This window comes from Copadichromis virginalis, linkage group LG9, assembly GCF_057382275.1.
Source record: "Copadichromis virginalis isolate Kocher_CV1m ecotype Utaka linkage group LG9, C_Virginalis_male_GT1.1, whole genome shotgun sequence".
Lineage (NCBI taxonomy): Eukaryota > Metazoa > Chordata > Actinopteri > Cichliformes > Cichlidae > Copadichromis > Copadichromis virginalis.
The window spans coordinates 33,964,246-34,035,830 of record NC_140626.1 but is presented as its reverse complement, the minus strand read 5'-3'; the positions used below and the strand labels follow the sequence as shown (position 1 = coordinate 34,035,830).

The window sequence follows — 71,585 nt, the reverse complement described above, 5'->3', positions numbered from 1 at the left end:
AATAAATAGAAACTTTATTGATCCCACTAAGGCAAACTTTTGTGTTATGGCAGCATTATAAAGAGTAAAAGTAGTACTGTGTACAACAAATAACAATCAACAACACAGTCTCTCTATGTTTGTCCTTTCACTGCCTCTGTTTGTATCTCTCTCTCTGCAGGACCAACAGGCACCGAGAAGTCCGCGCCCTCAGGAGGCTGATGAAGCTCACAGAAAAGAGGACGACAAAATATACAGATGCGATGAGTGCGGGAAGCCTTTTACTGCAAAGATTTTCCTAAAAAGACATCAAATCATCCACACCGGGGAGAGTCCGTTCAGGTGTGAGTTTTGTGGGAAGTATTTTTCCAAGGCTGGAAATTTGACAAGACACCGACTCATCCACAGCGGAGTGAAAGCGTTCAGATGCAACTTGTGTGGAAAGTCTTTTACTCAGAAGAGTGACCTAAAAAATCATCAACTCATCCACAGCGGACTTAAAGCATACAGCTGTGATCAGTGCGGGAAGTGTTTTACAAAGAAACAGAGCTTGGAAAATCATAAGCTCCTCCACAGCGGAGTGAAACCGTACAGCTGCGATCAGTGTGGGAGAACCTTTGCTCGCAGGTATACGTTAAAGAGTCATCAACTCACCCACTCTGCGGTTAAGGCGTACAGCTGTGACATGTGTGGAAAAACCTTCAGGCAGATGGGGACCCTAAATAAACACCAACGCATTCACACTGGACATAATGTGTACTGCTGTGACCAGTGTGGGAAACGCTTTGTCACATACTACAACTTACACATTCACAAATTTACCCACACTGAGGAGAGACCTTATAAATGTGACCTGTGTGAAAAGGCTTATAAAGATCCAGATTACCTGAAAGTGCACCAACAGATCCACACCAGAAAGTGCACTTACTGTGAGGTATGTATTTATATTTTCACATTTCTATGCTCGTTAAATTTTGTTAGCATGTTTGCAAATGTTTGGTGGCCGTGGTCGGTGACATAATGTCATGTGGTTGGAATTGGGCCTCGACTGCTGGGTGTTTTTGATTGTCCGTCTCTCCCAGCATGCAGCTGAAACCATGAATGATCCTTCCACAGGTTCTTGAAACATTTCACAACCTTGACTTAAGTTGGGTCTTAAATGTTTTTTGCCCTAGTTCACACTCTACATCTTTAACCAAAAGAAAAAAAGTGTTCAAGTTGAATTTTAGTCAAATAAATAATTTCTGTTTGTTTGGGATGAGGAGGCGACTGCATGGCTGAGAGCAGCCGGCCTGGGTTCAACTCTTCACTTTACCCTAAAGAATAAGGCCAGAAAAATCCCATTCATTTAAACTGGTCTTACCTCTGATTTTGCTCCAGTGTCCTGCGTTATGAAACACTGCGCTGTTTTTAGATCTTGACTTGAGCTGAACTAAACAAATTTTTCGATATAGCAGGAAAGGACATGGGTTGATTTCATTTATAGCTGAAAAACATCAAATCGCTTTAGCAAAAATAAATGTTTAAAAAGTAATTTTGTGCTCTCAATTTTATTTTACAATAGCTGGAAACTGAACTGAGATCTGCTGAAAATCTGTTCCAACAGTTTAATATTGCACTAACCAACAGTATAATGATGTGACCGATAATCAGTCATTGCCTCCTACCTGACCCCCTCAGCGTGAGCTGATTTGTTTTTGTTCTTTTCGAACACTGACTTTAGAATACTTCAAATTTTCCTTCATAATATGGACATTTTCAGAGTCACAGGTCTCTGAATTGCATACAATCCATGAGCACAAACTTTTGTTCCAAAGTTTTTCCTGATGGAGCAGATCAATCATCCAATGCTGGTTTCTGTTCTTTTGCGTCATAGAAATTAAGTTGGTGCAATTCCGCTGTAACTGTATCTTGTATCCCTTCGTACTGATGCACAAATTTGGCTATAAAAAAATCATGCTGAAGAAGAACTGATTTTAGTCAATCTTTTCTTTCAGACCTGAAAATGTCACTTGGATATCTCCGTATTTATCTGCAGGGTTTTGACACCTTCACTGACACTGCTGCTCTCAAAGTCATTCGCTGTAAAGCCAGTTTGCCATTTTGTAATGTTGACTGAATCTATGCTGCATTACATTCAAGAAAAAAATGATGAATGAGCTTATTTAAACTATGTATTTATAGAGAAATGCATATTGCCATTTAACCAACAGCTGTCACTGTGTCTTTTGCAGAGTGAACCCAGTGGATCCGGTCCTGAACCCTGCCATCACTGCGGAGCTGGGAAAGCGTTTCGATGTGACGTTTGTGGAAATACTTTCAAGAAGAAATCGGGCCTGAAACTGCATCAGCGCAGGCACACTGGACTCAAACTGAGCTACTGCAGAGAGTGTGGGAAAAGCTTCCCCATGCCAAGTGCATTAAAGCGCCATGAACTGATCCACAGTGGGGTTAGGAAGCACCTCTGTGACCAGTGCGGGTCATCCTTCATCACTGCAAGTGACCTGAAGAAGCATGAACGAATCCACACAGGAGAGAAACCATACAAGTGCAGACATTGTGAGAAAAGCTTCACGCACTCGATTAATCGTTACCGTCACGAATGTAAACACGTTGAAGTGAACGACAGCAGCAGTCACAGGTCATTATAAAGTGTGGACATGTATCTCGGGGTCTTGTTCACGAGTGATGGGAGAAGGGAGCGGGAGATCGACAGACGGATCGGTGCGGACGCTGCAGTAATGCGGACGCTGCACCGGTCCGTCGTGGTGAAGAGGGAGCTGAGTGTAAAAGCGAAGCTCTCAATTTACCGGTCGATCTACGTCCCTGCTCTCACCTATGGCCACGAGCTGTGGGTAGTGACCGAAAGAACGAGATCGCGGATACAAGCGGCGGAAATGAGCTTCCTCCGAAGGGTGGCTGGCCTCTCCCTTAGAGATAGGGTGAGAAGTTCGGCCATTTGGGAGGGGCTCAGAGTAGAGCAGCTGCTCCTCCACATCGAAAGGAGCCAGCTGAGGTGGTTCGGGCATCTGACAAGGATGCCCCCTGGGCGCCTCCTGGGTGAGGTGTTCCAGGCATGTCCCACTGGGAGGAGGCCCCGAGGCAGACCCAGGACACGCTGGAGAGATTATATCTCTCGGCTGGCCTGGGAACGCCTTGGTGTTCCCCTGGATAAGCTGGAGGAGGTGGCTGGGGAGAGGGAGGTCTGGGCCTCTCTGCTTAGGCTGCTGCCCCCGCGACCCGGCCCCGGATAAGCAGAAGATGGATGGATGTTGTTAGTCAGCCATGGCTCAGTACTTGGTGACTTTGTTAAATAATAATGAATCTTTTCTGCAGTTAAACCAGTGCTATAAAAGTCATTTTAGTTGGTGGGACACAAGCAGCCCAGAAAGAAGCACTGAATCGTTTGTGTAAAAACTTGTAAATTGTTCCCTCAAACTTTCCCCCCTTTTTTAGTGTATAAAGGTTTGTGTGCATTTCTTAAACTATCCATATCAGCATCTGACAACATGGCTTCACGGTTCAAAAAACACTGTAAAAGACGCTGCTTGGAATATTGTTTGTGTCTGCAAATGAGATTGGAAGGAGCTTTGTGGAGGTGCCGGCCTGTTACTCATCATTCTGCAGAGATGCCAAAAATGTCCTCTGTTATCAACTGGTGGGGTCGAGGCTCTGTATACGCCGCTGTTTTTAAAAACTGGATTCTCCAGCTGAAGACAAAATCTGAAAGGTTAACCGGTGCTCTTCTTCTTAAAACTGATGGTGATGAAGATGTAGTTGTTGTAACTGTTTGATTTTCAAGACCATGAAAAAAGATTTTTAGATCTTCAGCTGTGTCGTGTCGATTTTTCCTTTCCTGTTTTTATTCTGTTTCTGTTTACTGAATCTATTTCACAACTTTATAAGTTATTTGGCACGAGTTACTTTTTATTTCTGTACAGCACTTTGGTCAACGTTGCTGTTATGATTAAATGTGCTATATAAATACAAATGCTCAACGATAATTTTGTGAAAATCCTGCAAATGCTAAACCGTGTATGAAGTTTATCTTATGAAAACAGTTTGGTGTGAAAATAAAAGCTTTGAGCCACGATGTCGCTTCTTGTATTTCAGACTCTTGACCTAAAATTTCAGAATCAGAATACTTTATTCATCCCTTTTGCTGCAACACAGTAAGAACAATAACAGACTAAAATGGATTAAATAATACAATATAGTACAAAGTCGCAAAATATGACAAACAGCTATAATATAACAATTAGCTCAATTATAAATATCCCTGCTGTGGGGTAAACCATTAGATGAGAGCTGAGGGTGCGAGCGGGCTGAAGCTTTAGTAAGAAAGTAAAGTTTATTTCGGCGATCGTGGCTCAAGAGTTGGGCGTTCGCCTTATAATCGGAAGGTTGCCGGTTCGAGCCCCGGCTTGGACAGTCTCGGTCGTTGTGTCCTTGGGCAAGACACTTCACCCGTTGCCTACTGGTGGTGGTCAGAGGGCCCGGTGGCGCCAGTGTCCGGCAGCCTCGCCTCTGTCAGTGCGCCCCAGGGTGGCTGTGGCTACAATGTAGCTGCCATCACCAGTGTGTGAATGTGTGTGGATGACTGGATATGTAAAGCGCTTTGGGGTCCTTAGGGACTAGTAAAGCGCTATATAAATACAGGCCATTTATTTATTAAGCACTTTTCATAAACAGGCAGTCACAAAGCACTGTACACAATGGTTAAAATAAACAAATATATCAGGAGGTTCATGTTTAACATCTAGCTTCATACAAGCTTTCATCAGGGTGTCACTCATGGCTGGACCATCATAATAAAAGTTTTTAGTTCATTAAAATGCTTTTAAAGCTCCAGTTTTGCTCCTGTAAACTTAAGTTTGTTTTCTTTAACCTTGTAGTTCACTTTTATTGAATGATTGACGCTCTGTTGTCTGTTACTGTCTGTTTGTCCTGATCTTTCACTCAGTATTTTCAGTTTTGTTCTGGACTTGTTTGTTATTTCTATGAAAGTACAGATATGTATGTCCTGTTATTTTCCCGTGTCACTGCGATTCTTGTAATTCTTGTTTTCTGGTTTGTTTGTTTCTTTTGTCCTTCTCCTCCGATCTGTCTCTGTGTGATGTGATTAGTGTCCTCATGTTTGTGTCCCTGTATCTGTCTTGTGTCCAAATCTTTTTTAAGTGATGTTACATCAGTGTGCTCACAGACATTCACCTTTCTCCAGTGGTTCCCAAACGTTTTTTGCTCCTTTGTTTTACAAGAAAAATGTTCTGACTATCTTCAGGTTTTACAGGCTTACATACACTCAGTTACTGTCCCTCCATTTACAAAGGCAGAGGCATCACGGTGTAATTATTTTACGTGCTGTTTTTTTTCCTGTGTAATAATGTTCAACATTGCTGTCAATACATTTTTCAAAAAATGCCTCTCTGTGCAAAATGGGTTCAAAAACATAAACAGCTGTGGGATCCTGTTTGTCTGTGATTTAAACAGCCCAGCGCTGCTCCCGACACAGGGAAACTAATTCTGCAGGGAGACCTACCTCGGCACTTGTGCAGGTGAAGCCAAAGGGAAGATTTGCTTCACCATATTTTCTAGTCTTTGGCTTAGAATGAAGTTGGTTTGGAAACATATTCAGCGATGCTTCATCTCCTGCTTTGCGTTTCTGTGGGAGCCCCGTCAAAAACCTGTCAATTATGCTAGCAGTGTCCAAGAGTTCTTTCTTTTTTCTTTTCATGCCGCGCCCTCCCTGCAATGGCTCTGCGCCCCCCCTAGGGGGCAGGCCCCACACTTTGGGAACCTCTGCTGTGCAGTATGAACATTTGTCTTGTAAAACAAAGGGGGGCCTTGCAAAAAAACATTTGGGAACCACTGGTGTACAGGAACATCTGTGCCGAGTAGTCTGGAAGTCCCGAGGTCAAAATGGGAGATGCCCCCAAGGGTGGTGGAGAATGACCGAGCTAAGATCCTGTGGGACTTCCAGATACAGACGGACAAAATGGTGGTAGACAAACAGAAGAAGACGGCCGTAGTGACCGATGTAGCGGTTCCGAATGACAGCAATATCAGGAAGAAGGAACACGAGAAGCTGGAGAAATACCAAGGGCTCAGAGAAGAGCTCGAGAGGATGTGGAGGGTGAAGGTGACGGTGGTCCCCGTGGTAATCGGAGCACTAGGTGCGGTGACTCCCAAGCTAGGCGAGTGGCTCCAGCAGATCCCGGGAACAACATCGGAGATCTCTGTCCAGAAGAGCGCAGTCCTGGGAACAGCTAAGATACTGCAGGACCCTCAAGCTCCCAGGCCTCTGGTAGAGGACCCGAGCTTGAAGGATTGAGCACCCACAGGGGCGAGTGGGAGATTTATTTTTAATATACGATCTTGATCTTTTAACCCTTACCTAACTTAACATTTGTGTATGGACAAGAAATAACGCCCTGAAATGGGGTTTTATTAACATGAGATGTAAGTTTGACGTAAGGTGCTGCTAAGAGTTATAAAACACTAACAAAAGCCATCCCAGTCCCTTTGAAATCAATGATTAAAGAAGACATTGTGCACTCTAAAAATCCTCCTGGACTGAGACAGCTCTGGACAGCTGGTGTTGACTTTGGTGGCAGCAGGTTTAGCGAGATCAGATTTTTGATAACATTTCCATAAACTGGTTAAAGGAAATTATATTCTAAAAGAATTTGAGGCTATGGAAGTTAAACTGATACGAAGAAAGTGTATTTTACTTCCCCTTCCCAGTAAAGAAAAACAGGTTAATTTTAAAGTCATAAATGAGATTAACCCAACAGATTAACTGAAATTTAACCCACATGCAAACACCTGTGGATTCTCTGAAAATGACATTGAAAGTTTGGATCACTTGTTTTTCTATTGTGAATCAGTGCACTCCTTTTGGACTGACATGTGGAGCTGGCTACAGTCCAGGGGGATTCAGTTACCACATTTGACTGTAGTTAAATTTGGGATGGTTGCTGAGAACCCAAAGTTAGACTTGGTGATTGGGACTGTCTTGTTACTGGGAAAGTTTTATTCACAAATGCAGACATTTCAAGCTAAACCATGTGTAAACAGATGGCTGGATGATTTTAAACTCTCGAGTAAGTCGCTGAAACACATAAATGAAAAGAAAGCCCCTAAACTTATATTTCTATTCAATAAGTTCTATTTATGTTAAAAGGAGGCCTCCTCTCTACCTGAGATGTGGATCATGATTTCCCTTTCTGTTCACACTGTTTGTGTCTATGTTCTCACATTCTGCATCTTTTTCTTTCTTTCTTTTGTTATTTCTCTTGTTGTAATGCTCAACCGTTTATATTTAGATGCATGGATAAATAATGGTGCCTTACATGTTTATATTGTTGTTGACAAAAAAAGTTCATTTTAAAAAAACAGGCTCGGCCTCTTTTTCGAGTCACGTGTCCAAACAGCATCGAATCAAAGCAGATCAGGAAGAAGGGGGCGGAGCAAAGTGTGTGTACGGGACAGGAGTCGAGCAGAGAGAGCTGCTTTGTCATGAAACGGGAGTAAAGTAGTGAACTTAGAGGAGAGAAACAAACTAAAGTATCGATCATAAACCACTACCAACGTCCTGATCGATATCTGCATCGATCTGCCCACCCTTGTCTCCTGGATCGTAGCTGCGATCAGCGTGAACCACGTGGGTCTCTGCTCCCTGATCTGTTTCCTGTGTTTGGAAAGAGTTGCAGCTTCATCGCGGAGTTTCTCTCGGTTTGTGGGCTCATCTAAAGGTAAGCACCGAGCTAACTTTACTGTGAGTTCAGTTCATGTTGAGTTTAGCTCCTGAATGAGGTCTTCTGCTGCTCTCCTCGGTGTCTGTTCACAGTTTATTGTGAACACGTTGAGAGAAGAGTGAGAGAGTGTTTGGAGAAAAACACCAACTAATCATTAGCTCAGCATGCTGGGAGAAGTTGGAGCAGAAAAGTCTTTTCATTGTCCCTGCAGCTGTTTTTCTGCCTGCACCAAACCTCTACAGCAGAGGCATTCAGCTAAATTTTGAGGATGTTCTGTTAGAGAAAATCTTCCCAAGCAGAGGTCCGGGACATCATAATGTCTAACTTGCGTTATGATTGTGATACAGAAGCGGCCTATTTTTTTTAATCAATATCTGAATGTCTGAACAATAGACTATCAAATAAATGAAAATACAAGTTAAAAACATTTTTAAATGATTGTGAACACTGAGACACACAGTAGACCTACATTAGATATAGGCTTTCAGTTTAAAATGAATTCGAGAAAATAAAAAACAAAATGCTTAATTTCAGAAAAAGTAGCAGCAGTTTGAGTTTCCCTTTTTCTTTACCTTTCACATCTTGATTAAGAGTCTCAATAAATTTTTCAACAAATGACATTAAAATTCTTATCAATTGTACAGTTTCTCTTTCTTTCCCCCTTATATTTCACTTCCCCACTTTCTGTTGTTCAGTGAGAGACTTGAGCTTCAGTTTGTCCTACCAGGATTTTAAATGTGGGCTGGAGTGCTGTCAGGGCCATACACATGTGTAGGTGCTCATTGGTGAGCCGTGGACAATATTTAGTGTTTATTATGTTCATTGTGGAGAAAGCTGCATCACAGCTGTATGTGGAGCCAAACATGGTCAACATGTACAGGGCTACTGTCCTCAGATTTGGGAAAGCTGTCTCAGAGACCATTTGGAGGCAGAAAGTGGCAGGTTCAGTTCTTCCAAACTGCTCTCTCAGGGCCACATCTGCTTGGAGATCAACCCGTTGCATCTGGAGAGGCCCAGTATTTGCCTCCTTGAAGTGCTGTGTGACTTCCTTTGAGATGAGAAATGGGTTCTTTATGAACATGGTGAGCTGCTGTCCAAATCTGACCCTCTTACTATCAGCTCACCTTCAGTTTTTCAGATCTTTTCTCCAGTTTGTGTACAAACGTTTCTCACCACTGTTGTTAACTGGAGGCTGACACACTGACTGAAGACATTTAGTCTGAGTAGATTTGAACTTTCCTTCTTCATTGTTTCCATCTTGCTTTGACTGCAGCTGTAACAACACTGATTCCAGCAGGATTTGTAAAAAGCATTTTGACAGACACACAAAGCTGGACAGCTTTTGTTCTGAGTCCAAGATCTTAGAAAGAAAGTGACTGGACGTCTGTAAGCTTTTTTAAACGTTTCACCTCTCATCCAAAAGTGGCTTTTTCAGTTCTAAAATCAAATGGTGGAGAGTCCCAGGCATTTAAACCCTTGTGGGGGTTGTCAACTGAGCCAATGTGTGGAAAAATGTGTGTGTCAGCAGGTCCTGAGTGAAACCTTTGTGAGACCCTGTTTCACTCTATCATGTAACTCGGTGCTGTCCCTGTTAAAGAGCCAAGAGCCTTTCTTTCCACTTCCTCCATGTAAAATAAATTGATGAGATTTTTTGCACTAATAAAGTTGTAGAGTGGTAAAGTATTTTGCCTCATCAGTTATATCGTTGCTGCAAATTTTCAAATATATATAGTGATAAAGATTTTTGGCCATGTTGCCCTGGTTGCTTCTGGGGTTTCACCTTGAAGCTTCATAGGTATTGTTGTCACTGAGTGTAGTAATGTTTATTTGCTCTGCTTCTTCTTGTCAGGGATAAAATACATATCTATACTTTTGTGTCCCAGCTGAGTAACAGGAGGAGAAGAGTCTGGTGGAGCAGCAGAGGAACAGTTTCAGCCATTTGGACTCAGCTCAGCCACTACAGAGGAAACAATGACTTCAACACAGGAGGTGAGAAAAGTATCTCAGCTACACTGTTATTGAAACTGTGCACAGCTGGTTGTTAACAGCAGCTTTATCTTTTCCATCCTGGGCTCCTCCACACATGCAGAAGCTACATTCACAAACAAAAACAAAGATCATATTTTATCAGCGCACATTGAAAAGTTGGACTCAGAATTGATCACACAGTAAACATTTTTTCTCCTGTGATCAATATTTCTTCAATAATGTAATTTTGATTACAACTCTCATTCTGTAACATGATTGTAATGTGAGACTATCACCAGAAGGTGGTGACGTCTATGGTAATAACAAGATCAGACTAAGCAACCTGGTTAAAGTGTCTGGTCAGATTTCAGGGAGGTCTCGGGTCCAGCTTGTGGACGTCTATAACAGGCAGGTGCTGAGGAAGGAAACCTCTGTCATGTTGTGTTCAGATCAGCCTCTAATGACTTTCAGCTGCTCTCATCAGGTCGTTGTTATAAAGAGACATAGATTGTCTTTTGTACCAAGTGCTATTATCATGGTTAATAACACTAAACCATAAGTGTTGTTGCCATTGCACACTGTACTTTTTTTGGTGATAAAATTTAGGTTGTTGTCTTGGGGCTTATTTTTGTGTTTGTTGTGTTTGTTTGTTTTTATATCTCTGCATGGACAAATCAATCTCCCACTGGGGACAATAAAGTTACCATTGTCTGTGATTCCACTCATTGAGGGAGTTTCAGTTTGTTCCACGACTGCATTTCACTCACCAGCGCTCTAGACTAACTGCACTGGTGCGCCTAACTTTGTTTCTTAGGTGCACCCAAATTACTTGTTCATTTAAAACAAAAAACAAAAATTGCTGTCCATACAGACAATATTGATTTGTAAATGATTAACTAACAATCTTTTCAACACAAAGTTCTTTATCTTTGATCTACAACAAAGATAAGTTACTGAAAAAGTAACTTATCTTAGTGCTTAAAGTGCTTTGGCACTCTTTGGTTACAATGTAGACAGTGTTAAACTTAATCATCACGTCGGCCTCACCTGACGACCGGTTTGCTGCTGCCTGCCGCTGAAAGGCAGTGGGGAGAGGGGGCAGTGCATTTATCGCAGCATATAATGTGTTTTCTGGATACACTGTGGGCAGCACGGTGGTTAGCACTGTTGCCGCACAGCAAGAAGGTCCTGAGTTCGATTCCACCATCAGGCCGGGGTCTTTCTGTGTGGAGTTTGCATGTTCTCCCCGTGTTTGCGTGGGTTCCCTCCGGCCTCCTCCTCCAGATACTCCGGCCTCCTGCCCACAGTCCAAAGACATGCAGTTTGTGGGGATAAGTTAACTGATAAATCCAAATTACCCATAGGTGTGAATGTGAGGGCGAACGGTTGTCTGTCCCTGTGTGTTGGCCCTGCGACAGACTGGCGACCTGTCCAGGGTGTACCCCGCCTCTCGCCCTCTGACAGCTGGGATAGGCTGCAGCACGCCTGGCGACCCTGGAAAGCAGAAGCGGATGGATGGATACACTGAGCTTTTTCAGCGTTCAGAGATTGATGGTTCCGTGTCAGAGCTGGCTATGAATTTCAGACGGATCAGGCCTTAACTTAACAGAAAAGTTATCAATAGTTCTTTTCCTATTACAGCTACATCCACGTCTGTCGTGCCTAGGCCACTCACTAGGGCTGGGTATCATCACTGATTTCTATAATCCATTCGATTCCGATTCACAAGGTCCCGATTTGATACAATTTTGCCTCAGACAGTCAGAAATATTATAATTCTGATCATTTATCAGTACTGATACATGTGTGACTTCATCAGAGGTGTGAGCATCACTGCAGATGTCTTTGTGTCAAAGTAACTGAGGATAAAATAGGGTTATCTGCTTTTTATGGCAGATGACCTTAAAAATATCCTGCAGTCGACCAAAAACTGAAGAAAACCATGAATCAACACATGAACATTACCTGATGCTGCTGCAGTGAAGCAGAGCAAAGTTACAGAGGTTTGATTACAGACACAGCTGAGCGTTTGTAATCTGTCATCATTTTAAAAAGTTTGCATTTGTTTGCTATTAAACAGCAGAAATGAGGCTTTTCTGTCAGAGGTCACTTTTGGAAAACAGGAATCGAACGCCTGGTGGCAGCGGTGCGGCCTAGGACTTTTATGTTTTTTGTTGCACCATTGAGAAATTAAGTCGCATCAGATTGCTCACACTCTGTGACCCTGCTCACTGCGCCTGTTTGTATCTCTGTCACTGCAGGACCAACATGGAGAGAGAAGTCAGCGCTCTCAGGAGGACGACAAACCTCACAGAAGAAAGAAAGAGAAAACATACAGCTGTGACGAGTGTGGGAAGGATTTTACTCTATCTGGAAACTTAAAAACACACCAACTCATCCACAGTGGAGTTAAAGCATTCAGCTGTGACTTGTGTGGAAAGTCTTTTACCCAGGCTTCAAACTTTAAAAAACACCAAGTCATCCACAGTGGAATTAAAGCGTACAGCTGTGACATTTGTGGAAAATCTTTTACACAGTCTTCAAGCTTAAAAACACACCAACTCCTCCACAGTGGAGTTAAAGCGTACAGCTGTGACATTTGTGGAAAAACTTTCAGCCAGTTAGGGTACCGAAATATTCACCTACGCATTCACACTGGACATAATGTTTACTGCTGTGATCAGTGTGGCAAACTGTTTACAACAGATGCACAGTTACAAAGCCACATGCTTTCCCACACTGAGGAGAGACCTTATAAATGTGACCTGTGTGATAAAGTTTTTAAACATCCAAATTACCTCAAATCACACCAACAGATCCACGCCAGAAAGAGACTCTACAAGTGCAGTTACTGTGAGGTATGTATTTTTCTTTTTACAGTTGCAGTTATTTTGAAGTATTATGTGAATGAAGTTTAATTTCAAAACTAAATGAGACATGAAAACTTCATGTACAGAATATTCAGTCAAATCTGACACAATTCTCCTGAAACTTTCCCGCTGTTGGAAAAAAGTAAAGTTCTAAAAGCTCCTCCCCTTTCTATGTTTCTAACATTCACACTCCAATGGATGCATCGGAGAGCAGCTTGGGGTTAGGGTCTTGTGGCATGCAGAGTGGAGCATCTAGGGGTTTAACAACCAGTCTTCCCATTAAGTAGATTACCTACAAATGAAGACTTAATGTTGTTCAGTAAGCTGAGCGTTATAATGTAAACAGTAAAATGTTACTGGATGTTGGCAGAGCTGCTCTTTATTTCAGGTGATGTTCAGGATAAAAATGTTAAAGGAGTTCCCCGACTTACACTGTCTTTGTGTCTTTGTTTAGAAGCAGAGCGACACAGATGGATCCAGTTCTCGACCCTGTCGTCACTGTGGTGGTGGGAAAGCGTTTCGCTGTGACTTTTGTGGAAAAACTTTCAGTTACCGAAGGAGCCTAAAAGTGCATCAACGTAGACACACTGGAGACAAAATGAACTACTGCAAAGAATGTGGGAGAGGCTTCCCCACATCAAGTGCATTAAAAAAACATGAACTCTATCACAGTGGGGTTAAAGACCACCTCTGTGACCAGTGTGGGTCATCCTTCACCACTGCAGATCATCTTAAAGACCATAAAAGAGTCCACACTGGAGAGAAACCATACAAGTGCAGACACTGTGACAAAACTTTCTCACGTTCATCTGGTTGTAACAGACATGAACTTACACACATTGAAGGGAACTTCAGCTGTGACCAGTGTGACAAGAGCTTCAAGAATTTCACTTCATACTCCAGACACAAACGATCCCACGCTGCAAATAAACTGTTTCACTGTTACCAATGTGCCAAAACATTCACTTCATTATCTGCTCTGCGCAAACATCAGCGTGATCATGCAGGACTGAAATCGCTGGATCACAATGAATCTGAAGAGACAGAAAGATCCTCTCCTGGTTTCAGGGTCAGACTTAAACACCTTGAGATCAGGCTCCACAGAGTTCAGCTGGAGTCTCCTGTAAAGAGTGCAGCTGATGTCACACTTGGATCTGATGAGGTAGCTCTGATTTCTGGATTTACAGTGAATAATCCTGGATGTTAAATTTAGAAATACTTTAGAAAAGTATTTTCCCCCTTCCTGATTTTATGTTTGCCACACTTAACTTGCTTCAGATCATTAAACAGACTTTTCAAACAGAATGCTTTCATCTATTAAGAGAAAGAAAACAACATATGGCCCTTTCTCCATATTTTCTTCTTTTTTCCCTTCACTGTGTTTCATTCTGTTTCTGTTGTCTGTGTTGATTTGAAGGGCTTTCATTTTAGGATGGATGAGCTGCTTACGTACCTACAGGTACAAGTAAACTCAACTGAACCTGAACGTGTCTGTTGCTTGCTGATGAATGTGACCACACTGACAAGTAGTTCCTACAGTTTGTATTTTTCTGTCATTTCTTAAAGATTGTCTTACCTGAATATAGAATCTCTCTGTCATGGTTTGATCAGTAAACCTCATCCAGCTGGCTGCACTGAGAGAGAACCTGCTATACTGTGCATGTATTCAATTTTCCATTAGATGTTGATGAATTCTTCTTTATTTTGTTGTATCCCTTCATGAACGTATAAAGGAAATAAAGGTTGAGATAATGCATGGTTTACTTCTGAACTATCTAGGGCTGCCTCGATTAGTCACGATAATGTCGACATGTCGTTTGAAGCTTTGTAAGATCCTGAAAGACGCACGGATAAGTAGTAGGATTTAAGAGTGTAATAACGGACTCAATCAGTGTGGTACAATTTCTTACTCTTAAAACCCCCAAATTATTGTCTAACATATACAGAACACTTTCTAAAATACAACAGTTTTTACTGCCCTATGCATAGCCAAGAAAACAGTCCTCATGAACTGGAAAAATATAAATAATCTTAATTCTAACCAATACAGAAACCATCTAATTGATCACATTAGTCTTGATACAGCCTCTGCCACCACTTTAGATCAATCCCTCTGGGTTACTTCCATCCGTCACCTAGTGGCGGTGGAGGGTCGTCCCGTCCCGAGGTCCCGCCTTCGCTACTGTGCTTGATATGGGGGTAGGGATGGGCTTAGGGGGTCTGGAGAGTCCCTAGAGATGTTTTCCCTGAAGCTTAACCTGGGGGTTGTGGTCATGACCTGGTTAGGGGCTCTGGTGGCTCTTGGATGGTGTTTTCCTTGTGGCTGCGTGCAGCAGGGGTGAGGAATGGTCTTGGCGCTATATAATAATAATAATAATAGTAACAATGATAATATATTTTATTTATAAAGTGCTTTTCAAGACACCCAAGGATACTGTACAATAGGATAAAACACATAATAGAGCAATGACACAACTAGGGCTGGGCCATATACTGTTCACGGTAATACCGGTGTAATGTTGGGCAACGATAAGAAAATCAAATATGGCGATAGAATTTGGGTAAAACGTGCATGCCTTTGTTTACATACGCACATGGCGGCGACGCAGAATAAGAAGGGCGAAAGTGGATCGTTGAATGAAACGGATGAATCAAATTCAAATTTTATTTGAATCAGAACTGGTTTGTAAAAATGCTGCAGCTTCACTGGTGTGGAACTGGTTTAGCTTTCGTCCGTCAGACACACAACAAAGCACTATTTTTGGTAGCGCATGCTAGCGGGCCGTCGTTATTACCGTGTTGTTTGGAAAATACGGCGCACTTAAAATCAATCCTTTGATTTTTCTGAAAGTCGACAGAGCCCCTTATAATCCCGTGTGCCTTATGTATGAACTCTGGTTGTGTTTACTGACCTCGAAACTATTTTATGTACACGGCGCCCGAAAATCTGTTAAATGTTTTAGTACGACTTTGCTAAGCTACGAAGCCGCACCGCTTGATGGATTGTCGGAGCTTTACGGCTATCGTAGGCGGAGCCTCGCGGAGTGATACGTACTGTGCTTCAACATAATGTTACCGTATTGTGTGTGTATAACCTCGTTTTAAGTTTTGTGGATATTATACATGGTTATGCTGAGGATGTGTCGGCCAGTTTCCACTGGAAATGCTTTTTGGTTAAACTGTCAGCAAAGAATTTGTATTTGCACTGTTAAATTTTTATAGAACTTTAATGCACATAAAAAAAACAGCTGCTTGTTTAAGTGGAAATACATTGATGGGTTTTATTTATTTTTTTGCACTAATAAAGTTGTGGAGTTGTAAATTATTTTGTCTAGTGTCAATTATATCGTCAGTTATATCGTTATCGCAAATTTTCAAATGTATATCTTGATGAATATTATTGGTCATATCGCTCAGCTCTAGACACAATGAAGAACAATAAAACAAAAGCACAAATAAAATTAACAAACAGTGGGTTCACAATGAATATGCAGATTTGAACAGATGGGTTTTGAGTTGAGATTGAAACTGGGGGAGAGAACCAATGTTTCTTATATCTGGGGGTAGAGAGCTCCACAGCCTGGGAGCAGAGCAGCTAAAAGCTCTGCTTCCCATGGTGCTGAGGCCGAAGGAAGGCACACAAAGCTGGATAGTAGAAGAAGATCAACGTGAGTGGGCAGAAAAGGTAAATGGACTGATTCTTATATAGCGCTTTGCTACTCTCCCGGAGTACTCAAAGCACTGTATACAACATGCCTCATTCACCCATTCATTCAAGCACTTCTAAACTCAAGTGCAAACGAATAAACACTCACACTCCGATCAAGTTGGGGTTAGTATCTTGCCCAAGGATATTTGGCATGCAGACTGGGGAAGCCTAGGATCAAACCACCAACCTTCCAATCAGTAGCTGAGCTGCTCAAACACCTGAGCCACAGCCACCCCAAGGTAGCGCTTAACAGGTCAGAAAGGTAGGGAGGTGTGAGGTTATGAATGGAAGTGAAGGTGAGCAGAAGAAGTTTGTGTATTATCCAGAATTTCACAGGGAGCCAGTGAAGTTCCTGAAGAACAGGTGATGTGCTGGTAGGAGGGGGATCCGGTGATAACGCGAGCAGCAGAGTTCTGAACCAGTTGAAGCTTATGGAGGGATATTTGGAGGAGACCATGCAAGAGAGATTTGCAGTAGTCAATACGGGAGGTAACGAGACTATGAACAAGACGTAGCCTGGGTGGAAAGAGAAGGACGTAATCTGTTAATGTTGCGTAGATGGAAGTAGGCAGAACAGGTGAGATTATTGATGTGACATTTATAGGAAAGTGAACTGTCTAGGATGACACCAAGGCCTTTAACCTGAGGAGAAGGGAAAACTGTGGAGTTATCGATGGTGAGTGAGAAATGGTTTGCCTTCAAAAGGTTGGATTTGGTGCCAATAAGGAGGATTTCAGTTTTATCCTCACTGAGCTTTAGAAAATTAGAGCTAAACCAGGATTTTAACTTGGATAGACATTCTGTAAGGGAAGAAGCTGGGAGGTAGGAATCAGGTTTGCAGGAGAGATATAACTGGGTGTCATCAGCAAAACAGTGAAAGTGAAGATCAAATTTGCGGAAAATAGTACCAAGAGGGAGGATGTATATTATGAAGAGAAGAGGGCCTAAGACTGAACCTTGGGGTACACCAGAAGTGACCGGGAATAGATGAGAGCAGAATGATTTCAGATGAACAAACTGGGCCGGTCGAGTAGATATGATTGAAACCAGGCTAGCGGTGTGTCAGAGATGCCGAGAGAGGAGAGTCTGCTTAGAAGGACAGAGTGAGAGATGGTGTCGAAGGCTGAGCTCAGATCCAAAAGGATGAGAACGGTGAGAAGACCAGAGTCAGCTCTGATTAGAAGATCGTTAGTGACTCTAAGTAAAGCAGTTTCTGTGCTGTGACATGAAAGAAAACCAGATTGAAATCTCCTGTAGATGTTATTGTTAACCAGGTGTGAATGAAGTATTTTAGAGATGAAGGGTGGATTAGAAAGTTGTTAGGATCTAAAGAAGGTTTTGTCAGTATGGGAGTGACTGAAGCAATCTTGAATACGGAGGGAAAGATACCGGTGGTGAGTGAAGAGTGGACGATAGCAGAGATGAGTGGGAGTAAGGAAGAGAGGCAGGATTTCACAAGCACTGTAGGCATAGGGTCAAGATGACACGTGGCAGGCTTTGATCTACATATAAACTCAGAAATATCAGATAAATCAGGGAAATGAAAAGTGGAAAACAGCTCAAAATAGAGAAAAGGTTCTGGAGAGGGGGTAGACACAACATTTGAACTGGGTTGCTGGTGGATGTTATTGATTTTTGTAGTCCAGAACAGCATCAAGGAGCTACAGGTTTCAGAAGTGAAGCGTTGGGGGGGTTGAATTTGTTTGTTGAGAACTGAAAACAACATCCTTGTGTTACCCTCATAAGAACTGATAATACCTGAGTAGAAACTTTGTTTGGCCTTGTTGATGGAGTCTTTATACTGAAGTACATGGTATTTGTAGATTTCTGCATCAACAGTTAAACCAGATTTCTTGTATCTACGCTGTAGCTGCCGAGCTTTGGCCTTCATTGCTTGGAGGTCAAAATTGGAATTGAATCCCCAACTGCCTCCCTCTTCCCGCTCCACCACACCCACCCACACACGCAGGGCCTTGGGGTGCAGGTGTGTCACCAGGGTGCTCACCTCTGGTGCCGGTGCCTGCCTATCAATTTTAAATGCATGTAGACATTGAGGGTTCTCGGGAGGGGGACCTGCTGCTCTCTGGCAGGAAGCACCATGCCCTGCCGTGTTTTAAATGCACTTAAAGTTAATGTGTTAATGCTGACGGCACTATTAATAATCGTAATTGATCATACCTCGGTATGATCAATTACATCTCCAACAGTTGATTCTGTTCATCTGGACGTAGTGTTTTCAGTGGGAGAAATGTTTCATCATCATCCAAGTGACTTCTTCAGTCTCAGCTGACTGCAGGTTTCCCCAGTAAACAGTACATTTACATAATGACTGAAACCAGCCCATTGAAGGAACAAATGGGCTGGGAGGTCAGTTCCTTAATCATGATTATGCAAATTCTCATGACCATTGATCCACTGATCAAAGCCCAATGATCAATGGCCATGAGTACCATTCACAGAGAGTTGATCAATCAACGTTTCTCCCACTAAAAACGCTACGTCCAGATGAACAGAATCAACTTTTCGAGATCTTCATAAGACGCTTCTCTTTCTCGCTGTCTGTCAGTCACGTGATCACAGTAACGAATCACAGCAGAGCAGCAAAGAGTAGTGATGGGCAGATGAAGCCCCATGAAGCACTGAAGCTTTTCATCCAATTGGTTCACCCCAATGCGAAGCTTCATGAAGCTTCATTTGCTCTAGCAGGACATCTACTGGACGTAAAAATAATAGCTGGCATGAATTTGAAGAGTGTGGCATTTTGCACACAGCCTGTAAATGTCAACAACAAAAGGAGTGTGTAAAACATGTATATTGTAGTGATGGCAGTATACTGTGTATATTTATAGTGGCAGTATGGAAAATGATTATTTGGAAATGCTTGAAATGGAAATGATCATTTACTGTGAGGTGAGGTGTGGTTGGGGTGTGGACAGTAGTTGTGCTTTTGTAACGTTGAGGTATGGACAGCTACACACTGAGGCTTTGAGCCTCAGTCCTGCCTGTTCACATTTTATTCTGTAAAAACTACATTTTCACTGCTTTTATAACCTTTTTAGTGGGGAGAACATAGCTAGGATTTAATGATTTAACAAATCTTTTGAATCCTTTGTCCTCCACAATGCTAAATAGCTGTGAGTCCTCAATCACCATGCTAACCAGGTCTTCATCTATTTGAGATTGTTCTCCTGAGGAAAGACAATAAAGATAAAGCACAAATATAAATATCACACACGTAACTTATAACAGTTGTATAATATTGTTATATTATTTAGTAACATTACAGCATGCTATATTATCATTGCATTTGATGGCTCACCTGGTCTTGCTCCACAATCGGTGTCCCCCTTATTCTCATGCAAAGCTCTGTAGTGCCTAAGCATGGATGAGGTGTTGTTGTTATATCCCAGCTCCCTGGCACATAGCAAACACTTCACCTTGTACAAAAGTACAGACAGCTCAACATAAATTGTATTGCACCATCAGTATCATGAAAATACATCTTCTGTAGAAATTTACATACCTTGTTGGGAGGAATAAGATCAAAATGTTCCCACACAGGGGAGGACATCCTCCTCTTCTTAGCTGGCTCCATTCTCTCCTGACTTTCTCTCCTCACTCTCATAAACCTCCAAACTGTCTCCAAACTCTCACTAACCGCAACTCTCCATCAAACACCCACATTTTGAATGAAGTCTGAGGGGTTTATATCGCTGTCATATCTCGCGGCAAAGTTCGAACCACTTCATGAACCAGTCACGTGGTACAGCCGGGCAGCGAGGCTTCGGACGTCATCATTTTCAGCTCCTCCCATAAATGAAGCAAGCCTCGATACGCGCTTCGCGGAAACGCCCCCTCCATTACTCGACACACGCTCCGAAGCCTCGATACAGAACGTCACATCACTAGTAAAGAGTGTGCGTGTGTGCAGGAGAGGAGCCGAGCAGAGAGAGGTGTTTTTACGTGAAACGGGAGTAAAGCGTTGAACTTAGAGGAGAGAAACGAACTAAAGTATCGATCATAAACCACTACCAACGTCCTGATATCTGCATCGATCTGCCCACCCTTGTCTCCTGGATCGTAGCTGCGATCAGCGTGAACCACGTGGGTCTCTGCTCCCTGATCTGTTTCCTGTGTTTGGAAAGAGTTGCAGCTTCATCGCGGAGTTTCTCTCGGTTTGTGGGCTCATCTAAAGGTAAGCACCGAGCTAACTTTACTGTGAGTTCAGTTCATGTTGAGTTTAGCTCCTGAATGAGGTCTTCTGCTGCTCTCCTCGGTGTCTGTTCACAGTTTATTGTGAACACGTTGAGAGAAGAGTGAGAGAGTGTTTGGAGAAAAACACCAACTAATCATTAGCTCAGCATGCTGGGAGAAGTTGGAGCAGAAAAGTCTTTTCATTGTCCCTGCAGCTGTTTTTCTGCCTGCACCAAACCTCTACAGCCTCGTTTCTATTTAAGTGATAACAGGAAGTCAGAGCGATCTGCTGCAGTATCAGGGTCACTATAACTTTATTTTCCAGGTGAACATGTGGCCCTGGACCCGGTTTCTAAAGAGATAAGCAGCAAATCCCTCTGGTGTTCTCTCTCTTTTGTTCCTGTGAGATAGTGTCTCTAACCTTGATGCCAGCTCTCTCTCTCTTATTCTTTGCTGACTTTTCAGAGTTGAAGGGTTTTTTGGCTCATCGGCAGCTTTTCTCAGACAATAAGCCTGTGCTGTTAGGTCAGCCTCAGGAGTAAATCAACAGACTGTTGGAAAAGTCACTTAACAACGTTAGATTTGACATGAAGTGGTTTGTACTCCGGATAGAAATATTTATGTATCTCTAAATCATGTGCGGTGTAGAAACATCTTTTAGACCACCCTACTGGCAGATCTGTGTACTCTCAGAGTGAGACCAAAGCTCACATGAACTTGCTTCCTGTTTAGAAAGCAGCTGTTAATGAGGCTGAACACCTGCATAAACACAGCTAATTTTTCTTCTTCATTCATTTTCATGTATCATCATGTATATCATTCATGTATTTTGTTTTATTGTTTTCTCATACATCTCAAGTTCCTCTTTCCTTCCTTTCCATTGTGCCGCTGCAACAAGTGAATTTTTCCTTTGTGGGATTACAATAAAGTTTAATGTCCAGCTGCTGTGGATGAGCACATGAGAGGAACTGAACTCCTACAAAGTCTCATTGTAGTGAGTGTGGCTGCTGTAAAGTGATGAACAGGAAGATGTTACCAAAATCTAACGAAACAGAGATGAAAGCAAACAATGTTAATTGATGAATGGATGCCTTTGTTTGTTGGTTGCAGTTTCCTGCAACTGAGATGACAAACCTTGCCGACCGTTCATACAATACACAAACTTCATATTGGGGAGACAGGTCAGGCTAGGTAGCAAAAATAATGAAATGTGTAACACAGAAGGGCAGATCAGGAGAAAAAAAGAATTTCTGCCCCTACTTCCCCAAAAGGACTCAGCATGAGGAGAAGACAGAAACTCCAGCACTTAAAAGCACAGATATCATCACACCATAACACTATGAAACACAACACAAGCAGCATGGGGGGTATGCCAATGTACACAGCTGCATCTGGGATGCTGCAATCTTGCGACCGCACGTCCTGATGAGCCGCTGTCCACATCTGATGGGAGGAGGTGTTGGATTCGAGGAAGGGAGGGTGATGGTGAGGGCTTATCAGTATCATTGTAAATGTGTGCGAGCGTGTCGCACACAGTCTTGAGTTCAGCCTGAGAAAGTGTCCTTTCACCTGTTAGGTGACGATCAACAGTCCCCAGCCTACGCGGGTGGCCTTGAGGGATCGGGCAGGAGAGTCAGTTCGTTCCCGTTATCGTATCTCGTGGAAGAATTGTTGTTCTCGTTGGCGTCAACCTTCAAGCATTGTCAGCCTCGGCCTTCAAGCATTCAGCTGGCGCTGTCGGGAGTGGTGGGGTGGCCACATGACAAATGATGGATATGTTGTTTTAGAACAAACAGGTTGCATCAATTTTACAGTTGTTCTTAGCGTCCATCACTGGTCTTCAGGTGTATCTGCCGTTTAAGATTCATCAGCTCCTCCAAGCTCTTTCCCATCTTGGGTTCAGTAAGAACAGACTGATCACTCACAGCTCTTCCCACATTTCCGGTCAAAGCGGCAAGCCTTGTGGGGTTTTGAACAGCAGTCACCGCTTTCTTCCATTTCAGATAAACCAGGGCCAAGCCAGCTCCAATCAGCAAGAGCCCTGTTATCATGGTTCTGAACGGGTAGATGTCTTCAATGTCCTCAATAGACAGTCCTGCTAGGCACACAACGTGCCACTTTTGCCAACCGTCCATCATGTATGCGGCAGGGAACGTCCCTCCAGGACACTCGGGCTCTCCCGAACCCAGGCTTCTCATCGAGAATACATTGTCAATTGCATTAAGGGACCAGTTGATCAAATCCACAGTTCTTCTTCTTTAGGTTTTAGAGAACAAGAGCAAGAATGAGAGGCTCTCAGGGTTAGAGTCAGACGAGACCGGACAAGGATATAGAAGCAGCAGCAGGGAAGATAAGGAGAGGGTGAAAGATGCATCCGCCTCCTTTGAGAGCAGAATATTTAAAAGCATAGAGTATAATAAGACAAATATATTGTGGTGGTTAGTTAATGTGCAGCTCTTGATTTGGGAGAAGAGGAATGTTTTTAATCATGTTGTGGATTGAATGTTGGGTTTGATTTTACTTTGTTTACAGAAGATTTTCAGCTGAATGAAGAAGTTCCGTTCAATTTGATTTTATTTATGTAGCACCAAATCACAACAACAGTTGCCTCAAGGTGTTTTATATTATGAGATAAAGACCCTACACCGGATGACCCCTATGAGCAAGTGCATTGGTGACAGTGGAAAGGAAAAACTCCCTTTTAACAAGAAGAAATCTCCAGCAAACCAAGCTCAGAGAGGGGCAGCCTTCTGCAGAGACCTGTTGGTGTGAGGAACTGAGAAAGACATGACAAAGACATGCTGTGACAGAGAACCAGAGATTATTAATAACTAGGAGAATGATGGCGGTGCTTCATGGCCCAGCAGTACTTCTCTTAGCTCAAGGCTTGAAGTCTTATCTTGGTCTGTCTCTCTTCCATTGTTGATTCCCTGTTCTTGGAATTTTTGTTGCAACACACTACTTTCTGCAGTAAAATACTGTTCAGCTGGTGCTCGTGGGGGTATGGTACCACAGTGTGTTCCAACACTGCTTTTATGCAGACACAGGGGGCTGGAAATGATCCAGAAAAGTTGAAACACTTGTAGGAATTACTGACCAGTAGTGTATATTTTTACTTTTTTTTAATATGCAATTATTTAATACAATTATACTAACACTACTAAAGTCCTGAAACAAATGTGGTGTAATGCACCCCACGCCCCCCTTTAGATTCACCCCTGATGTTCAAAGGCATCACGGTCATATAATGTAGGGCTGCTGTTGTCAGCCTTCAGCAAGCCTCCTGATTTAAACACTATCAAACCAAGTTAACAATTCATCTGCAAACTTTATTTCAAAAGTGGGGACTGCATGGGTTTAATGTAAAATTTTATTATCATGTGCTAGTAGATCTGTTTCACTGCATGTCTGTATTTAGTCACAAATATGAGTAAAACAGTCACGAAACTGTAGAAGAATTTTTTCATTGTATGCTAACATACACCCTTCCTTGTCCTATGCATATGTTATGCCCTTATGTTAACCCCGCGGACCCCTGCATGTAGCAGAAGTGAAGGCATGTAGGAGACTGCCAGTGAATGAAGTATCCTGCTTGTACAGCGCTCCAGCAGTGTGACTTGTTTAATTTAATGCACTAAATTTCCGCAACGAAGCGCTTACATGTCGACAACTGAGAGCCACAGTGTTAAAGTAGTCATGGAAGCAATTTTTTTTTATGAACAAGTTACTTGATGAATCGCTGCAGCTCTAGTGGAATCCTAATAAAGATCTGTTTTGTGTCCCAGCTGATCACCGCTGAGCAGCAGAGGAACATTTTCAGCCACTTGGACTCAGCTCAGTCACGATGGATTCAACACAAAAGGTGAGGAAGAAACTGTGTGGACTTTATCAGCTGCTGCTGTGTGATTAGCATTATAACTGGCACCAGATTTAGCCTTGTTCCTACATGCATTACTGAAATTCAAGCAACAAGACTTGTAAAGATGAAACACATGTTCTGTTAATCAGTTTTATATTAAAGCCACAATTCTTAATATAAGAAATTTTCCAATACACAATTTTCTTCTGTAATGTTATTTTCATTGTGGTTCTCACATCTCACATTCCTGTGCATTACTTTACAAGACATTACACTCAGACTTGCAAGAGTTTAAAACAAAGCAATTACTGGAGAGCCCGTCACTATTCCCTCAACTAGGCTAGAAGCTCATTTATCTGATGAGCCTTTAAAGACGTGCACAGCTGGATGTCATCGGCATAAAATTGAGAAAGGCAAGAAAAAGAAGTGTCAGTACAAGTGGGACACATGGGTCAAAGGAAAGACAGTGTACAGGAAATAGTGGGGCAAAGAAAGGCAACTGGAAGAAATTAAGTAGTCAAATTATCTAGGATTCGATTAGGCAATACAGGGTTAAAATCAGCCATGTAACTTATAGGAAAGCATATGCCGTATAAGTTTTTAAATAAACTGCATGTTGTTGTATTTAGTTCATTATGTGTAAAGTGCGTCTTGCGTTACCCTGGCTTTGACGTTTATGTATAAAGACAGCTTGATCATTATGTATCAGGTTAGTAGTATTTTTTCCATTCGTTTTGTCACAATGGATGTATAGATACAGTAAGCTACATAAAGTACAGAAATTGGCCTTAGGACCCACATTCTTTCTTATCCTTGGCCTTCTTCGGTATGAGAGATATAATTGCTTCTTTCCAGGTAGGTGGGATTTGTGTCTTTTCAAGTGCCCAATTGAATCAGAATCAGAATACTTTATTAATCCCGAAGGAAATTAGGGTTACAGCAGGCAGCACGCTAATGGCGCATGCGCACTTACAAAGGAACCTTCTGACCAACTTCACACAAACATCACATTGGGGAGACACGTCAGAAAGGTAGGCTGATAGGAAAAAAACAACGAAAATACATAACATGAGGTGAGAGGAGGAGAAAAAAAACTCCACTCAGACTGAGCTCCTAGTGGGAGAACAGTTTGATAACAGAAAAAACACCTCAGCACAAAAAGCACATGACTATCAATACACCATAGAAACACAAGACCAGCAACAGGGGCGGGTAAAGGGTGAGAGAGAGCCGGTGTAGACAGCGCATCCGGTCTCCGCATGAAGTAATGGAGCTTTTTACTTTAGTGCGAACAGCTCATATGAATTTCAAAGCAGTTCTACAGTCCAACACTGGTCTCTCAATCTCCCGTTGGAGAGCCGCGAGCTTCGCCATACTTGCGTTCTGTGATGTTGTCATTTCTTGTGCTCAAGGAGCCGATTCTGAGAACCCACGGCAGTGTGCCTCCCCGAGATGTCATCCAATTTGCGCCCAGAGATGTTATTCCGGGCTAGCCCTTCCGAGATGTATCCAGTCTGCAGTCAGAGATCTTATTCAAGTATTCACAGCAGCCGTAGCCTCTCCAAGATCTTATCCGTGCTGCACTCAATCAGCCCATTTTGAGAAACTCACGCCTCTCCCATCGTTCCAATCCCAGCGGGCAGCCTTGTGGGGGTTTGAACAGCCGGTTCCGCTTTCTTAATTCTTCGATAAGTCAGGGCCAAGCCAGCTCCGATCAGCCAGAACCCTGTTACCATGGTTCCAAATAGGTAGATATCTTCAGCACTCAGGCTCACCCAAGCCCAGACTTCTCGTTGAGAAAGGGGTGTCAATTGCATTCAGAGACCAGTTGATCAAATCCATAATTCCTCTTTTAGGTTTAGAAACAGACTGTGAGAGAGTGTTCCAGGAAAAGTAAAAACACAAGACAAGACAAGGACATAAGAAGCAAAGCAGGGAAGATAAGGGCAGGAGAGGAGGAAAGTGCGACCGCCTTCGCTGAGAGCCAAACTTCTTTTGGCTCTCAGCGAAGGCGAAGATTGCATGTTTTTTCTCAGTATAGGAATAAGATCCTCTTTGAATGCTTCATACAGGGAGTGCAGAATTATTAGGCAAATGAGTATTTTGTCCACATCATCCTCTTCATGCATGTTGTCTTACTCCAAGCTGTATAGGCTTGAAAGCCTACTACCAATTAAGCATATTAGGTGATGTGCATCTCTGTAATGAGAAGGGGTGTGGTCTAATGACATCAACACCCTATATCAGGTGTGCATAATTATTAGGCAATGTCCTTTCCTTTGGCAAAATGGGTCAAAAGAAGGACTTGACAGGCTCAGAAAAGTCAAAAATAGTGAGATATCTTGCAGAGGGATGCAGCAGTCTCAAAATTGCAAAGCTTCTGAAGCGTGATCATCGAACAATCAAGCGTTTCATTCAAAATAGTCAACAGGGTCGCAAGAAGCGTGTGGAAAAACCAAGGAGCAAAATAACTGCCCATGAACTGAGAAAAGTCAAGCGTGCAGCTGCCAAGATGCCACTTGCCACCAGTTTGGCCATATTTCAGAGCTGCAACATCACTGGAGTGCCCAAAAGCACAAGGTGTGCAATACTCAGAGACATGGCCAAGGTAAGAAAGGCTGAAAGACGACCACCACTGAACAAGACACACAAGCTGAAACGTCAAGACTGGGCCAAGAAATATCTCAAGACTGGTTTTTCTAAGGTTTTATGGACTGATGAAATGAGAGTGAGTCTTGATGGGCCAGATGGATGGGCCCGTGGCTGGATTGGTAAAGGGCAGAGAGCTCCAGTCCGACTCAGACGCCAGCAAGGTGGAGGTGGAGTACTGGTTTGGGCTGGTATCATCAAAGATGAGCTTGTGGGGCCTTTTCGGGTTGAGGATGGAGTCAAGCTCAACTCCCAGTCCTACTGCCAGTTTCTGGAAGACACCTTCTTCAAGCAGTGGTACAGGAAGAAGTCTGCATCCTTCAAGAAAAACATGATTTTCATGCAGGACAATGCTCCATCACACGTGTCCAAGTACTCCACAGCGTGGCTGCAAGAAAGGGTATAAAAGAAGAAGAACTAATGACATGGCCTCCTTGTTCACCTGATCTGAACCCCATTGAGAACCTGTGGTCCATCATCAAATGTGAGATGTACAAGGAGGGAAAACAGTACACCTCTCTGAACAGTGTCTGGGAGGCTGTGGTTGCTGCTGCACGCAATGTTGATGGTGAACAGATCAAAACACTGACAGAATCCATGGATGGCAGGCTTTTGAGTGTCCTTGCAAAGAAAGGTGGCTATATTGGTCGCTGATTTGTTTTTGTTTTGTTTTTGAATGTCAGAAATGTATATTTGTGAATGTGGAGATGTTGTATTGGTTTCACTGGTAAAAATAAATAATTGAAATGGGTATATATTTGTTTTTTGTTAAGTTGCCTAATAATTATGCACAGTAATAGTCACCTGCACACACAGATATCCCCCTAAAATAGCTAAAACTAAAAACTAACTAAAAACTACTTCCAAAAACATTCAGCTTTGATATTAATGAGTTTTTTGGGTTCATTGAGAACATGGTTGTTGTTCAATAATAACATTATTCCTCAAAAATACAATTTGCCTAATAATTCTGCACTCCCTGTAGAATTCAGATGTGAACTCATGACTTCCTGGCGATTTATTAGCTTTCAGGTTTCTCATGGCATTTTCTAACTCCTTTACCATTATTTCAGAGGCTAGTTGTTTATTCTGGTCTTCATTCATGACAGGTAAATTGAGAGTTTCAAGAACATTTTACACTATCGTTTGTTTAGTGGTGTTGCAAAATAAACTGTTTACGGCAATATTTTTTCATCATTGTTCCCCCTGTCCAAATCACGGACAAACAGGATCCCACAGTTGTTTATGTTTTGAACCCATTTTGCACAGAGAGGCATTTTTGAAAAATGTATTGATAACTATGTTGAAAACAACTACATGTAAGATAATGACACAGTGACGCTTCTGCCTTTCTACACGGAGGGACAGTAACTGCGTGTTTATGTGTGAGTGTGTAAAACCTGAAGATAGTCAGATTAACAGTATTTTGTCTCTATCTGCCATTGTAGAAAGTCATGAATGAAGTTTGAAAACAAAATATGTGTGTGTGGTTGGAGGATGTGGTTTTTTTTTTTGTTTGTTTGTTTGTTTGTTTTTTGTGAAGATTTGTGTTGTCAAACAAAGGGGGGCCTAGCAAAAAAAAAGTTTGGGAACCATTGCTTTAGACGGACAAATCATTAACTCTATTATCTTCATGTAAGAAGACAAAGGTACTGCCATGTGGAATATATATATGTTAGATAAAAGTGAAATCAGATCCATGGACACCCTTTTGATCCTCTACCTAATCGTAAAAGGTCATGGGTCACAACCAGCCAAGGTTTTGGTGAAGGTGTGATTACATAGAGTATCAATACAGCGTCCATGGGAACACTCCCATAGGGCTTAAAATCTGGGACTCTCCACCAGTTACTCTTAGAACTGAAGAAGCTTCTCGGATGAGAGGTGAAACGTCTTCAAGGAAACTTAAAGAAGTCCAGACGCTTTTCTTTGCAAGCTCCTTTGACTACGATGACCTGGATGATTGAGAGCCTTCACAGACATATTGTCCTCTTTCTTTTGATCTAGTCACTGTTTCTGTATTTAAATATTTTAGGGAATCATCTAAAATTCTAGTGGCAGTTGGCATCTTCAAAAGTGTTAATGGAGGGAGGTTCAGTTTGTTTGAGGACTGCATTTCACTCACTGCCTCTGTATCTCCGTCACTGCAGGACCAACATGGAGAGAGAAGTCAGTGCTCTCAAGAGGCCGACAAACTTCACAGAAATAAGGCGGAGGAAACATACAGCTGTGACGAGTGTGGGAAGGAGTTTATTGGGCAGTCTAACCTGAAATGTCATCAACTCATCCACACTGAAGAGAGACAATTTAGCTGTGACTTGTGTGGAAAATCTTTTACTAAGCCTGAACACTTAAAAACACACCAACTCATACACTGCAAAGTTAAAGCGCTCAGCTGCGATCAGTGCGGCAGAGTTTTCACTCAGTGTAGCAGCTCAACGATGTATCAAGTTACCCACCCTGGAATTAAGGTGGAGGACTGTGACATGTGTGGAAAAACTTTCAGCCAGTTAGGATACCAAAATATACAACTACCCACTCACACTCTACATGGTGATTACTACTGTGATCAATGCGGCAAAAAGTGCGCAACAGACACAGAATTGCACCACCACCTGTTTACACACACTATGGAGAGACCTTATAAATGTGACCTGTGTAATAAGGCTTTTACAACTCTACGGTTCCTGAAAAAACACCAACAGATCCACACCAGAAAGAAACTCTACAAGTGCAGTTACTGTGAGGTATTTATTTTCCTCGTTTATTTATTTTGACCTTAATTGACAGGACAGAAAGAAAACAAGGAAATGACGAACAGGAAACTGTTTTGAAAAATTCTAGAAAATAAACTGTTTGCCTGTTAGGGATTATACTGCATATAACGGCAGTGCTGGGCAGTTCATCAATTCTAATGTGCTATTTATTAATTCTTGCAAAAATGTTGAAGGAATTCCCCGACTTACACTGTGTTTGTGTCTTTGTTTAGAAGCAGAGCGACACAGATGGATCCAGTTCTCAACCCTGTCATCGCTGTGGTGGTGGGAAAGCGTTTCGTTGTGACCTTTGTGGAAAAACTTTCAATCAGCAGCGGTGCCTAAAATTACATCAGCGTAGACACACTGGAGATAAAATGAACTACTGCAAAGAATGTGGGAAAGGCTTCCCCACACCGAGTGAATTAAAAATACATGAACTCTGTCACAGTGGGGTTAAAAAGCACCTCTGTGACCAGTGTGGGTCATCCTTCACCACTGCATGTGACCTTAGAAAGCATAAACGAGTCCACACAGGAGAGAAACCATACAAGTGCAGACACTGTGACAGAAGCTTCTCACAATCAAGTAATCGTAACCTTCATGAACGTACACACGTTAAAGGGAACTTCAGCTGTGACCAGTGTGACAAAAGCTTCATGAATCTCAATTCATACTCCAAACACAAACGATCCCACGCTGTAAATAAACTGTTTCACTGTTACCAATGTGCAAAAACATTCACTTCATTATCTGCTCTGTGCAAACATCAGCGTGATCATGCAGGACTGTGATCACTGGATCACAATGGATCTGAAGAGACAGAAAGATCCTCTTCTGGTTTCAGGGTCAGACTTAAAAACCTTGAGATCAGGCTCCACAGAGTTCAGCTGGAATCTCCTGTAGAGAGTGCAGCTGATGTCACACTTGGATCTGATGAGGTAGCTCTGATTTCTGGACCTGCAGTGAATAATCCTGGATGTTATTTAGGAAGTTGCAAGTATAGATGTGCACATCAAGTTTTTTTTCCCTTTGAGGGATTTTAATATTCTAAAATGTTATCCCTGTTACATTTTAATCTTTGTTCTCTTAGGATATAAAAGTTATAGGAATACATTTTATTTTATATTACCAAACTGACATGTTTCTAAACTGCAGATGTGCATAGAAACATTTTTTTTACATTTCATTTTAACTTCTTGCTTTTTTCCCCAAATCTAACTTTTTTTCTGAGGCAACAACAACCGCTGTGACTTTGTGTCCAGAAAAAAGAAACTCAAGATAAACTGGTGCTGGGCTGTACTTCCATGTAATACCAGTTTGTACCAGAAGGTGGAGCAGTGAGTCAGTGTAACCATTATTTAATCAGTCAAAGAACACATTCTTATAGAGATTGAAAATGTGACGTCACTCAGGGGTAAAACCGCAAAGAATTCTGGGAACTCGTGGCAAGCGGTACTAGCGCACGCAGGCTTTCAATTAAAATCAGTCACACAGCGATAAAAAGAAACACAAAAATGTCAAGAAGCTGTTGTATTATTAACTGCAATAGCCGGTCGCATGACAGCCACGGGAAGCCGACGGGTAAAGAGATCGGTTGTTATCGGATTACGTCGTTGAAGAGAAATTGTTCGAGCCATGTTTCCGAAGTAACAAAGAGGCGACTGGATTGCAGCCATTCAAAGATCAAATATAACGTCCTAGAACCCTCCAGCTCACAGGTTAGTCTGCTCCAAGCATTTCCACAAAGGTCAGTCTGCTGTTGTAGTTAATACGTCATTTTCATAACATAACTGGTGATATAGGTTACAAGCAAGTCTGGCGCTGAACAGAAATTGTCGCGCTATGCTCCTTTATTTATTGTGCATAAATAGTGAATTGTCCTGACACAATATTGTGTTTCGCTTCTGTTATTATGGCACATTGACAAAAACATTTACTTTTATACACAGGATAAAACAGTTGTTTTGTATCACTAATTGCCCAGTACGATTACAGCATACAATATTATTGTCACTGCTACATTTCTGTGATGAACCAGAAATTATTTCCACTACTAATTAATTACCATTGAGCTCAAAGGTTATATTAATAAACGGTTAACGAATGTGTATTTATGAAGAAGATTTGTGAGACTGGTAAACTTATGATACGTACGATGGTCTTTACTTTCTACACGGTGCATTTCAAGGTCCTGCACCCATCCGTCGGTAAACTGTACCTGGGCTTGTTGCAGTGACCTGAAGTTACTAAACTTCATGAGTGTATGCACTCACTCCAAGAACTGTATGATTATAAATATGAGCGTGGTGAAAGTTGGGCAGCACGCTAACGTCTTTTGTCCCTCTGTGTGCTCGTAAGGATCTAACACTTTCACTGGTTTGATTTTTTTCCTCGTATCTTATCTTTGACTTTTCATGAAGTCTGTCTTTGTACAGACCGGCATTGTTCTCCTTCGTTTTGTACATACCTTTTTGGGGGGCAAAGAAAAAGCAAGAATTTATTGGAACCGGAGAATGAACGTTTTGCGGTGCTGCAAATGCTTGCATTTGATGCGGTACTTGGATTGTTTTGCCACGAGTTACCGGCATGCAATGCGCGAAAGTCATGTGGTCTGTCAATCTCTATAGGGCTTTGGAGTTGACGTAATGCCGCAATGCATTGTGGGAGCACGGCGCCATTTGAGAAGGCCACGAATCAAAACAAACACACTGTGTTGGAAGGACGACTGCCAGAACCATGCTTAAAATCAGCTCAAAAGTCAAATGACTGTATCGAGAGCGATTGAGCCCGGCGCCAAGAGACTGTACTTGGAAACAATAGCATGCATCGGTTGTGGACCCGTATAAAATACGGCAGTGGAGTAGAAACCCTGGAGACCTTCCACCATTGTCCTACCCTAATACCTTGTCGTACCTTGTCTGTGGAGTCAGCGCATCATTTTTGGAATTATAAATCCCTGGAGGTGCACATCTAATTCACAGACGGTTGGGTACAAGATTTGGCCATTTTTAAGCCTCCACGTTGTGAGTAGGTTGACTATATGACCAAGATACAGCCAGAGGTCACACATAACATTGACTTCTCCTCAGCAGCTGCCCCAAAAATTGCTCTAGATGAGAACATAAACACACCGCCTGCACTGAAAGGCAAAAGGAGCCGTCCGCAAAAAAGGCAAATTCCACCTGCTAGTCTGGAGGAGTTGTCACCGATAAGCTACTCCACAAACAGAACATAATTCTGCTGGATCACACGTTAGGATGTTTGAGCCTATAAAGAGCAATATGAACATACTGAAATGAAAATGTCGGGAGCACATCAACAAAAAATAATGGCAGAAAACTCAATATCAGCTCGTCTCACCGCTGCTATCAAAGCCTGACGTCTTCGTTTGGTAACATACATGAGATCCCTCACGTTGCTTCCAGCAGGGGAAACGATAAAAAGATTATTCCTTATTCCCTTCCCAATCGTGCAATATAACATTGCAACCGACAACACAGCAAGTGCGAGCCATAGCTGATGTTTCCATGTGCTGTTGCTCCTGTAGCCCTTTGTTTGGCCTACTAACATGGCGGCTCAACCCAAAATCGTGGCCACGCCCCCTCCCGTGACGTCAACTCCAAAGCCCTATTCACAGTTGCAGCAAAGAATTGTTAAAAGTAAAAAACAGCAGCACACATCAGGACCATTTTAAAAGATTACAGATTACTTCTTTTTTTTTGTTAAAGTTAATTCAAATTCTATTTAACTTCTACTTTTGGCTCCTCCTTTCATTTGAGTGTATTTACTGTATCCCTGAAGTCCAAACGTTGTTTTATGATCCACATGTTCAGGAGCTGTAAATTTCTGCTTGTTGATTTTAAGTTTGTATTGTCAAAGCATTAGTTAAATTTGATTAATTCTGTGTAAAGTTCTTGTTATTAAACAGTTCGGTGTGAAAATAAACAACTGGTCTCACAACAAATAGCTGGAGTCATGATTTTAGATTCAAACTAATTTAACTGTTTTCAGTGGCACAGGTGGAGGTTTATTCAGGGGAGGAGATTTGGCTGTTCTCTACTCCACTCCACTCCACAATGCTAAAAGGATGAGGTTTCCTTCAAACGTGCAATTAAAATGTGTTCAAACAAACTACTGTAATGAATGTGGGAGAGGCTTAGGTTGATTTAATAATCATTAAATGAGAAGTCTGGAGAGCAGAAAATCCTGGTGGGATGGGAGTCTCAGCTGTACTAATATTGCCACACTAACATGCTTAAACTACAGTAGCTGCTTTTGGCTGTTCCCTTGTTCCACAGATTTCTTTGGGTAGCTTTTATTTTTAATGCCGGATGCTCTCCCTGAAGCACATCCAAAGGCATTTGTCTCTTTCCTCAGTGGAAACAGTGATCTTCTGATGTGTGAACTATTATGGCATTGGAACCACCAGAAATACACTCACGGAAAAATGTATCACCATTCAAAGTGTGTTAGCCTGCTGACCTCCAAAAGTTGATTCTGTTCATCTGGATGTTTTCAGTGGGAGAAACGTTTCGTCATTCATCCAGGTGACTTCTTCAGTCTCAGCTGACTGCAGGTTTCCCCAAATCTTATAAACAGTACATTTGCATAATGACTGAAACCAATCATTATGCATAGTCATTATAAGATTGGGAAAACCTGCAGTCAGCTGAGACTGAAGAAGTCACCTGGATGAATGACGAAACGTTTCTCCCACTGAAAACGCTGCGTCCAGATGAACAGAATCAACCTTTGGAGATTTACTTTCCTGGATGATTGGGAATGCATCAAGACGTTAGCCTGCTGACATTAATATGTGTCAAAGCACTACGTATGGAAGCAATTTTCACACGGTATTCCTTAGATTATCTCAGAGGTTACATTCTGGGACCCCTGTGATTGGTGAAAATCTACATAGTAGAAACCAGATCTTTATTTTATTATTATTATTTTTTATAGATAGTAAGCCATGAAAACCCTCCCCACTTTCTTACACACCCGATTATAACCCTGTTAAATTTTTTGGCAAGGGAAATTTTCTTTTTTCTGCAAAAATAATGGAAAAATTAATGCCTTTAGGCCACAGAAATCTACATTATTAAATTCCTTTAAATTACAGTATTGTATTTGCTCATTTAGTTATGCAGTAGTTTATTTTGTCTTTTTATTTGTCCTTTCTGTTTTATTGAAACCACTTTATAGAAAGTTACATCGGTTACAATGAACTGTACATACAACCAGTAGCGGTTTTTGATACGGGCGACATGGGCGGTTGCCCGGGGCGGCATCACGGGCATCGGCAAACAAAAAAAGGGCACGATCGGTTTGCTGAGAGGAAGGGCGCCCTCCCTTTGTGAGGTGCGCCTGCTGCTTGCGGCACAGGGGGGAGAGGGCGGGGCGACGACGATTCTCTGGCTGGCTGGAGCGGCATCTAATAACCAACTTGCAAAATAAAAACAAACCAACAGACACAAAAACACCAGACATCATGATACAAACTTATAATTTGCACCGATGGGTTTTCAAAGTTCTATAAAGTGAGCGCGAGAGCCCTCGGTCATCTCTGCTACATACAGTCCAGTATATACGGGACGACGAGGTTTCAGTTACAGCAGTGCCGGAAAACAAACAATAAATATAAGAAGAGTAAGAAAGCAAATATACACTTTATTACCAGGGGTAAAGGGATCAAAAACAATTTGTAATTTACAGTTTGATTCTTAAAGTCTCACACACAACACATCGAAAGGGGAGGGGGCCCGGCTGCTTCCAAGTAGAGCACATTTCATTTATAATGTTGTAAATCCAAGCCCATTATGTATTCATGATTTGAATCCTGGGTTGTGCGAAATCCCAGAAATAAACCTTAGACAAAGGGAGTGTTCGCCCAGGGCACCAAACAGGCTAGGATGGCCACTGCATACAACACAGCAGTTTTAAGAATATTTAACAAGAGCAAGTTTCATTTCGCCCTGGTTTCACAGCCACACTTGGGCACATATTTACCAAAATGCAGCAAACCTTAACTTATCCAGCATCGTTACACGTTCACCCTCACGTGGAAGAAGTAATCTGATTGGCATTGTGGTATGTAGCATTTTGAGGAAGTAATCGGTAAATGATAAACTACTGATTACTTGCTTGACTTGAATTCTCAGTTAGCAATAGCTCTCGTTTCTTCAACGTCCCTGGCATCAAGTTGACAGAAGCCTTTTTTAAATGCAGGGATCTTAACGCAGCTCTTCGTCTGTCACTTCTTCACGGGGCCCTCCTTCAGACTCTGCAGCTCCATTACGAAAGCCTGTAAGATACAATATGTGCATACACATAAAGCGTGTTCACTTGTCCTGTACGTCTCAGCTTTTGCTCTTCTCTTCTCTCTGGTCTCTCGCTTCACTAAAGGGGAAAGAGGTTGTCATTAGTTCAAATGCCACCAGCTCTGTCCTCACCTGCCTTCCCGGCACCGCCCCCACCCGTCACTGCACCACTCCTCCCCTGCAGCTGAGTCAGGGACCACACCTCCGTCACAGCCTTCAAGCGCACATTCACATGACTCTCTGCTATTCAAAACACAGTTTGTTTGATGTAATATTCAACACTGAACTGTAAATTTAGTCTTTTTCAAGGAAGCAATTTTATTCTTTTATTTTCAAAAAAGCCATATTTTTATACATCTACTGCAACACACATGAGCTTTAAGACCTGGACAAGTTTGAAACCTTTTGTCCTCCACAGTGGAAAATGGCTGAAAGTTCCAACTCCTACTTTGATAAATTTTTCACTCAGCTTTGACGTCTCCAATATCACTGAGATGCAGTCAGATGCACATTTTATGTTTTCGCTTGTTTCTTCACTTTTCCCCGTCTCTCTGTGTTCTGGCCTGTAACATTACAGAACATCTGCCCCGCTTCCTTCAGTCACATGATGGTATGATCCCAGCCCTGCTGAGAATTCATGCCTCCAATAAAATAATTAATGTAACACTTCAGTGGGACGAATGTGTTATTTTTAATGTCTGCATTTAGTTTATAAATAATCAATCTGCTCAAGTAACAACAATGATGACGACCAACACTTTGAAATGAAACTTTACTCTCAGCACTAAATGAGCGACCTGGATGTTCTGTGCCTTTCAGAAAGGACTCTGTCAGTGACCTCTGACCTCTGTGCGGGGGTGTGTCTGAAGGATTTCCCTCCTCACTGACTTTCTTTTGCTGCTCTTCTTTGTGTCTTTATAAACTGGTGGTGTTGCCACAGCAGAAACTTTTCTTCACACACACAGCTGTGAAATATCTCCACATGCTGCTCCTCTTTCTCACTCTCTGCAGCCAAAATGTATTTTCTTCAGGGCAGCCGAGTCACGTGATCGCACCGGACGAATCAAAGCAGATCAGGAAGAAGGGGGCGGAGCAAAGTGTGTGCGCAGGAGAGGAGTCGAGCAGAGAGAGCTGCTTTGTCATGAAACGGGAGTAAAGTAGTGAACTTAGAGGAGAGAAACAAACTAAAGTATCGATCATAAACCACTACCAACGTCCTGATCGATATCTGCATCGATCTGCCCACCCTTGTCTCCTGGATCGTAGCTGAGATCAGCGTGAACCACGTGGGTCTCTGCTCCCTGATCTGTTTCCTGTGTTTGGAAAGAGTTGCAGCTTCATCGCGGAGTTTCTCTCGGTTTGTGGGCTCATCTAAAGGTAAGCACCGAGCTAACTTTACTGTGAGTTCAGTTCATGTTGAGTTTAGCTCCTGAATGAGGTCTTCTGCTGCTCTCCTCGGTGTCTGTTCACAGTTTATTGTGAACACGTTGAGAGAAGAGTGAGAGAGTGTTTGGAGAAAAACACCAACTAATCATTAGCTCAGCATGCTGGGAGAAGTTGGAGCAGAAAAGGCTTTTCATTGTCCCTGCAGCTGTTTTTCTGCCTGCACCAAACCTCTACAGCCTCATTTCTATTTAAGTGATAACAGGAAGTCAGAGCGATCTGCTGCAGTATCAGGGTCACTATAACTTTATTGTCCAGCTGCTGTGGATGAACACATGAGAGGCAGTGAGCGATAAAATAAAATAAGAAAAGTTATAAATTGACATGGGTGAGAGTTGTTTATACAGACATTGTGGAAGGCAGCATGCAGGAATGAGGGAGTAAGTAGGGCGAATATCAACAGCCTTTACAGACAGTTGCATCAGTCCACTGCTTCAGTGTCTTCACCAGAGATGGGCAGTTACAAGTAATGTGTTACTGTAATCCGATAACTTTTTTTCAAGTTATTTTAAATGTTAAACAAATTTCTTCCAGTCAGTGAATGTTGCATATAATTAAATTTTGCTCGATGCATAAAGTTAAAAGATTAAAATTAATAAAACAAATTTTAAAAAGAGACTTTTCCACTTGATGACATTATATATGATGGACTCGCTGTCGCTTTATCACCTATTCAGGGTGTAAATCATGTTTTTAAAAAGTAACTAAATAACTAATTACTGACAAAAAATAAGTAATCAGTAAAGTAACGGGATTACTTTTGGTGGGAAGTAATCATTAATTAGTTACTGATTACTTTTTTCAAGTAATTTGACCAACACTGGTTTTCACAAAAGAGAGTTTTAGTTTGTGCCTGCTTGCAGGGATCAAGTCTGACATTTAGTCTGAGTAGATTTGAACTTTCCTTCTTCATTGTTTCCATCTTGCTTTGACTGCAGCTGTAACAACACTGATTCCAGCAGGATTTGTAAAAAGCATTTTGACAGACACACAAAGCTGGACAGCTTTTGTTCTGAGGGTTTGGAGAGAGCCTGTCTGTGTGTCTGCATTCACTTTGTTCCTCTAACAGAAAATCAATGTGCAGATGTTGATTCCTGCAGTGACTGTTGTTCCTCAGCCTGTAGAAACCATCCTGCAGCTGCTGGAACAAATGAATCTTCTAAATGTTGCTTTCTCTGGTTTGTGTTTGCTCTGCTTCTTTTTGTCAGAGATCAAATACATAAAAATATTCTTTTGTGTCCCAGCAGCTGATCAGCAGGAGGAGAATCTGACGGAGGAACATTTTCAGCCATTTGGACTCAGCTCAGCCACTACAGAGGAAACAATGAGCTCAACACAGATGGTGAGAAAAACATCTGTTACACTGTTATTGAAACTGTGCACAGCTGGTTGTTAACAGCAGCTTTATCTTTTCCATCCTGGGCTCCTCCACACATACAGAAGCTACATTCACAAATAAAAACCACAGGAGTTACAAGAAAGCACAAAGATCATATTTTATCAGGACACTGAAATAAAATATAATCAGCTGCACTTATAATTTTTTCAGATGGTATATTTTTTTCCCAATGAGCAAAACAATTTCCTCATTGTCATTTTGATTACAGACGCAGTTCCACGACTGCATTTCACTCACTGCCTCTGTTTGTATCTCTGTCACTGCAGGACCAACATGGAGCGAGACGTCAGCGCTCTCAGGAGGCCGACAAACCTCACAGAAGAAAGGGAGAGAAGAAATACAGCTGTGATGAGTGTGGGAAGAATTTTACTCTGAAGTCTGAGCTAAAACATCATCTGTTCATCCACACTGGGGAGAAACCATTCATCTGTGACTTGTGTGGAAAGTCTTTTAGACAGCCTGCAAACTTAAAAAAACACCAAGTCACCCACACTGGAGTTAAAGCGTACAGCTGTGATCAGTGTGGCAAAGCTTTTACTGTCAGAGGCAACTTACGGCGTCATCAAGTTACCCACTCTGAAACTAAGGCGTACAGCTGCGACATTTGTGGGAAAACTTTCACTCATCTAACATACCGAAATACTCACCTACGCATCCACACCAGGCAAGATGTTTACTGCTGCGATCAGTGTTTGAAACCGTTTGTGACATACTATGAATTACAGCAGCACATGCTTACCCACACTGAGGAGAGACCTTATAAATGTGACCTGTGTGAGAAGGCTTTTAAAGAGCCAAATTCCCTGAGAAGACACGAACAGATCCACAGCAGAAAGAAACTCTACAAGTGCAGTTACTGTGAGGTTTGTATTTATATTTCTATCTTGTCATTTTCAGCTGACTGTTCGGAACAACTCTGCTCATTCAGTTGTTAGTATGTTGGCAATTCTCCTGCATGTGAAGGCAGCGCTGCATGAGTTTCAGCTCTTATTTCATTGCTCAGCTTAGTTCTCCACACTCTGGACTCTCTGCTCGGTTCAGCTGGTTTTCCTGCTGCTCTGTAAAGTCAGCAACTCGCCCAGTCCTCCATGTGTGATGTCTTGTGAACCTTAATGTTCCATCCATGACCTGTTCAACCTGCAGTAATTACTCATTAACATCTAACTTCAGTCTGCTACCTGCTATGGTAAAGACAACAGATGGCAGATGCCACCAGTATACCCTCCTCACTGGTCGCTTTGCCCGCTTCAGCATCATCACAGTCAGTTTTATTTATGACACCATTAGGGTGCAGGAAGCTGCTACAGTTTTGTCCTGAGCAATAGGTATCACCACTCAGACAACACCACATGGAGGTATAGAAAGAGAAGTAGTCAAAAGTAGAAGCAGATTTCTTTCTTTTTTTTTTCTCCACAGAGTCTCAGGTTTGTGTTGCAACATCTCCTTTGGATGATGCTTTGGATAAAAATGTTGAAGCAATTCCCTGACTTACACTGTCGTCGTGTCTTTGTTTAGAAGCAGAGCGACACAGATGGATCCAGTTCTCAACCGTGTCGCCACTGTGGTGGTGGGAAAGCGTTGCGTTGTGACCTTTGTGGAAAAACTTTCAATAATGAAAAGAACCTAAAGCTACATCAACGTAGACACACTGGAGACAAAATGAACTACTGCAAAGAATGTGGGAGAGGCTTCCCCACAGCAAGTGCATTAAAAGAACATGAAATCTATCACAGTGGGGTAAAAAAGCACGTGTGTGACCAGTGTGGGTCATCCTTCACCACTGCAGATCATCTTAAAGTGCATAAACGAGTCCACACAGGAGAGAAACCATACAAGTGCAGACACTGTGACAAAAGTTTCTCGTACTCAGGGAGTCGTAACAATCATGAACTTACACACATTGAAGGGAGCTACAGCTGTGACCAGTGTGACAAAAGCTTCAAGAATCTCAGTTCATACTCCAGACACAAACGATCCCACGCTGTAAATAAACTGTTTCACTGTTACCAATGTGCAAAAACATTCACTTCATTATCTGCTCTACGCAACCATCGACGTGATCATGCAGGACAGTGATCACTGGATCACAATGAATCTGCAGAGGCAGAAAGATCCTCTTCTGGTTTCAGGGTCAGACTTAAAAACCTTGAGATCAGGCTCCACAGAGTTCAGCTGGAGTCTCCTGTAAAGAGTGCAGCTGATGTCACACTTGGATCTGATGAGCTAGCTCTGCTTTCTGGACCTGCAGTGAATAATCCTGGATGTTACATATAGGAAGCTGCAAGTATAGATGTGTACATCAAGTTTTTTTTCCTTTGAGGGATTTTAATATTCTAAAATGTTATCCCTGTTACATTTTAATCTTTGTTCTCTTAGGATATAAAAGTTATAGGAATACATTTTATTTTATATTACCAAACTGACATGTTTCTAAACTGCAGATGTGCATAGAAACATTATTTTTTACATTTCATTTTAACTGCGTTTTTTTTTTGCTTTTTCCCCCCAAATCTACTGTTTCACTGTTACCAATGTGCAATTATGTTCATTATCTGCTCTGTGCAAACATCATCATGACAATGGCTGAAATCATTCCTATCATTGGATCATAATGAACCCTTCAACTGACGGGGAGCTTGTGCCATCCTTGCAGGAGTCCACTCTGCAGGTGGGGGAGAGGTGAGAATAAACTTAACCTGGGTGTCTACTGTCTTGTGCAGTCTTGGAGATGATTGAATGTTAGGGTGGGGGAGCTGGCCCCAGGGAGGGGCATCTTGCTCCTCCCTTCTTTTCCTCCCCATCCCCGGCTGCCTCCCTCTTCCCGCTCCCAACACACCCACACAAGTAGGGCTTTGGGGTGCGGGTGTGTCACCAGGGGACAGGGGAGGCATCCCCCCCACCCCCTGTCCCCTTCTGGCCACCTGTGCCTCAATTTTATCTCACAGCTTAGACATCCACATTACTCACACTCTCATAACACATACATATAGGGCCTTGAGGGTGGGCACGTTAACGGCGTCCAGTGGACGGTCTGTGTGTTCAACCCCACCTCTGGCGCCGGTGCCCACCTCTCAATTTTAAATCCATGTAGACATTGAGGGTTCTCGGGAGAGGCCGTGCTAACACCTGCTGCTCTCTGGCAGCAGCACCATGCTCTCCCGTTTTTTTAAATGCACCTTAGAACAACACGCAGCAACACTACACATGAGTGAGAGGAGGGACGTTTGGGGTCTTCACACACCCCTGTTCTCTGCTGGCCATCGGGGCGGGGGGCTGGGAGGAGGTGTTGGCCGTCTGATTGGGATCTGGGATGCGGGGCCTCCCTGCTGCTGTGGAGCCTGGGGCGGTCTGCTTGCCTCCACCCCGGGGGAAAGGGTAACATCTCCTGGGTCTGGGTACCGTTTCCCCCTCCAGGGGCAAGGGAACCTGGACCCGGGGTATAGAGTTTGTTTGGGGAGTGTGATTGTGTGTTCAGTGTCCATGTATGTCTATCCCTACTTTGGGTGAGTGCTGAGTATATGTGTGCATGAGGGTGGGAATGCATGTGTGTGCCTGTTTGTCTGTGTCTATATGTCAGGTCGGGTCTTAGACTCCACCTCTCTGGGAACTCCCAGGCCCTCCAAGGCCCATCTCCCCTCACCACACTCCCTGCCGGTGACTGATGCCTTCAGGTGATCCAGGAGATTTTTTTTCTCTTCTTTCTCTTTTTAAGTTTCCTTTCTCACTGCCCCTCTTCCCTTCTGTTTTTCTTTTCCTTCATCTTTCTTTCTCCCTTTCCTATCCCTCAGCCATGTCTGTAACAACTGAAAATAAAATAAATAATAACAACAAAGGTTGATCAAATGGACCAATACGGCAAGGCCATGATGATCCATTTGGCAAAGTAAATCCATCGGGTCTCCTTGTTGGTCTTCAGACAACAATTCTGACGGCTAAAGAACCAAATGGGACAGGCAAAAAAATAAATAATCTGAAGAGACAGACAGTTCTGTTGCATTTGAGAAGTTTGATGTGAAAGCTGCTGTAATTTCTGCTGAAATCCCTCATCTGTTATACTTCAGGTTTCTCTTAATTTTTCCTTTAATGTTTATTTGAATTTTAATTCTAAAAATGTTATCCTTATTACATGATCATTGTTCCTCCACTTGGAAACAGTAGTATTTAGTAGTAGTAATAATAATAGTACTATAATCAAAGAAATGTCTCACTGATCTCTTAATTGTCTATGTATCACAGGCATTCAAGCTGTAAATAGTTATATCATTACTTAAAAAGTCATCCCAGGACTCAGCTTGAAAACGAAAAACTCCCTGAAAAGCCTTCAGCTGATCCAAAATGCTGCAGCAAGAGTCCTGACAGGGACTAGAAAGAGAGCAGATTTCTCCTGTTTTGGCTTCCTGTTAAATCCAGAATTGAATTCAAAATCCTGCTCCTCACACACAAGGTCTTAAATAATCAGGCCCCATCTTATCTTAATGACCTTGTAGTACCATATCACCCTATTAGAGCACTTCGCTCTCGCTCTGCAGGCCTACTTGTTGCTCACAGAGTATTTAAAAGTAGAATGGGAGGCAGAGCCTTCAGTCCTCTATTTTAATTGTGGTACAATCCAAAGATACCTTCTGTTACTGTGGTCCTGTCACCTGCTGACTTGAGATCAGTTACATCTTTGCATACATTAAAAACAGACTCCAGACCTTTTTCCATTGGTGTTGTTGTTAGGTTTAGTTTAGTTCTGTTTGCTGTTTTCACTGCCTTAAGCTGTTGTAAACCTAAACAGGTTTTTATGTCTTTATCTTCTGTGTTAAGAATATTTAGTTAACATGTAATAAAATGTGTGATATAAATAAAATTGCCATTTTCAGAAGCGTCTTAATTCTTCATGACAGAGATTTAACCAGTTACAGAATCATTCCTCATAACTAGGGATGTAAGAAAAATATCGCTCGAAAATCACAATATTTTGTTTTATGATACCGAGTCGATATTCAAAAGCAGTGTTATTGATTTTTTTTATTGACAATTTACATGTGTGATGGCAAGGCACACATGGTAAGCTCCACACCTCACCACCAGTTGATTCACTTTAGTTTACATTGCAGTCATTAATATATTATTGTTCAATATTGTTTCTTTATTAAATGAATTTATTTTTCCATCACACCTTCAAATGTTTATGTGGCGTGCATATAAATATTAACCCATATTAACACTGCAAGGTCAAAGTTCTGTTATATTCATACATTTTCTTTGTTTGAGTTAGCTGGTGTTTGGCTTCTCCTGTCTGGCAAAGGGCTGAGAGACTAAAGAAAGGCATCTCAAACATTATCAGTGAAACACAATCAGGTTTTTTGAAAGGAAGACTAATTCATAACAATATTAGGCTGGTTTTGGATCTCCTTGAATACAGTGAATTAATCCAAGAGAGAGGGTACATCCTGTTCTTGGATTTTTACAAAGCATTTGACTCAGTTGAACATACGTTCATATTTAAAACTCTGCAGTCTTTTGGTTTTGGACAGGAATTTATTATTATTAATTCTAGGCATTCCAGTATCCAGCTGTGGGGCATTGAGTCATAGGCCTTCTTGTAATCAATCCAGGCAGTGCACAGGTTGGTCAGTCTGGTCTTGCAGTCTCGGCTGACTGTTCTGTCTACCAGTAGCTGGTGTTTTGCGCCTCTGGTATTCTTGCCAATTCCTTTCTGTGCCCCACTCATGTATTGACCCATGTGCCTGTTCATCTTAGCCGATATGATGCCTGACAGGAGCTTCCATGTAGTACTGAGGCAGGTTATTGGTCGGTAGTTGGAGGGGACCGGTCCCTTCTTGGGGTCCTTGGGGATCAGGACCGTCCGGCCTTCAGTTAGCCATTCCGGGTGTCTCTCGTTAACTAGCAGCTGGTTCATTTGTGCTGCCAGACGCTCGTGGAGTGCAGTCAGCTTCTTCAGCCAGTAGGCGTGAACCATGTCGGGCCCTGGTGCTGTCCAACTCTTCATACTGGAGACCCTTTCTTGGATATCTGCCACTGTGATGGTTACTGGACCCTGTTCAGGGAGGTCGCTGTGGTCTGCCCTCAGATCCACTAGCCACTGAGCATTGCCGTTATGGGTTGCATCCTTCACCCATATGCTCTTCCAGTATTGCTCCGTCTCCAGCCTTGGTGGTGCTGTTCTCTTATTGTTCCCTTGCCACTGAGAGTACACCTTTGCTGGTTCTGTGGAGAACAGCTGGTTTATTCTCCTGCCTTCTATCTCTCTGGTGTACCTCCTCAAGCGGCTGGCCAAGGCTGTGAGTCTTTGCTTGGCAGTTTCCAAGGCCTCAGGTATGGACAGCTTGCTGTATTTCTTAGGCACCTTCTTTGCCGCACCTTTCTGCAACTCCGTTAGTTGGCTAACCTCCCTCCATGCTACTTTGATCTTGCCCTCTAGCCTCCTTCTCCTCCTCTGATAAACCTCCACCTGTACCAACAGTTGATCTGAACATGAAATCATGGCCCAAACTACTTGTTGTCAGACCAATATCTTTATTTTTCACATCAAACTGTTTTATAAAAGAAACTTTACACGGAGTTAATCAAATATAACTAATGCTTTAACAGTATCACTGTTTCACAAACCCAACAAGAAAACAGCTGCAAAACACGCAGCTCAAAATGCATTCACTAAACTACACGTGGATTTAAAGAATACAGTAAATACACTAAAGTGAAAGGAGGACCCAAAAGCAGAGGTTTGATAGAATTTGAATTAAGTAAAAGTAGTCTTTGTGATCGTTTCAATGGTCCTGATATGTGCTGCACATCAGCTAACCTTAACAATTCTTTGCTGCCACTGTGAATAAGAATGTGTTCTTTGCCTGATTAAATAAAGATTACACTCACTGCTCAATCTCCTGGTACAAACTGGTACTACATGGAAGTACAGCCCATTGCCAGTTTAGCTTGAGATTCTTTTTTGTGGACATTAAGTCAAAGCAGCTTTTGTTTCAAAGCTGGTTGACAATTAAAGTTTGTATTGGGTGCTGTAAGAGCAACTAGTGTGAAATTATTTGCGGTTTTGGGAGAAAGGGATTTAAGATTAAAGTTTAAAAAGATAACACATAAAATTACAATAAAACAAGGTGGGTTTTAAAAAAAAGAGCATCAACATTTATCAAAGAAAAATTAAGTTGATCTATATATCCATAATTCCAACTTCTAAATTTAAGATGTTTAAAATGTTTAGTAGGTTTAATCAGCAATATGCAGACATCTGACAATAAAGAACGTGTGAAGGTGAGTGATTAAACAATGACTTAACTCAGGTATAAGTGCTTCTTCAGAGAAGTCTTTTCTTCAAGGAATAAGGCCTAGGAAGTAGGCTAACAGGTGGCAAGGCACTCAGGTAAGTGCTATTCAGATAAGAGTTAAACAAGAATCAACAACTCTCCTCTCTTATTTTCTATAGGACAAACATTTTCAACATTAAAGTTTCTTTTACAGAATGAAAATCTCTCAAAGAAAAAAGAAAACACTTGATGTGCACATCTATACTTGCAACTTCCTTAGTTTAACATCCAGGATTATTCACTGCAGGTCCAGAAATCAGAGCTACCTCATCAGATCCAAGTGTGACATCAGCTGACACACTTTTTTACAGGAGACTCCACCTGAACTCTGTGGAGCCTGATCTCAAGGTTTTTAAGTCTGACCCTGAAACCAGAAGAGGATCTTTCTGTCTCGTCAGATTCATTGTGATCCAGTGATTTCAGTCATGCATGATCACGCTGATGTTTGCACAGAGCAGATAATGAAGTGAACGTTTTGGCACATTTGTAACAGTGAAACAGTTTATTTACAGCGTGGGATCGTTTGTGTGCGGAGTATGAACTGAGATTCTTGAAGCTCTTGTCACACTGGTCACAGCTGAAGTTCCCTTCAATGTGTGCATCTTCATGAACATTACGATGGCCTGAACTTGAGAAGCTTTTGTCACAGTGTCTGCACTTATATGGTTTCTCTCCTGTGTGGACTCTTTTATGGTCTTTAAGCTGATTTGCAGTGAAGAAAGATGAACCACACTGGTCACAGACGTGCTTTTTAACGCCACTGTGATAAAGATAATGTTTTTTTAATTCACTTGATGTGGGGAAGCCTCTCCCACACTCTTTGCAGTAATTCATGTTGTCTCCAGTGTGTCTACGTTGATGTAGTTTTAGGCTATCTGGATGATTGAAAGTTTTTCCACAAAGGTCACAATGAAACGCTTTCCCACCACCACAGCGACGACAGGGTTGAGAACTGGATCCATCTGTGTCGCTCTGCTTCTAAACAAAGACACAAACACAGTGTAAGTTATGATGATATTAAAACATCTATCGTTTCATATTGTATGCAAAACCAGCTGTTCACGGCAATATTTTTTAATCGATTTGATGGTCGCTCTAGAGGCTATATCAATCTCTTGAAGTTCTCTCTTGCCCTTTTATTTAACCTCCTAAGACACTCTTTCATGGCATACATTTTCAATTTCTCTTTGCTATTTGTGCTGATTGGGACCTAAAGAATGTAAAAACAAAGAATTACCTAATTATTTCTTTTATCTGACTTTTGTTTCTGAGAAAAATGACATCCACATAACAGGACATGTGATAGAAAAGTGGCAGTATAGTGTACTTTAAGTTGATATCAGGCCTTTGTAGAGCAAATGTTTTTTTAAATTTTGGTGTAAACAATCGAAATTGTGATGTCCAGGTTGTATGAGATTAAAATAACCACACTATGGATGGACAAATGAATGTTTTTATGCATACTTTCGTTAGGAAAACCACCGTTAGTGAAACCATTGTGCGACTCCGCCGTCAGCTTGTTTATTTTCCACATAAACCTGTCACGATAAAGTTCAAAATCCTGTTGTCTAAGGAGCTTGGAAAGAAAAGCGTCCGGACTTCTTTAGGTTGCTTGAAGACGTTTCACCTCTCATCCGAGAAGCTTCTTCAGTTCTAGTGTCAAATGGTGGAGAGTCCCAGATTTAAACCCCGTGGGAGTTTCCCCCCAAACAGAGATAAAAGGACCCCCTGATGATCTTCTACCTAATCATGAGTACAGTGTGAAAACGGGTGTGGGTCACAATCAGCCAGGATTTCGGGCGAGCTCATTGTGAAACCTAGCCCCACCCCATCATGTGATTTCCTGAGGTCAGATGGCCCAGGGTGTGAGTCAACGTTAAGGCATCTGGGAAGGGATCTCAAAACTGAACTAGAAAAAGTTGCATTTCCTGCGAAAATGCAGTGTGAATGCCGTGTAGTGGAATCTGAAAACACTGTGTAGAAGCTGGACTCTGCTGAAAACTGCTTTATTTGAAAGACTACACTGAAGAGTGTCAAGAAAGCAGATTACATGCAAGCAGGGAAGATGTGAAGCATCTGTCTCATGTAGTACTCGAACCCTTGCCAGAGCAGCTGTGCAGCCCACTGCGCCAAACCAGTTCTGGTCTCAAAACAAAGATATGATGATGATGATATGATATGATCTACTACGGTGGCAGTAGATGCTAATCTATGACGAAGGATACGGTGAAAGATAGTATCAAAAGCTGCTATAAGGTCAAGGAGAATGCGGGTGGTGATGAATACAATATTTGAATTTTTAAAAAAGCCCTCCACATTTTCTGGAAATATTTGTTGGTGTTTTTAATTGCTTTTTTGTACTGCTTGAACACTGAAGTGGCCCTCCAGTGAGATGATGGCCCACAGCACATTTAAGTTACGTTACATTACTCTAAATGAGTAATGTAATGGAATACGTTACAAACTACTTTTTGGGGCATGTATTCTGTAATGTGTAGTGGAAAACAACATTGGTCACAAGATATTAACTCTCAAGCTGCTCTCCGATGCATCCATTGGAGTGTGAATGTTAGACAGAAAGGTGAGAAACTTAAAACTTTACGTTTTTTCCAACATCAGGATAATTTCAGGAGATTTGTCTCAGATTTGACTGAATATTCTGTACATGAGGTTTTCATGTCTCATTTAGCTTTGAAATTAAAATCAATTCACAAAATACTTCAAAATAAGTGTGACTGTACAAAGAAAAATACATACCTCACAGTAAGTGCACTTGTAGAGTTTCTTTCTGGTGTGAATGTGTTGATGTTGTCTCAGGGAACGTGGCTCTTTAAAGGTCTTCTCACACAGGTCACATTTATGAGGTCTCTCCTCAGTGTGGCTAAACATGTGCTGCTGTAAATATTTGTATGCCACAAAGGTTTTGCCACACTGATCACAGAAGCAAAAATCTTTTTTGGTGTGAATGCGTCGGTGAATATTACGGCTGAGTGGCCAGCGGAAGGTTTTTCCACAAATGTCGCAGCTGTACGCCTTAATTCCAGAGTGGGTAACTAGATGCCTTTGTAAGTACTTACTGCAAGCAAAAGCTTTACCACACTGATCACAACTGTATGCCTTAATTCCAGAGTGGGTAACTAGATGACTCTTTAAGCTTCTACTATGAGCAAAAGCTTTACCACACTGATCACAGCTGTATGGTTTAACTCCAGAGTGGGTAAATAGATGACTCCGTAAACTTCCATTGTCAGCAAAAGCTTTACCACACAACTCACAGCTGTACGCTTTCATTCCAGAGTGAATAACTTGATGACGTCGTAAGTGGCTTCTGTGATTAAAAGCTTTACCACAACGATCACAGATGTACGGTTTAAGTCCACTGTGGACGAATTGGTGTGTTTTTAAGTTGCCAGAACGGCTAAAATCCTTCCCACACTCCTCACAGGTGTATTTCTTTTCTCTTTTCTGTCTTTGAAGTTCATCAGCCTCCTGAGAGTCCTGACTTCTTGCTCCATGTTGGTCCTGAGGTGACAGAGATACAAACAGGCAGTGAGTAAAATGCAGTCGTGGAACAAACTGAACTTTCCAACTCCCTCCATTAGTTGAATCAAAGATGTTAACAAAAACATTGTAGGTGTGTTGGTGATAGTATCACATTATAATCAGATGCTACAATGAGAGTTGTACTTAAAATGCAGGGTTCATACGCCTTTTTTAGAGTAAAATTTAAACACTAATACTAATAATAATAATAATAATAATAATAATAATAATAATAATAATGGATTGCATTTATATAGCACTTTTCGGGGCTCTCAAAGCGCTTTACAATGTGTTAAGGTTCAAAATATTGGGGATGGAGACAAGAGAAAAAACCACAATAACAACACTGGTCCGGCCGGGTTGAGTCAAACGATGATTTAATGATCACACACGTGGGAGATGGACACTGATGCAGACAGCCTCAAAATCTCAAAATGGTGGAGCATTGCTCAAACTTTTATAACCTCTGGTGCCTCCACCTTATCCTAAAAAGCCTAAACATTCACATGCTCTCTCTCACACAGCGCCTAAGCTACGACCTTGGCTCCCTGTTTATCTGCTCCTGCTGAAATGGGGCAGAAAACTCCAGCACACTCTGTTCTCTTCTACTCAGACAAATTAGACAATAACCTTCTGCGAACAGTATTTCTTATAACTCAGCAATATAATGCATCATAAAACAATATCATTCATTCACAACAAGTCAGCAATTTAATGTAATGCAAATCAGTTTAACTAATGCAATAGTTATCAGCTTCTTCTAATTCAGGAGAATAATGCAAACTAAAACTACATAATAATTCACAATCTTTAATTAGGGGTATAACATGGCATAAAATAATATCATAATTTTACAAATGCCACTATTCATTCACTCTCACATTCACACACTGGTGGAGGCAGCTACACTTGTAGCCACGGCTGCCCTGGGGCAGACTGACAGAAGCGAGGCTGCCATCACCTCTTTAAGCACTTTTAAGGTCCATTTTGAAGCCCTTTCAGCACAACACTAAACATAAAAATAACAATGTATGTTTCACGTCACATCAACCCTGGTAAGACCATGTGAAAATTAAAAGAAGAAATCCTTGGTTGACTTAAACGCTTTTGTTCCCTTTTTGTTAAAACTTACAAAAACGCACCACACAAAAACACTGCAAAGGGAAAAGGTCGTCTTGTATGTATATAGTGTATGAACTCAGTTAAAAATGAAGATGTGCAAATGTGAACAAATCAACATGTTGAGATATTCATGTCACATTGAAAAAAACAAAAACACCCCAACCCCACAAAACAAGAAAACGGCACTGTGGTTGTCTTGTGAGGTGGTATAAGTCAATAACCACATGTATGTGTATTGCATGCATGTAACCCCCACATACTGTTCCAATTGGATTAGCCCACACAGGTACGGTGGCTCATAACAGACAAATGATGTAAAATGATAATTTAACCAAATGATCTACATCCTTTCCATTTAGCTTTCAGTCTTTCTAGACGTTATTTTTTTAAAGTGAATTTTAACCTAACAGTGTTTATGGTTGGACAAACCCCATACCTCAGTACAGCACCAATCATTAGAAATGCAAACACCCAGTCAACTTCATTTCTCAACATATTGACTTTAGACTGATTATACATACATGTGATGCCATTGTGTTTATCTTGGGTTAGGTCTGCAGATGTGACCTGCACATGTAATGTATGACGCCTGGTTTACAATCTCTTGGTCGGGTATTTGCACAGGCTTGGGAGATGATGCGCTCTGTGAGTCTTCATTTGAGCGTGTGTGGTGCTTGCAGTGCGAGTGTAGAACTATCCAGAATGGTTGGTGTCCTGGCACTCAGGGTCATAGTCATGGAGCTATGGCGGATCTGCCATTGGGAGGATGTGGCAGCGATTCCTCCTGTAGGTTCTTCTGTCGATCTGGATGATGTAGGATCGTGGCTCGTTGCTCTTCCTTCCTACAGTTCCTAGCTTGTCAGAGCCTTTTTCTGTCTGCATTCAGACCACTTGTCCTTCTTGCAATGGCTGTAGTGTGCAGCTGGACCTGTCCCATGACATTTTAGTGTGAGACTTTTGACACAAAGTCGGTCACTGATCTGCCCTGAGATCCTTTGTGACGAGCTCTAAAAGCTTGCTGCACACAGTAATCCCTGCGCGTGTCTGATGAGACATGAGACGTTTGTCAGGGGAGACTAGTGTTGCAGGGAATGTTTCTAAGGTTTAAGAAGTCAAGAAAAAGTCAGTCCAATTTCTCTGTGATTTCTCCATGAGTTGTTTCTCACTATGTACTGCTCTCTCAGCAAGACCATTTGACTGTGGAAACTCTGGTCGAATGAGTGAAGTCCAGTTGCTTCGCAAACTCGTTGAACTGCTGACTTGTGTACTGTCTGCCATTGTCAGTAATGAGCATGTGTGGTGCACCGCTGCTGTGGTTGAGTGACCGAGAAGGTTGATCTCAATCCATCTTGAACAGGAATCTACATGGACCTGGTATTGTTTTCCATGCCAGGTGAAAATTTCGGGAGGTCTGTAGAGGTTCTGTCTTCTGATGCGCATTAGTGCTGCTGCACACTGTGCAAGAGTGCAGCTCTTCCGTGATGTCTTTTGACATTGCCAGCCAAAAGATGAAACCTTTAGCTCTGCATTTAGTTGCTTCAATGCCTAGATGTACTTTGTGGACAATATTGGTGTATTCTTTGTGCAGGGATTGGGAAATCCTCCACGCTGAGCTCATCCCTGTATGGAAAAAAGGGGCTAGAGCGGGCTTGACTTGGCTGTCTCTGATGGGCTATCCTCGCTGGATGACTGTGCTGAGGGCTTGTAGCACATCACTCACTGTCATCACTTCATAATCAGTGTGTTCAACTCGGCTTTGTGACAACGGAGCGAGTGGAGCTCTAGAAAAGGGTGTCAGCAAGATACATGTGCTTTCCTTTTTTGTAGACTAGGCGGATGTCATAACTCTGTAGTCGGAGTAACATCCCCTGGAGCCAGGCAGGGGTGACATGGATGGGCTTTTTTCATTACGGTCACCAGGGGTTGGTGGTCAATTGCTTTGACAATTGTCGCCTTTCCATAGACAGAATCTTTAAATTTTGTGCAGGCGAATACCATGGCTAAAAGCTCCTTCTCCATATCAGCATATGTCCATGGGAGCATGCAATGCAAAAAACTTGCATGTGTTACATACACATAGTCGAAAATTATTTTCTAGGACTCACGTAAACTTCCCCATTGTGAAAAGGTGCAAATCTTTGTTCCAGACATGGAGAGGTGCAAGGCAGATCAGGAGCAGAAATTTTGTTTCTAGACTTTGCGACTCATTTTATTTCTCTGTTAAGAAAAATATTCAATCAGATAGTTATTTGTGGTGAATGAAATGCAGTTCCAATTTCAACCCATTTTAAGCACCACATCTAAAGTTCAAGCACTTTTTACACCTTGAAAGGACTATTAAAATCCAAGGATTTTCAAGGCTTTCAAGCACCCCTACAAACTCTGAAAATTCTACTGTTGAAGAAATATTGATCACTGCAGAAACTCTTCAACTGCTTTTATTGTTATTTAAATGTTTGCTGTATTTTCTTGTAATTTCTGTGGCTTTTCTGTGTAGATTCTGTATGTATGGTTTTATGTTCAATATACTTAAAATTGTTAATCTTGTGGGTGTAATTAATATTTTTACATTTGATTTAATCAATTGTAAACCGTTTTAATGTTAAATAATAGTGATATTTCCAATTCATTGAACACATTTAATTAAATCCAAAGAGCCCTTTCCACATCCTTTATGAGCATGCGCAGAGAATGAAAAAAAATCTTCGCGCATACGCATTGACCTTCTTCATCTATGCCACAGTGTGCTTTGGCCACGTGTCTGGAAAGAGGGATTAATCGCGATTCATCCGTTGGAGTTATGGTAATTTCTTCGTATTTTTAATAGAATATAATTTAACTAGTACTTTGTGATAATATATGGGGTATATTTTTCTGATAAAAATATAGGCTTTATATTTTCCGGTAAATATATGGGCCGTATGTGTTCTGTAGGTTTTAGCATTTTGCTAGCATTGGAAACATTTGTTTGCATATTCAACGTTACTGCACATCTGAATATTCCCCAATCTGTGTTTAAAATTTCATTAGAACTCCAAATAGCACATTTTGCCACAACTCAGTGACACAGTCGATTATTTTTTTCACTCAAACTTGGTATAAATACTGCAAATGTGGTGGTAGCCCGCATACCTCATATAAATATGACAGTGTGTAGTTTTTGTCATTAATATCTATTGAAATATTTTTGATTCCTTCTGAACAACACTCCTATGCAACTACACTTTTCTTCCTACTTTCGGGTGGTACACCACGCTAAAGCAGCGTATTCCACGACCCAATGTATCGGAATCAGTGTAACTGGACTCCCAATGGCAGAAAACTGCACACTGTCACTTAAAATATTGGAATAAAAGCTGCTTTTCCCTTTAGTATATTTTGGAAAAGCAGACATTTGTGAAAGTAGGTGTCTGCTGTGCATCCAGTTAAAAACCATACATCTAGATTTTCAACTAGCAGGCTATGTTACATTACTGTGACAGCTAGTGCGCATGCGCCAACCAGCGTGCAGCCTGTTACAGTCGCTCCTGCTTTTCTCCTAGTTTAGCTCTTTTTTCTTACGTATTCTTTTTTTTTCTGACTTGTATTTTCCTCCATTTTCTATCTCTTACTCAATCATGTGGATTGAGAGAGTTTTTGTTCTTCTGGTGGCCGTGGAACTGTTACTTTTATCAAGGAACGGGACCGCGGCACATCTCCTACACTCACGGACTGTTTACTCCAGAGATCAGCTGATCGCCCTGATGCCGGCCGGCTCGCTGGCCAGGCCCGCAGAAGTACCAGCTGAAATTTGGAGGAAAACACATCGGGGATGCAGAGGTCAAGGACAGAAGAGAAGAAAAAAGGTGACGGTGAGACAGCGGAGGCTCGAAGCGAGGAGGAGGTTTAAACCGTGTCTGCCGCCTATCGTGATGGGAAATGTGCGATCGTTGGCAATTAAAATCGATGAGCTCTCAGCACTGGTACGGAGTCAGAGGGAGTACCGAGAGTGTAGCCTGATGTGTTTCACCGAATCATGGATGCACCAGGACATTCCCGATGAGAATGCTTCCGTGGAAGGCTTCCACACTGTTCGGGCGGACAGGGACAGCATCACTAGCGGTAAGCGGAAAGGAGGTGGGCTTGCTGTTCTAGTTAACAACCGGTGGTGTAACCCTGCCAACATAACAATCAAAGAAAGGATTTGTTGCCCGGACACTGAACTGTGTGCTGTTGGACTCAGGCCGTATTATTTACCCAGGGAATTCTCTCACGTCATCTTGGTGGCTGTTTATGTTCCCCCCTCTGCTAACCCCACAGCTGCATGTGACACTATCCACTCTGCCATAGCTCGGCTACAGACTCAGCACCCGAGTGCCTTTATTGTGATCTCGGGTGACTTCAACCATGTATCACTGGACAATACACTACCAACATTCAAACAATATGTGGACTGTCCCACCAGGGGAGAGAAAACTTTAGACTTACTGTATGCTAACGTCAAGGATGCATACAGCTCCTCCTCCCTCCCCCCACTTGGTAGGTCAGATCATAACCTGATTCACCTCACCCCCCGCTATGTGCCAATTGTGAGGAGGGAACCTGTGACCACCAGGACTGTCAGGAGGTGGTCAGAGGAGGCAATAGCGGAACTACAGGGCTGTTTCGAGGTGACCGACTGGGAAACACTCTGTGAGCCTCACGCCGAGGACATCAATGGGCTTACTGAGTGTATCACAGACTACATAACTTTCTGCACCGACTCCATTGTTCCAGCTCAGACTGTTCATTGTTACCCAAATAACAAGCCGTGGGTGACTAAGGACATCAAAGCCCTCCTCAACAACAAGAAGAGGGCTTTCAGAGGGGGCAACAAAGAGGAGGTGAGGAAGATCCAGGTGTTACTAAAGGACAAGATCAGAGAGGCTAAGGACAATTACAGGAGGAAGCTGGAGTGGAAACTCCAGCAGAACAGCATGAGAGAGGTGTGGAGGGGCATGAAGACCATCACTGGATTCAGGCCAACCAACAGCAGGGGAGCTGAGGGAGGTGAGAATAGAGCCGACGAGTTGAATCTGTTTTTCAATAGATTCGACACCACGGTGTCTGCTCCCACCCCCACAACCTCACCTGCAGTCAGCCTGGAATCCAGAGCCACACCACTGTGCCAGCCTCTCTCTTCACATGTTGCCTCCTGTGAGATTCCTGACACCCCTCCCCCACCCATCACCTTCACTCAATACCAGGTTGAGATGCAAATGAGGAGACTTCACTCAGGCAAGTCTGCTGGACCAGACGGAGTGAGTCCCCTTGTCCTCAAGGCCTGTGCCCCCCAGCTGTGTGGAGTCTTTCATAAACTGTTTATGCTGAGTCTGAGTCTGCAGAGGGTCCCGGTGATGTGGAAGACATCATGCCTCGTCCCTGTACCAAAGACGCCTCGTCCCAGTGGCCCCCAGGATTACAGGCCCGTGGCACTGACCTCTCACATCATGGCCAACTTGGTTATTTACTCCAAAGTCACATTTTATCTCAAGAGGGGTTGAGACTTCCTGTTTGCCCGGGGAATGTTCGCAAGAAAAATGTGCTCATAGGGTGTTTCGTTAGCGTTGTGTGGCCATACACCACAGATGGTAGGGGCACCCACAAGTGTCCATTTCTTAGTTTTGTTTTTGTCATTCGATACGTGTGCGGTCTGGAACTCTCTCGACCGTGTGAACCGGCCTTAACGGTGTGCACCGCTGCATGCTCCTTCTGCCCTCTCTCCATGTTTCATTTCTCTTTTTCTTGGTCTTTATTTGGTGATAGTCTTAAATCCACACTTTTCTTTGGTCTGTTCTCCTCAGTCTCATTCAGGGATCTGTGTAATCAGGGTAGTTTGGACCATTTATCTAAAATGGAGTGAATAGACAGATGATGCGATGACCAAAATACAACGGATTTAAAATATTTCTGTCCTTTTTAGGATTTCAACATGATGGAAGCTGAAGAGCTCGAGAGGATGGATTTTTGGTGTTTATAAAATAATCCACAAAGGAGCACAGCCTGATGACTCCCTTGAAGATGTTGGCGAGCAGGTGTGCACTTTTGCCTGGGCTAATTTACTGGCTCAATCCGAGTTACCCAAAGCCACTTCGCTACACATTTGAGTTCTTCCAGAAGGTGCTCATGGGACTGGAAGACAAATAACGGTCTGACAAAATACAAGTGCTGAAGAAAAAACTCTGCCATTTTTCTTTTGATTGTGGAAAAAAAAACATAACTGGGGACAAAATGACCCAGATTGATTTTTTTTTTCACTTTAACATTTTCTGCAGTTTGAGTTGCTGTGGTAATTCTGCAGACAGAAAGTGAAATGAAGCAGAGTGTTTTGATCGAAACATAGGGTGTGTGACGTGCAGCGGAAATACATATATATATATATAACCATGATGGCACAAGACAGACGCCAATTATCAGCGCCGAAGAAGCACCTGAGAAGACATCGCGAAGGCTTCCTGGCCATCCAGTGTAGATGTCAGTGAAACTGTTGGGAAGACAACGTGAACATTTTACTTGTACTGTATAATCTGCAGATTCTGACAGAAATCTGCAGCTATCCTTTGAAGCACCGCTCCTCTAAAACAGCAATAAGGATAATTATTAGGTTATTTACATTATTATGTAAATAACAAAATAACTTAAAGCAAAAATTGGGGAAAGTAAAGTCCAAAGTCTTTATATTAAATTTTTATATTATAAAATTCAGAAAAGAATGGAATTTAATATTCCCCAATCCCTGCACAAAGAATACACCAATATTGTCCACAAAGGTCATCTAGGCATTGAAGCAACTAAATGCAGAGCTAGAGGTTTCATCTTTTGGCTGGCAATGTCAAAAGACTTTAATATCACCAACCATTCCCATGTCATTATGGTGTATCCATATAAATGACCCACCCTGTAGATCACAAAATGATCCATTTTCTGTAAATTCTCTGAATTTCACACATGTCGCCCAGCTGAAGACACTGCAGCTGGAGTCGAGTGTTTTGATGATGCATGAAGCTATACATTTTTAGACACAAGTTGTAATGGCCGCCATCTTCTTTGTGAGTATTTATTAGATGGCCGCTTGCGGGGGAAAGCATGTTTGAGTCTAAGGTTTATTTTGACGGCTCTTTTTTGCTTCTCATCCGTAAACTCTCTCCGTACTCTTTCATGTGATTCTTGCATAGGTGATAAAAGACAAAAAAATAAATATTGCTGTAAACGGTGTATATTGCAACACCACGAAACAAATGATAGCCCATAATATAAAAGACAGATATCGTCATTCGATATACATTTCATCATGTTGCATAGCCATAGATGTAACTGAGATATTTTTCTCACCTCCTGCGTTGAAGTCATTGTTTCCTCTGTAGTGGCTGAGCTGAGTCCAAATGGCTGAAACTGTTCCTCTGCTGCTCCACCAGACTCTTCTCCTCCTGTTACTCAGCTGGGACACAAAAGTATAGATATGTATTTTATCCCTGACAAGAAGAAGCAGAGCAAATAAACATTACTACAACAATACCTATGAAGCTTCAAGGTGAAACCCCAGAAGCAAAAAGAAAGTCATCAGCTGCAACAAGAACTTGAAAAAGCCACTGAGCTCCCTGCATACCACCACCTTTACCCAGGGGATGCTGCACCCTGTATATATGAACTTCCATATATACACAAAGAAGGAGTCCCACTCAGGCTCATTGGTAGCAGCATAAACTGAGCCACCTACAACATTTCCAAGCACCTCATCACCATCCTAGCTCCCCTTGTGGGGAACACAGCCCATCACATCAAAAACTCTGCTGACTTCACCAACAAGGTCCACAAACTTACACTTGATCCAGATGAAACCAGAGTGTCCTTTGATGTGGTCTCACTTTTCACTTGTACACCCCCAACCGAGGCAGTGGAGACTGTCAGGAAACAACTACATCAAGACAGCTCCTTAAAACCAGAACCAGCTTCACCCTGATCAGGTCTGCACACTGTTAGACGTCTGCCTTACCACCACATATTTTAAATACAACGAAGGTTTCTACAGACACAAACATGGATGTGCTGTGAGCTCCCCAGTGTGTCCCATTGTAGCCAAACTTTACATGGAGGAAGCACCGAGCCACATGATGGAGTGAAACAGGGTCTCACAATAGTTTCACTCAGGACCTGCTGATAATGACACACACATTTGCTCTTTTGATAAATCAATGGTCAACAGTGGGTCGATGACCCTTTCAGGGTACAACCCCCACGAGGGTTTAAATACCTGGGAGTCCACAATGCAAGAACTCCAGCAACACTTAAGGGAAGATGAACAACTTTAATAATTGACCAACGCGTTTCGGCTTGTGGCCTTCATCAAGGTCATAGTAAAACATTGTAGAAAATTGCTTAAATCAATCAAACCAATCGAAACTTCATAGATAGATCAACTGACATATAACAGGTAGGTATTGGTTAATTGGGGGCGGGCCCCACACTTTGGAAAGCTCTGGGTTAAGTCACGCTTAAGTAAATACTGGACTAGATCATTAATGATGATGACAGGGGGGAGGAGACATTATCCCCACCTGTCTCAAAATAACACGTGTGAAATACATAAGAAGAATACTATGAATATATACAAAAAAGGGACAAAAGGGCAGTATTTAATAATAAAAGGAGGTTGGTCCAGCAGTTGAATTAAAAAACAAGAGGACATCGTCACACGGGAACAGATTTGTTAAAAGGTCCTAATTTATGTCTCTAAAATGTAAAATCTCTAAAATGTAGACTTAAGATGAGCTGTCGAGAATCCTACTCCTTCTTTGGCTGAAAAAATGAATAAAATTAATTAAATAAACATTACCCATAAACATGCCATCTCGCATTACCCATGCGAGAATAATGTAACTAATAAAATTAGAATAAAAACAAAAAATAAAAAAGGCTCAGTTCAGAAAAACTCAGACCTGTGGGGTGCAGACTCTTAAAGCGGAATATCCAAAATGCTTCTCTTTGTTTCCCGGATAAAATTAATATTACCACCATTTTGGTTTAGTTTAATGGCTTCAATGCCTAGAAAAAATAATGGCAAAATAAAATGCACGCAGGAATGAATTTTGTTCACTCAAATTCAGCTTTTCTTCACTCAAAATAAATTTCTCCTCAAAATGCAAAACTTGCACCAGCAAACTTTTTTTTTTTTTACGTGCGCTCAGAATAGTGGCACAAAAATAACGCCATAGTCAGCCTCCAGTTAACAACAGTGGTGAGAAACTGCACTACTGAACCTCCACTGACTGAGTAACTGTAGTTTGGTGCTTCATCAGAACTTCATGGCAGGAAGTGTTTCAGAGTGGGGACAGAGACAGCTGCAAAGTTCAGCTTTAGTGAGGCTAAACTCCAAAACCTGTTTTCAGCTAATGACTCTGCTTCTGTCTGGAAAACAATCAGACGGTGAACCAACCACAGACCTAAAGACCCCACTGCACCAACCATTCACAGCTGAACAGCTCCTGCTGCGGATTCTACCAACAAAACGTGATCACAGTCTCTCCACCCTCCATGGGTTCTCTCCATACATGACAGGTACATGACAATCGTGACTCTTACTCCCACAAAGCAACATGTTGTTTTCAAAGTGCTACATAAACAAATCATGGTTTGGTAAAGCAGGTGGACGAGAATCAGAGTCTCCATCATAAACCACAGGTGGACAAAAATAAATAAATAATGTCCAACATTCAATCCACAACATGATTAAAAACATTCTTCTTCTCCCAAATCAAAAAGAGCTGCACATTAACCACCACAATATATTTTTATTCTCTGTGCTTTCAAATATGAACACTGTTTACTTTCGTCTGTTTCATTAGTTTTTGTTAACATCTTCCTGTGCATCACTTTACAGCAGCCACACTCATTGAAATGAGACTTTGTAGGAGTTCACTTCCTCTCATGTGTTCATCCACAGCAGCTGGACAATAAAGTTTATTGTGACCCTGATACTGCAGCAGATCGCTCTGACTTCCTGTTATCACTTCAAATAGAAACGAGGCTGTAGAGGTTTGGTGCAGGCAGAAAAACAGCTGCAGGGACAATGAAAAGACTTTTCTGCTCCAACTTCTCCCAGCATGCTGAGCTAATGATTAGTTGGTGTTTTTCTCCAAACACTCTCTCACTCTTCTCTCAACGTGTTCACAATAAACTGTGAACAGACACCGAGGAGAGCAGCAGAAGACCTCATTCAGGAGCTAAACTCAACATGAACTGAACTCACAGTAAAGTTAGCTCGGTGCTTACCTTTAGATGAGCCCACAAACCGAGAGAAACTCCGCGATGAAGCTGCAACTCTTTCCAAACACAGGAAACAGATCAGGGAGCAGAGACCCACGTGGTTCACGCTGATCTCAGCTACGATCCAGGAGACAAGGGTGGGCAGATCGATGCAGATATCGATCAGGACGTTGGTAGTGGTTTATGATCGATACTTTAGTTCGTTTCTCTCCTCTAAGTTCACTACTTTACTCCCGTTTCATGAAAAAGCAGCTCTCTCTGCTCGGCTCCTCTCCTGCGCACACACTTTGCTCCGCCCCCTTCTTCCTTATCTGCTTTGATTCGAATCTGTTTGGACACGTGACTCGAAAAAGAGGCCGAGCCTTTTTTTTTAAACGAATTACAACAAGAGTGTCACTACCCGATCCGTACCGGAAACCCGAACGGTACCCCGCATGCGCGAAAGGTTTCTACTTCCGGTCGTAGCGTTTTACGATAGTTATGGGTCAGAGTATCTGTTAAGATGTTAAGAATAACAAGTATATCTTAAAATGTTTGCAATAATGAAGCATTTCAGTACAATGTGGACAAAAACGAAAAATAAAAAGATAGTTACGGATCAGGACTCTCCGATCCTTACTGCGCATGTGTAAAGTCTGACCGTACAAATCGGGTCTACCCGATCCGTACCGCGCATGTGCAGATGTTTTCTTCTTCTTCTGTTCGTTTAATGGCAGTTTACTCCCCAGTGTACGAGGATACCGCCACCTGCTGACCGAGCGAATAAACCCTATTATAAACTGTTAGCAGAGCTGCTCTGTGCAGCGTTATGGCATAATAATTTTAAGGGAGAATAAAAAGTCGACACACATATCTCATTCCTGACGGAGGACTCTACCACTACACTTCTCCAGTCCATTCACAGAGTCGTTGCATGGTATGACATGGATAGGAAGTGGGCGGAGCCTTTTACCGTCATTTTATTACGACGCAAAGTACAAACACCTGTGGACACACAATCCAACACCCCCACTTGTACACAGGTTGGGGAAAACAATCCTCCGAAAAAACATCTTACATTCCAAACACAAATACAGAGAATTTGTCTAACTTAGACTTTGAAACTGGTTTCGTCATCATATCTGCTACCATTGACTCAGTTGGACAGTAATCAATGAGCACTTTCCTTTCATGTACAGCTGACCTTATAAAATGATATTTCACATCAATGTGTTTACATCTTTGTCTGTTCACTGGATTTTTTGACAAAGCGATTGTTCCCTGATTGTCCTCCAATATCATAGGTATTTCATACTCAAACTCATCAAGATCTTGAATCAAATAAGTCAAATACATACATTCCTGAATTGTTGCTGCTAATGCCATGTATTCGGCTTCACAAGTTGATAGTGCTGTAGTTGTCTGCTTTTTGGTTTTCCATGATATCAAAGGACCATTTTCATTTAGGCTTACACAATAACCTGTCATACTGCGTCTATCAGAAACATCGGATGCCCAATCTGCATCACTGTATGCTTGTAGACCTAGTTTTCCACTTGAACATTTCCTAAAACACAGTTCTTTTCCTCGACTACCTTTTAGATACCTCAGAACATGTTTCACTGCTGTCCAATCATCAACAGTTGGTGCATTGAAGTGTTGTGACAGTTTGCTGACAACATAGCTTAAATCAGGTCGCGTACAATAGCTCAGATAAATAAGACATCCTACCGCTTCACGATATCTCCTCACATCTGGTAATGTCTCGAATTTATCAGAATGAGTCCATTTCTGTTCACAGGGTGTTAACCTTGGCTTACAGTTTTGCATGTTAAATCTCTTTAAAATGTTCTCAATATATATTTTCTGTGACATTGTGACACATTCTTTTTCTTGAATAAAATATATTCCTAGAAAATGGTTAAGCTTCCCCAGATCTTTCATTTGGAATTTAGAAGAGAGCATTTCTTTCACGCCTGAAAGCACATTTTCATTGTTAGCTGCAATGAGTAAATCATCCACCCACACTATGATGATTACTTTTTCACTTTCAGTTTCTTTTGAATACACACAATGATCAGCAATATTTTGTCTAAATCCACAACTGCTTAAATAGTCATGTAAGGTTTGGTTCCAGTTACGACCCGATTGCTTCAGCCCATAAAGTGATTTCTTTAATCTGTACACCAGTTTATTAGTCTCACTTGATTCTGTCTCAAAACCTTCTGGTTGTTGTATATATATTTCTTCATTTATTGGTGCGTGTAGATAGGCGGTTTTTACATCCATCTGGTGAACCAACATATCATCCTGAACCACTTTCTGCATCAAAACTCTCACACTCGATAAGTTAGCAGTCGGTGAAAAAGTCTCCTCATAATCAACTCCTTTTGTTTGACTAAAACCTTTAGCCACAAATCGAGCTTTATATCTGTCTGATCCGTCTGAGTTCTTTTTAACGGCATAAACCCATTTACCCCCCACTGCTTTCTTACCCTCTGGTAAAGTGGTTAAAGTAAATGTGTCATTCTCCTTAAGGGATTGGATTTCTTCATTCATCGCTCTTTCCCATTCTTTTGACTCACTTGACACAATAGCTTCGCTAAATGATGTGGGTATTTCACACAACAATCTGTAGCAATAATCAACACTGGTTTGCATCTGTTCATTTTCACACTCTTTCACATCCGTGATATAATCACTCAAATAATCAGGTCTCTTTCTGATTGTGGATGGATAACGTGTAGCTCCAGCATCTACTTTATCATCAGTTTTAACCTCGGACTCAGTTTGACTGCTTTCACTACCATCTGGAATATCCTCATCCTTCGTCTGTTTGGGTTCACCATCTTTTCTGGATTCATAAACCTCATCTTCATACATCTGATCACTCTGTGTTTGTTGATCCATTGTCGCGGGATTTAGTATTTTTATCAATCTGTGCTTTTCAACTTTCCCGGTTTTTGGGAAATAGATCAAATATGCTGGACTATTTTTGTCATATCCCAAGAAAACACCTTTGTCGCATCTTGGATCCAGCTTTCCCCTATTTTGTTTATAAGCATAGCACAATGATCCGAATTTTTTCATTCTAGAAAGATCAGGTCTTTTTCCAGTTAACATCTTATACGCTGTCTGACCTGTGCGTTTGTTAAAACATCGGTTCCGAATCACTCCCGCGGTTTGTACTGCATATGGCCATAAAGACTTTGGCAATTCGCTCTCAACTAACATGCATCTCGCCATGTCAAAAAGTGTACGCCAGTTCCTCTCTGCTGTTCCGTTTTGATGAGGCGAATATGGCGCCGAAGTTTCCTGCCTAATGCCATGTCTACTTAATAAATCTCTGAACTGTCTGCTTGTAAATTCAGTTCCATTATCAGAACGAATGCACTTGATTTTCCCATATGACGCCACCTCTGCAATAAATCTTTCAGTTGCTTGAGTTGTATCACTTTTGTGTTTCAGATTATATACAAATGTTGCACCTGAATAATCATCAACAAACGACAAAACATACTTAAACCCTTCTTTAGAGTTCGGCGTAATCGGACCAGCTAAATCCGTATGTACCAACTCTAATGCTGCCCTGGCCTTTTCATCTGGTTCTCGGTTCCTAGTTTGAGTAAACTTCCCTTGTATACAGGCTTCACATTGCATATTTTTGTTGATTTTACCCTTAATTTCCATTCCATCAACGACATTTTGCAGATTTTGAACATCCTCATAATTACAGTGTCCTAGAATTTCATGCCACGTTTGCATATCAAAACATCCATTACATTTCTCTTCAAACTCTTGCACAGTGTTTATAAAGAACAGTCTCTCGTGTTCATATATAGGGAATTTTGTTCCATCAACATGTTTAAGAAAACTGTCCCCGTGTTTGAAAACCACAGTGGCTCCGTTACTAGTAGCTGCTTTTACTGACAAAATGTCCTGTGGAAACGATGGAATGTAGAGTGCTTGTTTCAATGTGACCTTGTGACTGCGTCCTTTACTGTCAATCATACTTATCTCAGCATCTCCTCGCCGCTTTGCAGCTCCTCTGCTCCGCCTTCCGTCAGCCAACTCTACACAATGAGCCTCGGGTCGAAATGTGTCATCAAAAGTCTTAAAACTCTCGATCTTCGTAAAGATATGTGACGTCGCTCCCGTATCCACCAGTAGCTGGTTATTCAGCATCTCTTGGCCGCCATCCGGGACCCTCTGGGGTTCGGAGCCCGTCTTGAACGCGTAGTCCTTCTCCACAACCCCTCTCGCTTCATCCCGTCTTAGCTTCCTTCTACAGGTCGCATCTTTGTGTGTACTACTCCGGCAAAAACTGCACCATACTCTGGATCGGCACGTTCTTGCAGTGTGTCCCTTTAGTCCACATTTAAAACACACAATCTCATTATTCTTTGATCTTCGGTCATCTGCTCGCCATGAAGTAGAATCCTGGTCTAAATGCACTTTTGTCTTCATTACGTTGTCATCAGTTACAGCCGCACGCATTCTCTCGGTTTCTTCATAACTTCTGAGTTTTACTTTAAACTCTGAAAATGTGATTTTTGCTTCGCTCTGTGTAACGTGCACAATCAGGGGTTTAAACGTCTCTGGTAGACCTTTCATTATCATTGCGATCAGAAGTCCATCAGTTAATGACTCACCCGCATTTTTTAACGCTGTGATAATTGCTTCTGCTCGGATAATATAGTCCGTCACACTTTCATTCTTTTCATTTGTGAGAGAAGTAAGTTCGGTGTACAGACTTATGATCCTTGGCTTGCCCACTCCTGCATAATGACCTCTCAAAATTTTTAGGGCTTTCCGTCCGTCATCAACTGCATCTCTCATAACTAACGATAAACTTTTGTCATCCAGAAATTGTATCAACTCTGCATATGCTTCTGCATTTTTGTCATCATCTTCACCATCGGCTTCTTCATCACCCTCAGCCTTTAAGATGACATCTTTCAAACCTTGTAGTCTGAGATGACCAAGGAACTTCGTTTCCCATATCTCATATTTCCTTTCATCTCCATCAAACTGCAAACGGGAATATCGACTGCCCGACTCTGCCGTGCGTCTGCTCATGATGCACAAAAACGCTTACGCACTCAACCGTGCCAAACTTTTAACACCTGCCGGTAACTTGCGGTTTCAGGAAACGCTGCCCTTCCTTTGGCAGTTACAGGATCTCTTTACTGCTGCTCTGGGCCCATAACCTGTTAGCAGAGCTGCTCTGTGCAGCGTTATGGCATAATAATTTTAAGGGAGAATAAAAAGTCGACACACATATCTCATTCCTGACGGAGGACTCTACCACTACACTTCTCCAGTCCATTCACAGAGTCGTTGCATGGTAAGACATGGATAGGAAGTGGGCGGAGCCTTTTACCGTCATTTTATTACGACGCAAAGTACAAACACCTGTGGACACACAATCCAACATAAACTGAATTAGCGTCATTACAAACGTGTGTTAAATCTGATTTAGCGATAGTCGAGTGTGTTTATGCTTGTCTGTGAGGAGAGGATTGTTGGAATAGTGATGATGATGTGCGCTATCACTGTCAATTGTCAGTAAACACTTCATCTGGCTGATGAATCTACACGTGAGATATTACAAAGTCTGCATTATTAACTCTATAATTAGGCGCCATTCTTCTTATTTTACGGCGCTGTTGCTCAATCAGGGGACGCTCTCTGTTGAGGAGAAAAGCATGCATTTCTTTGTATACAGATTATCCATTGTTTAAATGTCCCGGGCAGTCGAAAAGGAGGCAGAGCTGTTGAGAAATGCTTGGAGCTAACTGGGCGCTAACCGTATCATTCAAATACATTGAATGTCGCAATGTTGGCAAAGAGAGGAAGTGACGTAAGATTTGCGCATGCGGGGTACCGATCGGGTTTCCGGTACGGATCGGGTAGTGACAAAGAGAAATAACAAAAGAAAAGAAAGAAAAAGATGGCCGATGTTTTTTTTAAATAACCTTTATTTGTCAACAACAATATAAACATATAAGGCACTATTATTTATCCATGCATCTAAATATATACGGTTGAGCATTACAATAAGAGAAATAACAAAAGAAAAGAAAGAAAAAGATGCAGAATGTGAGAACATAGACACAAACAGTGTGAACAGAAAGGGAAATCATGATCCACATCTCAGGTAGAGAGGAGGCCTCCTTTTAACATAAATAGAACTTATTGAATAGAAATATAAGTTTAGGGGCTGTCTTTTCATTTATGTGTTTCAGCGATGTGAGGGAAGTTGCCCCCCCCCACCTTCTTCAAATCCAATAAAAGTGGTATAAAACGTTTGTGCTACACTTGTGCTGGTTTGTGCTGCAAAAAAAAATTAGTTTGTGCTGCCATCATTTTAAAGATATTAAAGGAGGGTTGGCAAGGGTTGAACACCCATCTCGCTGTGCTCCGGTGAGGTCCCTCGATTATCCGTCTAAAATACGTGTTCACCTGGTGAAACGTTACAAATGTGCGTGGGAGTAACTCTATAATGAGTCTGGACGACTATTTTTCTAAAATGCCTAACGTCAGGTCTAAGAAAAAGACAGCTCCGGTTGTGCAAGCTAGCGACATTGTGGGTCCTATGGCGGCTGAGCCTGAAGAAGCTAACGCCAGCGACACAGAAATCTCCGCTGACGCTGAGGAAACTGGGAGTGATATCGACCCGAACATCCTTGCGGCTCTGAGTAAGATAACTGACAGCATTACAGCTCTGTTGGATGTTAAAGTTGATACTGTGCTGGCCGCAATCTGTGAACAGACGTCTCGGATCCAGGCTCTGGCGACACGGGTGGGAGACGCCGAGATACGGATTTCAGGCGTGGAAGACACGGCAGGTGTATTGCAGGCGAAAGTGGCTCGACTCGAAAAACAAGTAACTGACATGGCAGACCACATGGATGATTTAGAGAACCGCAGCCGCAGATGTAACCTTCGCCTGGTCGGGCTTCCCGAGGGCACGGAGGGAAATGATGTTGTCGCCTTCGTGGAGTCATGGCTCCCCTCCTATCTCGAGCTCACAACTAAAAATGGGAAGATCAAACTAGACCGCGCTCACCGCTCTCTAGCACCGAGGCCAGGCCCCAGCCAGCGCGCCAGACCCATCATTATGAAGTTTCACAACTTTGCTGATAAACAACGTGTGATGGATGCAGCTCGGCGCCTGGCTACGCAGCCGAACCAACCAACAGGTCGGATCAAAGTCTCCTTCTTTAATGATTATTCAGCGGCGGTAGCCAAGAAACGCAAGGCTTTCGACGAGGTAAAAAGCTGCCTGAGGAAGAAGAATGTGGATTGTGCGCTTCTCTACCCCGCCACACTGAGGCTGTTTGCCAACGGCAAGGAGAAGAGATTTAACACACCGGAGGCAGCTGCGTCCTACGCGGACTCGCTGCCCTGAATCCCCGTAACCACCGGAGTACTCCTTTTCTTCACACTATGCCTTATGAACCGGTGTGAGTACTTGCCGAATCTAGGCGTATGTGACTCTCTTTTTTCGTCCTCGCTGCTTATAAGCGACCAGGTGAAATCTTCCACCCCATCGGGCACCGGACGGACTGTGTTTTCGTCTATGGGTAGGCGTGAGTTACGCGCATGCAATGCCCTTCAGCTTTCCCGACGGGCAGGAGGAAATTGGTTTTTCCCTACATGTTTAGTAGGGCTGTTGCCAAATCACTGTTCTTTGAATGTTCCGTCACACAGCTCTTTCTTGCCTTTCTTTTTTCTTTTTTCTTTTTTGCTGTTTTATTTTCAACCAGGGTGTGGTGAACCCTTTGGCTCAATATGCTTTGTATGATACATGAATAAGTCTAATAATGAGTAGGCTGCGAATATGCACCTGGAATGTACGAGGGGTTCACAGCCCTATTAAGAGGAGGAAGATATTTACTTGTCTAAGAAAGGACGGTGTAGATGTTGCTATGTTACAAGAGACACATCTTGATAATAATGAGCACTTGAAGTTGCAACAAGGATTATATGGACAAGTGTTTTTTTCATCCTTCACTACAAGAAGTAGAGGAGTGGCAGTGTTGATTAGGAAAAATGTACCTTTTGTAGTAACTGATTGCGTTAAGGATCTGAAGGGCCGCTACGTGATAGTTAAAGGGATTTTGCAAGGCCAAAATATTTTGTTACTGAATGTTTATTTTCCACCTGCCCACCCGACTACCTTTCTTACCAAAATGTTTCTGGAATTAGCCCCATTTCTTCCTAACTCTACCGTTATTATTGGTGGTGATTTCAACTTAATGTTAAATCCGCTTATGGACAGATTTCCACATAGCATTGCAACTCCCTCTCCTCAGGCCAAAGCGCTTCATGCTCTATGCGACGAGTTTGGACTTGTTGATGCTTGGAGATATACCCACCCCTCCGATAAGCAATACACATTTTTTTCGGCTCCGCATAGGTCCCAAACTAGAATTGACTACTTTTTTCTCCCGAAAACTGACTTGGGTTCAGTAGTATCGTGCGACATAACAAGTATAATCATCTCAGATCACGCTAGAGTAATCATGGATCTCGATCTTAAAGCTGCGCTTCATGGGGGCGATCGTGGCTCAAGAGTTGGGAGTTCGCCTTGTAATCGGAAGGTTGCAGGTTCGAGCCCCGGCTTGGACAGTCTCGGTCGTTGTGTCCTTGGGCAAGACACTTCACCCGTTGCCTACTGGTGGTGGTCAGAGGGCCCGGTGGCGCCAGTGTCCGGCAGCCTCGCCTCTGTCAGTGCGCCCCAGGGTGGCTGTGGCTACAATGTAGCTGCCATCACCAGTGTGTGAATGTGTGCGTGAATGGGTGGATGACTGGATATGTAAAGCGCTTTGGGGTCCTTAGGGACTAGTAAAGCGCTATATAAAATACAGGCCATTTACCATTTACCATAGGTAAACCATAGGCTTAATACCATTATTGTTAAGGATGAGGAATTTACCTCTCACTTCTCTGCCGAATTTAAAGCGTTTTTGGATATCAACACCCCCTCAGCTACTACTGCCTCTGTTTTGTGGGAAACATGCAAAGCTTATGCGAGGGGCCTAATTATTTCGTATTCTGCGACAAAGAAGCGACAACGGATGGAGGAACAAAAATCTTTAGAGAGCGAATTGATGGATATTGATGGATATATTCCCTCCCCATCACCACCATTATGGCAAGAAATAACCGCACTCAGGTCAGCGCTGAATTGCCTTCTTACCAGAGATGCAGAGAAGAAACTTAAATACACCAGACAGCGGTTCTACGAGCATGGAGATAAGGCCGGTAAATGTCTGGCGTACTATGTTAAGAAGTGCGCAGAATCTAATACCATTGCAGCGATATCTGATGAAGGTGGCCACAAGATATATGAAAACAAACTGATAAACGACTGTGTTAAGAAGTTCTACAAAGCCTTGTACTCTTCTCAACAAGTCCCGGAGGGGGAGCAGCTGATGCATAATTTCTTTACCCAATTCGACTTACCAAATTTGTCAGAGGAACAGAAGACTGCCCTTAACAGCCCTATAACTAAGACCGAAGTGATTAAGGCTATTAAATCACTGCGAAGTGGAAAGTCACCAGGGCCTGATGGCTTCTGTTGTGAATTTTATAAACAGTTTCGGGATATTATTGTGGAACCGCTTCTTGATATGTTCAACCACTCCTTCATTATGGGTGAATTCCCGCAGACACTGAAGGAAGCCAACATTTCCCTAATTCTAAAGAAAGGGAAGTGTCCTGATTTGTGCGGATCCTATAGACCTATAGCCCTCTTGAATGTGGATAGGAAACTGCTTTCTAAAATTCTGGCCTCCCGCTTAGAAATTTTTTTACCTGTGCTGATAATGGAGGACCAGACAGGTTTTATAAAGGGTCGAAACTCAGCCACCAATGTTAGACGCTTACTGAACGCTATTGTAGCTTTCAAGCAAAAATCTATTGACGGCCTGGTGCTTTCTCTCGATGCGGAGAAAGCATTTGACAGAATTGAGTGGTCTTATTTGTTGTATACTCTAGGCAAATTCGGCGTGGGGGAGAATTTTATAAAATGGGTCAAAGTTATCTACAATAATCCACAGGCAGCAGTCCTGACTAATGGACTTAGGTCTGATTACTTCAACACTCATAGGGGAGTTATGCAGGGCTGCCCCTTATCGCCCCTTCTATTCGCTCTGGCCATAGAGCCTCTTGCTGAGGCCATAAGGGCGACACCCACAATATGTAGTTTAGAGATTGGACAGCTGTGTCATAAAATAACCTTATATGCGGACGACATCTTGATTCTTTTGACTAACCCTGTAACATCCGTACCCAGTCTCATTGAGGTGATTGACAGGTTTAGCTGTTTCTCTGGCTATAGAATCAATTTGGCTAAGTCAGAGGCTATGCCTCTCGGTACTCTTTTCACAATGCCGGCTACTGTTCCTTCTTTTCCTTT

The 71,585-nt window shown here is 42.3% G+C and overlaps 5 protein-coding genes across 6 annotated transcripts in view; 4 read left to right on the top strand and 1 right to left on the bottom strand.

Annotated features, from left to right (window-relative positions):
* LOC146702363 (uncharacterized) overlaps positions 1-4,072 on the top strand; it is a 9,963-nt gene extending 5,891 nt beyond the window's left edge. Inside the window, exons 3-4 of the mRNA XM_085468826.1 lie at positions 161-913; positions 2,214-4,072. Of these exons, the coding sequence (XP_085324952.1) occupies positions 161-913; positions 2,214-2,630 (1,170 nt within the window). The 3' untranslated portion in view covers positions 2,631-4,072. The remainder of the gene's footprint in view (positions 1-160; positions 914-2,213) is intronic.
* A 3,393-nt stretch (positions 4,073-7,465) lies between these two features.
* Positions 7,466-14,740, top strand: LOC146702362 (uncharacterized). Of its 2 annotated transcripts, none has more exons than XM_085468819.1 (4): positions 7,466-7,733; positions 9,620-9,725; positions 11,966-12,562; positions 13,029-14,740. In XM_085468819.1, the coding sequence occupies exons 2-4, from the start codon at positions 9,708-9,710 to the stop codon at positions 13,779-13,781; spliced, it is 1,368 nt and encodes a 455-aa protein (XP_085324945.1). In that variant the 5' UTR covers positions 7,466-7,733; positions 9,620-9,707; the 3' UTR covers positions 13,782-14,740. The 2 variants fall into 2 exon arrangements, with proteins under 2 accessions (XP_085324945.1, XP_085324946.1); XM_085468820.1 differs by having other exon boundaries at positions 9,586-9,725.
* A 5,441-nt stretch (positions 14,741-20,181) lies between these two features.
* LOC146702361 (uncharacterized) lies at positions 20,182-30,592 on the top strand. The gene is made up of 4 exons (XM_085468830.1): positions 20,182-20,478; positions 24,263-24,339; positions 29,136-29,732; positions 29,975-30,592. The coding sequence occupies exons 2-4, from the start codon at positions 24,322-24,324 to the stop codon at positions 30,533-30,535; spliced, it is 1,176 nt and encodes a 391-aa protein (XP_085324956.1). The 5' UTR covers positions 20,182-20,478; positions 24,263-24,321; the 3' UTR covers positions 30,536-30,592.
* Positions 30,593-37,264: 6,672 nt separating this feature from the next.
* LOC146702360 (uncharacterized) lies at positions 37,265-41,037 on the top strand. The gene is made up of 4 exons (XM_085468832.1): positions 37,265-37,438; positions 38,749-38,846; positions 39,170-39,766; positions 40,419-41,037. The coding sequence occupies exons 2-4, from the start codon at positions 38,829-38,831 to the stop codon at positions 40,977-40,979; spliced, it is 1,176 nt and encodes a 391-aa protein (XP_085324958.1). The 5' UTR covers positions 37,265-37,438; positions 38,749-38,828; the 3' UTR covers positions 40,980-41,037.
* A 4,484-nt stretch (positions 41,038-45,521) lies between these two features.
* LOC146702359 (uncharacterized) lies at positions 45,522-61,732 on the bottom strand. The gene is made up of 4 exons (XM_085468821.1): positions 61,184-61,732; positions 58,247-58,352; positions 48,989-49,753; positions 45,522-47,209 (listed from the first exon to the last, which is right to left on the bottom strand). The coding sequence occupies exons 2-4, from the start codon at positions 58,262-58,264 to the stop codon at positions 46,655-46,657; spliced, it is 1,338 nt and encodes a 445-aa protein (XP_085324947.1). The 5' UTR covers positions 58,265-58,352; positions 61,184-61,732; the 3' UTR covers positions 45,522-46,654.
* Between the last annotated feature and the right edge of the window lie 9,853 nt (positions 61,733-71,585).

Coding starts and splice junctions, on each gene's coding strand:
- LOC146702362 (XM_085468819.1), top strand. Junction 12,563..13,028: donor ACAAGTGCAGTTACTGTGAG/GTATGTATTTTT, acceptor GTCTTTGTTTAG/AAGCAGAGCGACACAGATGG.
- LOC146702361 (XM_085468830.1), top strand. Junction 29,733..29,974: donor ACAAGTGCAGTTACTGTGAG/GTATTTATTTTC, acceptor GTCTTTGTTTAG/AAGCAGAGCGACACAGATGG.
- LOC146702360 (XM_085468832.1), top strand. Junction 39,767..40,418: donor ACAAGTGCAGTTACTGTGAG/GTTTGTATTTAT, acceptor GTCTTTGTTTAG/AAGCAGAGCGACACAGATGG.
- LOC146702359 (XM_085468821.1), bottom strand. Junction 47,210..48,988: donor ACAAGTGCACTTACTGTGAG/GTATGTATTTTT, acceptor GTCTTTGTTTAG/AAGCAGAGCGACACAGATGG.